Here is a 64,481-nt window from a genome sequence, read left to right on the forward strand (position 1 = left end):
CAGAGGCAGCGATGATTAATTATTCGGAGACACTCCTTCCCGCCACACGCACACATTTGTTAAGCACAAGCATTTTTTGTGCTCATTATGTGCCAGGGATGTTCTAGGCTCGTGACATACACGTATCCACGGTCCTTTTTCCGAAATTCACGGGGCCTCATGGGCTTTGGGACTGGGGGATTTTTTTTTTTCACGAAGGTAACACTTAACGCTTCACATTTTCACGTTAACATTTCGGCAGCAGAAGACATGACTATCCACAGAAAATGGGATAATTCTATAACTAACCACAACCATCCCAGGCAGGTTTGCTGGCAAAGGAGTTCAACGCCAACTCGTGAACTTGAGTTTCGTAACTTTGACTCTCAGGGCTGAGTTGTGCAATCCCGAACCCGGCCGTCCCACGTCCCACTCAGTCCGCACATGCGCCCCCCACAGGGCAGCACTGAGGATAACAAGCTAGCCAGAGGCGGCTTGGAACCTGGTAGCTCACCCCAAGCCCACTGTGCCCTGGCCACACTGCCGCTTGGTCAACAGAGCGGGCCCACCTTCGTCTCATGGTCCGTGAACGTCTATTCTGCCTCATCATGCGTGTTCTCATCACCTCTATTTCTGAGGGTTACATGGGAATTCCAACCCTCGGGGACTGTTTCCAAGTGCAAGGAAAGGTCAAGTCCCAAGTCCTGGCCCGCGATGAACCCCAGAGGGAAGAGACTGGGGGCGGGGGGGATGGGGGGATGGGGGACGGGGGGGGGGGGAGTGGATCGGAACAGACAGCACAAAGTCACTGGGTGGAAAATGGAAGGGATGGGGGAGAACACTTAAACACATTTAAAAGCAGGAGAAAAGTTCAAACTTAGAGTTTAACCCCAGAACTAGTCTACAAAGTCACAAGATTTCTACAAAAAGAATTGTATGCACGCATTCTACTTCCGCTCAAGAGCAACACGGAAGTGCCTATTCATTCGTTCATTCACGCATCCACCCATTCTTCCGTCTCATACATCAGGTGTTCTGCACGCCGAGGAACACAGCATTCTGTCTTTGACAGGATGGGGTTGCCCGTTTCATTCATGCATTTGGCAAATATTTATCCAAAGTCTACGGTGAGCTGGCACTAGGCTCGGGAGTGGGGGAAAGCGGAGGCTCCTGGTTTCATGGAGCCTGCAGGAGGCAGGTCACAACTCAGGAAACAAATAAGGACATTGAAGAAGATCTCAAAGAGTGATGACGGGTTGTGGAGACAACACATCAGAATGATGGATCAAGAAATGGGGCACGAGCCGTGAAAAAGAAGAATCTCTTACCCTTTGAGACAACATGGAGGGGCCCAGAGAGGATCACGCTAAGTGAAACAAGCCAGTCAGAGAAAGACAAGTATCACATGATCTCACTCATGTGTGGAATCTAAGTAACAAAATAAACTGATGAACGGAGTGGATTCAGAGACAGGGAAGCATGGAACACAGTGGGGAATCTTGGAGGGAAAGCGGAGGAGGGTGGGTGGGTGGGAGGTAATCAACCAAGGACCTTTTATGCATATATGCATGGCCCATAGCCACAGACAATGGGGTGGTGAGGGCCTGGGAGGGGGCGGGCTAGAGGGAGTCAATGGGGGGAAAATCAGGACATAGGTAAAAATTTCAACAATAAAGATTAAAAAAAAAAAAAGAAACGGGGAACGAGGGGGGGACTTTATTTTTTTAATATATTTCTTATTGGTTTCAGAGAGGAAGGAAGGGGGAGAGAGAGAAGCATCAGTGATGACAGAGAATCATTGATCGGCTGCCTCCTGCACTCCCCCTACTGGGGATCGAACCCACAACTCGGTCATGTGCCTTTGGCCAGAATCGAACCTGGAACCCTTCAGTCCGCAGGCCGATGCTCTATCCACTGAGCCAAACTGGCGAGGACAGAGGGGGGAAACTTTAAAAGTGGGAGGGGGACAGGGAAGACCCTGGGAGGCAGAGACTCTGATGGGCCAAAGCCTGAGGTGGAGGCAGGACCGGCTACGGAATTGACAAGGCCCACGGCCAGATGTAGGGCCCCTTGTTCAAAAGTTCTTAAGAATCTCGAGATGTGAGAGCAGAGAAAGCAGAGCACTCAGCCAAGTGCACAGGGCGCTGTGGGACTGCACAGGTCAGGGCCATGGAGCAGGCCCTGGAGGGTGGAGAGGGGAGTCTAGGGCGTGAAGAAGAAAAGGAAGCATTTCAGCTCAAAGGGCACAGCGAATGCCACGGCCCAGATGGAAGTGGCAAGGGTGAGTATTCTGGGACACGGAGGGCACAGCAGGAAGAAGAAGGCCCCTTTGCAGACTGCTTCAAAAAGAACGCCCTCCAGCCCTGGCCCGGTGGCTCAGTTAGTTGGAGCATCTTCCCATGCACCGAAAGGTGGCGGGTTCGATTCCCAGTTAGGGCACATACCTAGGTTGCAGGTTCGATCCCCGGTTGGGGCACAAACAGAAGGCAATCCATCAATGTTCTCTCTCACATCGATGTTTCTCTGTTTCTCACATCGATGTTTCTCTCTGTCTCTCCCTTCCACTCTCTTACCCTCAATGGAAAAAATATCCTCGGGTGAGGATTAACAAATACACAAAAAAATTTTAATAAAAAAAAATCAATGAGCATATCCTCAGGTGAAGATTAAAAAGAAAAGGAAAGGAGCATCCCGCCACGCATTAAGCACATGCATTTTCCGTCCATGGCCTTGCCAATCTCCCGGTAGTTGGCCTGGCAGGAAGAGAGGAGAGTCAGGTGGGCCCCAAGGTGACCTTCGGTGGCGCCCAAGAAAACTGCAGGGGGCAGGGAAGATCCCCAGGCCCTGGAATAAACTCTCCAGGCCTTTGCTTTCTGTCTGAGAAACAGGGAAGGAGTGAGAGCCCCTATTCTCTGCTTGCATTTTGCAGAAACTGGGCCCACAAGGTTCAGAGATTTGCCTGAGGGTGCAGATGATTGAGCAACGGATCAGGAAAAACACACACATAATACTAATGAAGGGAACTTCCTGGAATTAACAGGGACTCTGTCACCACTTCCATTGATGCTCCAGCTGGTGGCAGGCAGGGCGCCAGCCTGCACCTCCGAACTCAATGACCCACATCTGAAAGTGGGCGGAGCATTTGACCTGGGGCCCCGGGGAAAGGCGTCACCACCCTGTGTAAGAGAAGACTCCAGCAGCAGCCCTCCATAAGCAGCATATCGGGCAGCACAGTTCTAGAACGTCCCATTCTAGAAAGTTCTGTGGGCCTGCTCAGGTCTAGTTCGAAAGTTGCTTTTTCTAAGAGCTCTTCCCTGACTTGCACACACCTTTCTAAAATACTGCCTCTTAATAACCCCCTCTTCTGTACCCTGTTTCATTCTTGGTGTTGGACACACTTGGAAACTATCTTATAGGCGTGTTTGTTTATTTGTACACTTGAGGCCCAGTGCACAAAATTTGTGCGTGGGTAGGGTCCCTAGGCCTGGCCAGCAATCAGGGCCGATGGGGGCCTTCTGGCTGCCGGCCAGGGACTTCCTTCTGGCTGCTGGCCAGAGCCTCCCTTCCCCAGCTGCTGGCTGCTGGCCAGGGCCTCCCTTCCCCGGCTGCTGGCTGCCGCCTGGGGCCTTACTTCATTCTGCACTGCCCCCTGGTGGTCAGTGCACATCATATCAAGCGATAGAACTCCCTGTCTCCCGGTCGAACTCCCTTGGGGACACTTTGCACATTAGTCTTTTATATATATAGTTTTCCCATCTTCCAGTTAGGATGGACTTTCTTGTTTCCTGCTGGAGCTCTAGTAATTAAGGTATCTTGCCAACCCTCCTACTTAGATATCACTTAGCACACACACACACTGGACATTCACTTCTGCCCTAATCTCTGTAGTTCATCAGTTTCGGTGACTTGGTTTAATAAACTGCTTTCCCTAATTGCTGCTGAAATTGCCACACTGAGGGGACAAACAGGGTTTGGAGGGGAGAGAATGTTTGAGATTACTAGACAGCATGCACTGTGGGATCTTGGGAAAGGTACTTCACCTCTCTGGGCCTCGGTTTTGTCATCTGTAAAATGGGGATCCACCGCCAGCCTTGTATCATTGTTAGAAGAGATAAATGGGTAATTTATATAATCTATAGGTAGAAGCGGGGTGGGGAAGCTCTGGGTCAATTCGAGTAGTGGGTAAAGTGGGTGCTAGTGGGCAGAGCACCAGCCCAGGACAGGAGAGGAATCTCCTGCTTATTAAGCACCTATTGTGTACCAAACGCTGTGCATACTTTATAAACATCATCCCTTTTAATCCCTTCAACATTTTGCAGATGCAGGTGAAGTGCCAAGCCCAAGGTCACACAGTGGGGCAGGGGGGCAGAGCCAGGGTTGAACCAGGTACTCTTTGTACCAGACCCTGAAGCCTTCTCTTCCTTTAACCCTTCCAGAAGCTCCGAATAGTCCCCCCTGGCCCCAGCCGGTTTTACTCAGTGGTTAGAGTCGGCCCTCGGACTGAAGGGGCCTGGGTTCGATTCTGGTCAAGGGCACATACCTTGGTGGCAGGCTCGATCCCCAGCTCAGGTCAGGGCATGTGCAGGAGGCAACCAGTCGATGTGTCTCTCTCACATCGATGTTTCTCTCTCTGTGTCTCTTCTCCTTCCTTCCACTCTCTCTAAAAAAAAATCAATGGAAAAAATATCCTCGCGTGATGATTAACCAAAAAATCAAAATAAAAAATAGTGTCCCTGGAGCTCTTCCTCATAGAACACTCGCATTTTCTTTTTTCTCAATCGCTTACTTCCAGGAACCAGGGTTAAAGTTAAGCTCCCTGGAAACGTGGGTCCCTATAGAAGAACCCAGCTCCTTGCCCAGGTTTTTCTCATGTTGGCAGAGCAAATACCAGAGCTGCTTAAAAGAACAGCCAGCAAGGGAGCCTACTCCTCACTCCCCACCCCTCATCCCAGCCTGTGAGGTTCTGGTTGGCGCCTCCTCTTATCTCTGCTCTCCTATACTTCCCAAGTTTTCTACTGGGATCGACTGTGTTCCTTTTGTAATTTGGGAACGGAGGTGGCAAAGCTTGATAACAAAACAAAACCCTCCAAAAAGTCACCACCGGACAACGTTGGTTCCAGTATTTGGGATCTGAGTTTCTGCTTTTTAGGCATCCCTCAGGGGAGGCCTGCTTCTCAGTTAGTAGCCTCCTGCTGAATAAATGAAGGGACAAACGAACAAATAAAGGAATGTGTCTCTTTAGGAGGCAGGGAAACTGTCCTGCCCTCCAGGCTCCCATCATCCCTTGTGGCGTAAGCTCATTTGGCTTAAATTATAACTAGTTACATGCAGAGTCCTCTTCCCCAACTAGGCTGAGATTGTCTAGAAAGCCAGTTTCCTGTTCACACAGTAGGTGTTCAAGAGACGATTTTGAAAGGAGGGGAGGGAGGAAGGAAGCAGAGAAGGGTAACATCTCCTGCTTTTCACATAGCTCCCCTGGAAGCGCTGGCATCCAAGGATGGCTTGACAGAGCAGGGGGCCGGGGTGTGAAGACCACTCCCTAACTCTGCACCACCCTCCTGGTTACGAGGACAAAAAGGGCACATTACCTCATAGCGGGGACAAGGGTCTCAGAGTCGCCTGCAGCTCGAAGAGCCTCTAGGGTCAGGGCCCCCAGGCTGGCCCTGCTGCCCTTGCGGGAAGATTCTCGGCCAGAGCCAGTGCCCGGCTCCTCGTCAGAGGAGTTGTCATCGAAGGAGCCCAGGATGAAGTTGGTCATCAGCTGCCTCTTGATGTGCGCCTGCTTCTGGTCTTCTTTGGAGAGGGTTCTGGCACGGGCCTGGGGCCTGGCCGGCGAGGACAGGCCATTGGTGTCTGGGGCCTCCAGGCTTTGGGTCCTTGTCCCATTGGCTGGGGAGGCATCCCGGGAGGGAAGGGGGCTTTTTGAGGGATTCCTGTGTCGGGGTGGCCTGGAGGTTCTTTGCCGATCGGCATCTTTGGGACCTTTTTGGGAGGCCGGCTCCGCTTGGTTAGGAGTCTTTGGCAAAGAGCTGCTGTCTCCATTTTTCTGCGGTGGCTCCTCTGAGCTGTTGGACGCTGGAAAGGGCTCCTGGCTTGGGATGAAGCTTGCCTCCGATTTATTCTTGGTGACTGGCTTGGAGTCCGTCATTTTCCCCCAGATTTTTAACCAGGAAAAGGTCAGGCAGGAGAGAATCAGACAACATAGAAAAAGCAGCAGGGTCATTCAGAAAACCTGCAAGGAGAAAAGGAGAGATGCTTTAGTATCTATGGCTTTGAGTTATTTCCCTTTTTAATTTTTTTCTAAATATTTTTTTATTGATTTTAGAGAGAGAGGACAGGAGAAGGGGAGAGAAAGAGAGAAAAATATCAATGTGAGAGAGAAACATCTATCGGTTGCCTTCCACACGTACCTGACCAGGGATTGAACCTGCAACCTGGGCATGTGCCCTGACTGGGAATTGAACCAGTGACCTTTCGGTACACAGGACGACGCTCAACTAACTGAGCCACCAGAGAAACCAGAGTGAGTTATTTCTCTGTTAAAGGAGCTTGTGGGATGAAAGGCAGTCGGGAATCTATGTGTTCAGCCAAGAGAGCCAGAGGAGAGAAGCCAGGGGCAGAGTGGAGAAGGGTCCTCCTTACGGCTCCATCACATGCTTGGTCTTGAGTGCACTCCTTAGCCCTCTGACTCTGGGTTGTTCACCTCTAATTTAGGTATGCTAACACATGCTCGTCGTGAATTGTAAACATGCATGTGAGAGAGAACTAAATGAGATCATGAACTCTAAAAGACTCTGTGATGGCATCGTAATAGCCAAACAGTTGGGACAATCCGAATGTCCACTAACTGATGAATGGATAAACAAAATGTGGTCCATCCGTACAATGGAATATGATGTAGCCATAAAAAACAAGGAAACGCTGATACGTATTAAAACATGCATGCATCTTGAAAACGTGCTACGAAAAAGAAACACCTCATATCGTCTGATTCCATGTAGATGATGTGCCCGCAATAGGCAAATTCATAGAGACAGAAGATTAGTGGTTATCTAGGGATAGTGCGATACAGGTGAGAGCTAAAGGTGTCTGGAGTGAGGAAAGTGTTCTAAAATTCATGACAGTGATGGTTGCACGACTCTGTGAATACACTGAAAAACACTGAATTTTACATGAGTAAATTTTCTGATGTGTGAATTGCATTCCAATAAAGCTGTTATCTAAAAAAAGACTTCCCTAGCCCTAGCTGGTTTGGCTCAGTGGCTAGAGCGTTGGCCTGCAGACCAAAGGGTCCCGGGTTCAATTCCGGTCAAGGGCACGCACCTTGGTTGCAGGCCTGGGCCCTGGTCAGGGCGCATGCAGGAGGCAACCAATCGATGTGTTTCTCTCACATTGATGTTTCTCTCGGTCTTTCCCTCTCTCTTCCACTCTCTCTAAAAAAATCAATGGAAAAATATCCTCAGGTGAGGATTAAGAAACAACAACAACAGATCACAAAGTTTAAGCATACCAATGAAGTATCTAAAAGAGTGTGGGGGTTTTCCTTTTTTTAGTTTCAACACAATGTTTTTAAGGGAAAAGTTCTCATGTTTTCCCAGAACTCCATGGCCCACACTCTTCTTGCCCACGTTGGCCAACAGAAGTTGCCAAAATGTTGTGGTCAAGGAAACTTTCTAGGTAATCCATGGGGCCAGGAGGATTCTTTTTCTTTTTAAGACCATCTCGGTTTTGTTTAAAAGAAAGGGTCAGTCAAGGGCGGTTCAACCTCAACAAAACGTAACAAACCACACAGGTAGCAGAGAGGGGGGAAAAAAACACGTGATCATCTCAATGGACCCGGAAAAGCATTTAAGAAAACCCAGCAGCCTCTCCTGATTAAAGCACTCGGAAAACTAGGAATAGAAAGGAACGTCAAGGTCACAACGCACATCTATGAAAAATTAATATCTACTCACTAGTGAAACACTGCCATGCTTGCCCCCTAAGATCGGGAAGAAGACAAGGGTGACGACTCTCACCTCCGCTATTCAACTAGGTATATTCCAAAAGAACCGAGAGCAGGGACACACAGATACACGTACACACGAGTTCACAGCACTAACTTTCCAACTTTCTGAGGCCCAAGCCTTGCCCTCACCCTGGCACGACCGACAGCTGGGACCGGAGAGTTCTTTGTGGAGGGACTGTCCCGTGCATGGTAGGATGTTGAGCCGCATCCCTGGCCGCCACCCACTAGAGGACAGTAGCTCACTCCCTTTAGTGGTGACAACCAAAAATGTCTCCGGACGTTGCCAACTATTCCTAGGGAACAAAATTGCCCTCGGGTGCCCTAGCTGGTTTGGCTCAGTGGATAGAGCATTAGCCTGTGGACTGAAGAGTCCTGGTTCGATTCCAGTCAAGGGCACATGCCTGGGTTTCCGCCTCAATCCCCAGTAGGGGGCGTGCAGGAGACAGCTGATCAGTGATTGTCATCATTGATGTTTCTCTCTCTCTCTCTCTCTCTCTCTCTCTCTCTCTCTTTCTTCCTCTCTGAAATCAGTGAAAATACATTTTTTAAAAATTGCCCTCGGGTGAGAATCAATGGTCTAAACCAGAGGTTCTCAACCTGTGGGTCGCGATCCCTTTGGGGGTTGAACGACCCTTTCACAGGAGTCGCCTAAGACCATCAGAAAACACATATATAATTACATATTGTTTTTGTGATTAATCACTATGCTTTAATTATGTTCAATTTGAAACAATGAAATTGGGGGTCACCACAACATGAGGAACTGTATTAAGGGGTCGCGGCATTAGGAAGGTTGAGAACCACTGGTCTAAACTCTTCTGCCTACTCCCTCCCTCCTGCTTCTGGGCCCCGAGGTGAGGTGGGAGCTTCTGGGAACAGAGTCTATTTCTTACTCATTTCTTGCACATAGTAGGTCCTCAAGGAAAGCTTAAGAAATGTCAGAGTCCTGAAATGACAGGCTTACAGTTGTCCTCAGGACAAATTTTGAAATCGGCAATTGGCAGATGGCATCACCAAAAACGCTGCCAAGGTTATTCTGGCTTCCCCAGAAGCTCCAACAGGTTGCAGTCCTACCCACTTCCTCCCTAGGCAGGATGGCATGGCGGGAGTGGGGAGTGGGGGGGGGGGTAGAAGGCCCACTCCCCCTCTCACGCCCTCTGCCGGCCACACTGGCCAAGCACCTTCACAACTCCCCAGCCCACCCCCACCAGGCTCTTTGCTCAGCCGGCCTGGGACTGTGCCACGCTCACCAGCGAGTACAGACCTCCATCCTGGTAACTCTGATGCACAGTATGGAAATGGCCAGTCCCTGGTCTCCCCTGGCCAATTTCGGAAGTCCCTTGGGGATATGAACCATTTGTCATTCATTTCTGGATCCTTGTGCCCGGCTTGGTGCTTGGTGCCCAGTCGTTGCTCAAAACGTGTGCATCGAATGAAGGACAAATCCAGGCACACACACTGAGCACCAACGGGCGGCCTGAGGTGAGCTGGAATTTGGATTGTAGGGCTCCGTTTCTGGGACTGTGTCAGGAACGCCCCGGGAGCGAGCTGGGTGTCTCTGTGGAGGTTCTGAAGTTGAGAGCCAAGCGGGACACCGGATCCCAATGTGACCGAGTTTAGGCACATTTAAAATGTGCATGTCTGAAATTGTGAGCTCTAAGACACAGTGAAAATAGTGCATGAAGTTGAAATGCTGAGCAAACCAGAGCAGCATCTCTAGGCAAACATGTGCTACAAAGGCTTGGGACTTAGGAATCCTGAGAATACATTCTTTTTTAAAATATATTTGTATTGCTTTCAGAGAGGAAAGGAGAGGGAGAGATAGAAACATCAGTGATGAAAGAGAATCATCCATCGGCTGCCTCCTGCACACCCGCTAATGGGGATGGAGCCTACAATCCAGGCATGTGTCCTAACCGAGAATCGAACTGTGACCTCCTGGTTCATCGGCCGACCCTCAACCACTGAGCAACACCAGCCGGGCTTGAAAATACATTCTTTGCGTGGATTCCCATTGGCAAACCAATCAAACTATGCAAGTTTTGCATTAGGCAAGCTCTTCGGGAACTTGCTCCGGGAATCCTGGCTGGCACTGTGTGGATGAATAGGTGGTGGGTGCAAAGAGAGGGAGTGAGTGGGTGGGCAGATGGGCAAGATGCAGAGACACATGCGCAGTGGGGATGGAGGGGTGGGGGTGAAGCTGCCAAGCTTACATTGGCGCCCTCTCTTACTCTGCAAATCCTTGAAGGCCTGCTGTTATTCTGATAGGGGCCAGTACAGCTAACACCCCAAAACCTGCCTTGTGAGAGCTACCTGCACGAAAAACCCCCAGGGTCCCTCCATTTTCTTTGTAGATTAATGACAGGACCCCAAGGCCACCACACGAGTAAGCGCCTGGGGCCAAACAGGGGAACTGTTTGAGAAAGCTCTCAAAGAAACTCTGAGTCTCAAGTTTCCTCATCTGTAAAATGGGAATGCCAATTCTTGCCCCATTTTCCCGCCTCACAACTGCTCTTCCAATAACACATACACATAGATTCAGCACTTACATATACAGAAACCATCGCGAGCACAGAGAGCCTTCAAGCTCCCAATCCTCAGAACAACTTGATGGGCATTGTTATTGCTGCTGCCACTACTTTAGTCCCATTTCACTGCTGGTAAACTGAGGCACAGGGAAGCTCGGCACCTTGACTTCACTCAAATCCAAGCCCAGCACCCACACCTTTCCCCCTGGCCCGCCCCCAAGCTGGATTTAAATTAATCCCATAAAGTGGAGGGTGTTACTACGAGCACAAGGATACGATCGTAAAACCAGACACCTGTCTGTTAGGTAGAAGAAGGAACCGCACAGCGACCGCACTGTCCTGTAGGAGCACTGTGCCTGCAGTTTGATTCCATGGGCAAGAGAGGCTCCCCGTGCGACTCTGTGGGTCACGCCACGCCGCGCTGTGGCCCTTCGCTGAGATAACCCAGCGGACCCAAAGACCCAGCACCGGCCAACGCTATTTTTATTTCTTGCAAACCCAACTCAAAGCAACAGCTGCTGGGTGCCAGAGCAATCATGGCCCTGGACACACGAATGCAGGCCACGGCGCGGCTCCAAGCAGTGCTGGCCAGCAGCCAGCCCAGGAGCCCAGGGCTGGAGAGAGAGGGGGTCATGAGCTAGGTTTCCTGCTTCCCCCCTATTCTCCGCCCCCCCCCCCCGCCTCCCGCTCCCACACCCATCCCTGGCAAGATCTTTGAGGGAGAAGGGGAGAGTGTCAGTGGGCAGCCGGCACTCTCGTCTCCCACTCGGACTTTTCCTCCCACCAAGATGACCTCCCGAGGGCTTGCTGCCTGCCACTTACCATGACTGTGGACACAGCCACCAGCTGCACCCCGTCTGGGTCTGACAGGCGCCCGCTCTAAGGGAGCCCAGCCCGCGCAGTGTCACCTTTCAGCGGAGGCTGGTGGCGTGCATCAGGCCATGGGGGAGGAGTTTGGCCAGCCGGTGCCCCAGCACGGGTAAGCTTTCTCCCAAGTCAGCTGTGCCGCACATGTTCCTGTTTGTCACCCGCCAATAGAAGCCATTTGCGAAGGTCCCTGCTCAGCCCTCACCTGGCCTCCGGCTCAGGTACTTAAGAGGCTGTCTGCGCTCTCGGGGCTCGCCGGCCCACAGGGCCACCTCCCTCCGGCTTGCCTCATTCCTGTACTTAGGCCTACTTCTCAGCTCATGCAATCACCCCCCTTGCCCAACTCTGTGTCTGTCGCTAAAGTAAAACACTCCCAGGATCACGAGTGCCCGGTGTAGACAGGGAAACCAGATTGAGGCAGCTTCTGTTCCTCCGTGGGCATCGGTCAGGCACCTGACTGTGGGGAAGGGGGCGGGGTGGGGGGGCGTCTCAGCAGACCCTAGGTTTGGCCAAGTTGGGCATGACGGAAAGAGAAGCGAAAGCGTCAGGAGGAAGAGTGGGTGGTTAGGGACCCTCCTGCGGGCAGGTGATGGCGGAAGGCCTGTGAATTCACAGGTAATTAAGGTGACAGGAACAAACAAAGTTGACTGGCAGCTGCGACCTTCACCTGTACGATGGCCCAAGGGGCCAGGGGTGTCACATGTCAGTATTTCCCAAAAGGACGCCTTCTCCAACCTACAGCCTAAAAGGGGGAACCGTTGGCCAGCCCGGTGTCCCTGTTCTATCGGTGAACAGAGGCCAGAGGTCACACATGAAATGAGGGACACAGCCACACCCAGCACCAAGGTCCCAGCTTCAGGGCCGGGGCTCCTTCTATACCGAGGCGCCAATCACAGCAAATCCCACTGTCCTGGGGCAGCTGGGTCAGGGCCTTGGAAACTGACCTGCGTTCACATGGAGGCTCTGCCACCCACACGCAGGGCGCGCCTGGGGCAAGTTCAATACCCTCTCCAAGCCTCAGGTGACTCATCCGCAAAATCAGATAAGGGCACAGCTTGCAAGATGAGGCCGTCGAGGTTGATGCCATCACCTACGCAGGGCACTGAGTCCCGCTCATCTTAGCCACTGCCATGAGCTCGCCCACCTCACAGGATCGCTGGATCAACCAAGACGCAATTAGTCGCTGAACACAACCTTCCCCTTCTTGTGCGTCAAAAGGAGAGAGCGAGGCAGGCGATCAGGAGTGCGGTGTCTGCTGTGGGGGCCTCCTCTATTCATGGACTTACAGCCTGGCTGGCATGGTTCTCTAGATTTGGGATTCTTCTCCTGGGAAAGGGTGTGCGGGAGACAGGAGAGTTCCGCCCAGATCAAGAAAATGCCTTTCAAATCATCATCTTGCCACTGGAACACCGGAATCAGGAAAAGTCACATCTGGAAGGCAGCTCAGAGAGAACTCCTTTCAGGGGTGGAGATGGGTGAGAGGGAGAGCAAAGGGGACATCCGCTGTGGGGCTTTGAAGGCTGAATAGGAGTTCACCAGGTCACTAAGGGGGCAGGACATCTCAAGCAGAATTTGCTCTTGGCACCTTGCTAGATGATAAGCTAAAAATTCTACTGGCTAAATATGGGGACTCTACCAAAGGTACTAAATCGGGAGCAACAATTAGCAAACTGGTGTACCTTGTGTCATCCAAGAACCTTACTGACACCTGCCTGCGCGTGTGACCAAGGGTGCTGGTGCAAAGGTCACTTCCTTACCCCAGAGGACAAACGCTCGGGGAGAGCAACAGAATTGCAACCCTCACCTCTAAGAATAGACTCTGCTCTCTGTGACTCCCTCACTACAAACACTAAGGAAAACGCCTCATAAGAATAAATAACAACAACGCCTTGCATCAGAGCGAGCATCTTGCATCCAGAATCTCGTTGACCCCTCACAGCAGCCCTACGAGGGAGGTACTAGTCTCCTCTCTTTCACATTATTATTGCTATCCTAGTTCACCAGGCATCAGAAAACCCAAGGCCCAGAGAGGGGGAGTGACCTGCTCCAAGTCACACAGCCCAGAGGAACATGAAAGCCAAACCCATTCTGCTTGACTCCAGAGCCAGGATTTGTAGTAGGTGGACGTGAGCCGGCTGTTGATCCCATGGATTAACTGGCTATCCTCTTAACTGGATGGAATCAGAAACCCAGAAATAAGACCCAGGGAGAGGCAGCAGCTCTCAAACTTAGCACATGTCCGAGCATCTGGGTCTCCGGAGAATCCCGGCAAATGCTATTTGCATAAGCAAACAATCCTGAGCTTTTGTGCCAAATCCAAATCCACTTGCCCTTGGAGCCCAGCAGGCGTGCAGCTGCCGGGGCCACCGATGTGGCAACAACTTTGGGGAGGAAAACACAATGCAGAGAAGTCTGTGAATTTCGGGAAAAGGCTCCGATGACCAAGGCCCACAGTTCTCCGGGAGTGTTGGCCTAGAAAGGTGTGCTTGGGCAGGGCCTGGCACACTGCAGGTGCTCAATTAATGCCTGAAGAGCCAAATCACATGTTTTTTAAAAACTGATTTTAGAGAGAAAGGAAGAGAGAGAGAGAGAAACATCGATTTGTTGTTCTATTATGTATGCATTCGTTGTTTGATTCTTGTACCTGCCCTGACCTGGCCAGGGACCCGACCCACAACCTTGGTGTATCAGGACAACACTCTAAGCCAGCGGTCACCAACCGGTGGTCCACGGACCACTGATGGTCCATGAGGTCCGAAAGGTTGGTGACCGCTGCTCTTGTGCAACCAGGACAGGCCCCAAACTGAACTTTTGATGGAGGTTGACTTGCCAGCCCAGGCAAAACTGGCCCAAATGGTTCCGGACCAGCCCTGCTTTAGAGAAATGTAAGAGGAGTGGGTCTGTCTCGAAGGCTAATCGGGCTCACCTATTCCTCTAACATCTCATGAGAGTCGTCCCTGCAGAAACTGCCCATGTGGACTGTCCCACGCGCCTCAGGTCCTGGGCCCCCGCCCCCTTCGCAGATGGAATTCCATCCTCCTCCCCTTCTATTCCTTCTGTGCCGGAACCTGCCTCCAACCATTCACTCATTCAGCGCTTGGTAATTCCCAAGCACCTGCCAGGCGTGGCGCCGGCTGCTGGAGACATGGAGCGGACGGCGGCCCTGCCCGCGTGGGTTTAATCTCACCGCGTAAGATCACAGAGGCACGTGAGGGCACAGCGGGGAGAACCGTCAGAAAGGAGAAGCCTGCCCAGCTGGCGTGGCTCAGTGGTTGAGCATCAACCTATGAACCAGGAGGTCATGGTTCGATTTCCGGTCAGGGCAAAGCCCGGGTTGCAAGCTCGATCCCCAGTGTGGGGCGTGTAGGAGGCGGCCAGTCAATGATTCTCTCTCATTGTGGATGTTTCTGTCTCTCTCTCCCTCTCTGAAATCAACAAAAAATAAAAAGGAGGAGCCTGGGCCGTGCACGGGACCGGGGCCCACCCTTGGTCTGCGAGGTCAGGGAGGTGATCTCAAAGCAGGAGGCTTCTGCGGGGGGGCGGAAGCGTGGTTCAGCCAGGAGGAGCAGGGCAGGAAGGTGGAGGAAATGGTGGGAGCAGATGGAGCAGGGATCCGCACAGGCAGCCCCATGTTTCCCAAACTGCGTGTACCCCGGCCCCTTCCCCGCCTTGCACGGGTCATCATGCCAAACAGGAGGGCCCCTCAGCGCCACTTTGTTGGGAGACTGGCTATAGGAGACCGCAGCCTTAGAACAGAGCGGGGAAAGCCGGCTAAGGGGGCATTTCCAACAACACATTATTCCGGTGACTCCTGGAGCCTGTGACCCATTTATTTTTATTTTTATTTTTGTTAATCCTCACCGGAGGGTATTTTTCCATTGACTTTTTAGAGAGAGTGGAAGGGAGGGGGAGAGACACAGAGAGAGAAACACATCAACTGGTTGTCTCCTGCACGCGCCCCAACCGGGGCCAGGGATTGAGCCTGCGACCAAGGTACGTGCCCTTGACCGGAACCGAACCCGGACCCTTCAGTCCAAGGTCCAGCCTCTATCCACTGAGCCAAACTGGCTAGGGCTCATGACCCACTTACTTCCAAATAGAAAGAAGAGCGTGTTGGGGGTTGTCCTTTAATGTCACTCTTAACCATGATTTAATCTGATTGGAAAAGGGGGGGGGGGGGCGGTGGTTCAGTGAGTCCAATCAGAGTGGCACAAAACCCCGGTATCCGGAGTGTGGCTGTGTCTGGGGCCCAGCACAGGTGAGGGAAGCTCAGGTGCGCTGTGCCCAGAGAGGTCAAGAGCAGCACTTCTGGCGTGAGGCTAACCCGGGTGGGTGGAGACTCTGCTGTTTGTCACCTGATGGGCCTGGGCCTGTCACGGAAATTCTCAGCACTTTGATTTCCTGGTCTGGGGAGTGGAGTAAGCAATACCCACCCACCACCCCCCCAGGACCGTCCTAGTGTGTAAACGCCTGGCATGTGCCAACTTCTCAATACTCGAGACCTCAGGTTTCCTGCTGTACCCGCCTGGCCTGCCCAGTACAAGGAGTTCTGGATCCCCCGGACAAAGGGGCAGGGCCCTTTGTGCCACGGGGATGAGTTAGTTCCCTGGTATCACACAGGGCTCTATTAGAATGGCATCTGACATGCGCGTGAAGCCTGCAGATAAGATGCGAGGTTTCTGGCCGTGCTTCCGGGGTTCCCTCGCACAGGTGCACCCTCCTCCGAAGGTCAGGATCCCCATGTGAAAATTCAGAAGAAGCATGAGAACAAGGAACCCCAGCGTTTCGACAGGGATATAAGATTGTCTGAAAAGTTCCATCTCAGGTGACAATGTTTATTTCGCCATAAAGATGGAGTGCCTTGTGTAACCTCAGGCCTAAAGGTGATCAAACTGGGAGGGAGTCTATCTGGACAGGAGCAAAAAAAACCGCCTTTGCATAAACACAAAACGCCTTCCCCTGAGCGTTTCAAATAGAGGGCATGTCTGCACCTCACACTACCTCGCCTGAGAATTGGCTGGGTCTTTCCCTTTAAAACTTGGAGAAGCCAGTAAAGACATCACCTCTTGTAAAGGCCTCGCAAGACACCGTTAGAAGGAAAACGTTTCTTTCTTTCCTTTTCATAATATTTTTGTTGATTTCAGAGAGGAAGGCCGAAGGAGAGAGAGATAGAAACATCAATGATGAGAAAGAATCGTTGACCGGGAATTGAACCGTGACCTCCTGGTTCATAGGTCAATACTCAACCACTGAGCCATGCCAGCCCCGGCAGAAGGAAAACATTTCTCAAACAACATTTAGACCTTAGAGTTTTTAAATGGAAAGACCCGCTTCCTGGGGAGTCCCCTCAGTCCTGGATAAGTCTGGGCGCGGGGTCACCCTACCTACGGGGAAGCCCGTTTATGGTAAAATTATCATGATCCGTGTGAAAGATATAATTGCGTGCCAGATGAATGCAAAGAATCAGAGGCCTTTGGGGAAACAAGGTCTGGGAAGCTTTAACACAGCAGCTCCCTCAGGAGGAGGACGGTGCCAGGAGACACCCCGTCTTCCTCTGTACTGTTTCAATCTTTCACGTTTTGCACTACGATTTTTAAAAATGAAAGAAAACCATGTCTTTCCAGCAATGCAGAAACACTATCAATGCTTTACTCGTAAGAGCCTGTTTTTTTTTTTTTAAAAAAAAAAAAAACAACAAGTTGGAGAAACAGAATACTTATCCTTATGACCGAAGTTTGGGGGCGACAAAAATAAATAAATGAATAAATCTCAGAACAGCCTTCTACTGGTAGGTAAACCTAAACCCTAAAGCATTCCGGCCCGTGGAACTAACGAGTAAGCACCACCGGATTCCCAGCAACATGACCATTTATAGACACAAAGGAAGACCCTTCTCCTTCATCCGTTACATTCAGAGCCCTTCGGATCAGCCTCCCGCACACAGAACAGGGCTGCTGCCCCGGGAAAGCCCACGTGCGTGCCGCTGCACAGGGGCCATTGTCCCTACGCACTGACTGCCCGGCCACTTGGTCGCTGGCGTGAAGTCCCTGACCCCAGGGAGGGGCGCGCTCACTTACCCCTTCTCTCCCGGCCTTTTCTTCCCCCATGTCCTCCCAACTGTGTACTCAGGCTCAGGTTCTCCAGGGTTGTTTGCGGAGGGCCCGAGCCGAAGCCGGCTGGGCTCGCTGCTCCCTGCCGTGACTGTAAATGTCACTTTTAGATTAACCGGCCCTTGCCAGTTTAAAAATATCCCGGGTGCACTTAACCTTCAAGGCACCGAAGAGCAATAACAACCCAGGCGTAGCGGGACAGGATCCCTCGGCAGAGCGTTGGCGCGGCGGTTTCCACCTCTCAATCCCGCCCGCAACTTGCTTTACTTCAAAATTCGTAGGCGCCTAAGCCACCGGGGATCTAAAGTCCAAGCTGTCGTAAGCAACCCAAAGCCATGCTGGCCCTCCTCTGACAGGCTGTGCACAGGCTGTTGGACATTTGAGAAGTGGCTTCTGGATCAAGCCCAGTGAATGGGCTCAGGGGATGGCTATCGAAAGATCACCTGGCTTCTCGGGGGGGGGGGGGGGGGGGGGGATGAAGGGGTACGGGAGGGGGGGTGGAGGGAGAGATTTGGGTTAAACCTTCTCCATGCAAATGCCACTTAAGGTAACAGTTTCCCATTCCCAGGGAAAGAAAAGCAAACCCCAGCCAGAACCAATTTGGCTCAGTGGATAGAGCGTCGGCCTGCGGACTCAAGGGTCCAGGGTTCGATTCCGGTCAAGGGCATGTACCTTTGTTGCAGGCACATCCCCAGTGGGGGGCGTGCAGGAGGCAGCTCATCAATGTTTCTCTCTCATTGATGTTTCTGGCTCTCTATCCCTCTCCTTTCCTCTCTGTAAAAAATCAATAAAATATATTTAAAAAAAAAAAAAGAAAAACAAACCCCAAAGAGCTCCATTCCCACCGGGGGTCGGCTGGCCCTGGCTGGGGCTGGGAGAAACCCAGCAACCCCGGCAGTTACAGAATGTCCTGCCATGCGGGGAGGGCCACAGCGGCATGTGGGACAAAGGTCATCTCCAGGTCCAAACTGGAGCTGCGGCAGGAAAGGGGAGGCTGCACAAAAGGGCATTGTACTCTGTAAACCAGGAGGCAAGTGGGAAAAACGGCCGTAAGAGCTGAGCTGATGCAAAACAGTTTACCTGGTGGCTGGGCCAGGTGCAGTCAGGAGCAGCTAGTTCACTTGTGGGCTTGTTTTCCAAGAAGTGGACTTCTTGGGATTGTCTCCACGGCGCTGATAAGCAGGACGAGCTCGGCCCGCAGCCTCCCGCGTCCTCTTGAAACCTCGGGGTCATCCGCTGTCACCTGGAATAGTGCCACATCCGTTCTATAGGCGTTGAGGATAAAGCACTAGGGGTGGAGGGCTTAGCCCAGGGCCCGCGTCCCCAAGTTCTTGGTCATCGGCCGCCCCTGTGATGCGGTTATTTATCAAGGCTACTTCACTCTCGAGTGGCTCATGCGAGCCTTTCAAAGAGGCACCTCTCCAACCACAGACACGTCCTCCTGGGTTTCCTGGGAACGCCATCTGCGAGCGAGGGCAACACTTTAGACTCCACTTAAATTCCCGGGGACAGCAAATAATGATGGTCTGGGCAGAGTGTCAACAGCGACAAAACGATTGGGCTGTGAAATCGGGTTGCCGTGGGTTTGAATCCGAGCCCTGCTACCTGTGGCTCTGGGCAACGGGCCCAGCCAGTGTCCTCCTCCAACTACTTCATCACACGGGAGAGAAAATGAAATGAAACAATAGTCAGCGAGCGGCTGGCATAGTGGCTTGCTCACAGCAGGCACTTCATAAAATCGAATCGAACTCCTTGCTTTCAGAAAGATTAAAAAGCCCTAGCCGGTTTGGCTCCGTGGATAGAGTATCAGCCTGCGGACTGAGGGGTCCCGGATGAGATTCCAGTCAAGGGCACGTACCTCGGTTGCAGGCTCGATCCCCCATCCTGGTCAGGGGGCTTGCAGGAGGCAACCAATTGGTGTGTCTCTCTCACATCGATGTTTCTCTCTCTCTGTGTCTCTCCCCCTCCCTTCCACTATCTCTAAAAATTAATGGAAAAAAATATCCTAAACAAAAATCAATAAAGGGAAAAAAGATTAGAAACACTTCCCACTCTCACTACACACACACACACACACACACACACACACACACACACACACGTTCAGACAAAGAATTCTTTCTGGTGGCTCAGCTCTCCCTTGACACTCTCTCTTTAAGGCGCAGGTGTTTTCTGGAAGACAATGCAAAGCTTGGAACCAAAGTTCTTCACCCACTTTCCCCGTCGAACATAAGAACATTAATAGAAAAATGTATTTCTTCAAACACAGATTCAGAAAGTCTTGCATATCATTTGCCAAAAATAAGAGAAAAAATAAATCACCTGGCCTCATGGAAAGACGTTGCCAGCCCTGCTGCAAACCGGCCCCTTTATCAACTGGGGGCCGTGTCTCCTCCTCCTCCCGGGGGCCAGGGAAATCAGAATTTCTGGGAGTGGGCCCAGCATTAATATTCTTTAAAGTTCCCCCAAGTGACTCGGTGGTGAAGGTTGAGGAACACTGTTTGTTCGAAGCCTCCAGAACGCCCCCCGCTCCATCACCCCAAACACAAGGACACAGGAAACACACAACTGAGTAGCCAAGAATGCCAAGTATTGATCGCCTGGTCTGCCCCACTCTCCAAACTCTGCGTTTCCAAACACGCTTCAAAAATGTCACCTGAGAGAATCAACAGGTGACTTTAGGCTGTGAGACGCAGATTAAAAGTGTCAGGACCTGCCTAGCCGGCGTGGCTCAGTGGTTGAGGTTCTACCTATGAACCAGGAGGTCACGGTTTGATTCCTGGCCAGGGCACATGCCCGGGTTTCGGGCTCGATCCCCAGTGTGGGGTGTGCAGGAGGCAGCCAGCCAATCGATGATTCTCTCTCATCATTGATGTTTCTCTCTCTCCCTCTCTGAAATCAATAAAAACATATATTTCTTAAAGTGTCAGGACCCTAAATAGGAAAAGAGGCCTCTTCAGCAGGTTTGTTCTAGTCTTTTCTCAGCTGGAATCACCCAAGACCCTCCAAAGTAGCCCAGAGCCCATACCTCGTATACATCTCCAAGGTCTGACGAAGATAAAAAGCCACTGCCACACACAGACACACCAAAAAGTTCCCTTCTCCGGTCCAAAACCCTTCCTAAGACTTCTTAATGCCAGGAGCAAACCGCAGCAGGAAAGTGAATTTCAAAAGGGAAAAAAATCTATCTTAGCCCTGGCCAGTTTGGCTCAGTGGATAGGGCGTAGGCCTATAGACTGAAGGGTCTCGGGTTCGATCCCCAGTAGAGGGTGTGCAGGAGGCAACTGATCAGTGATTCTCATCATTGATGTTTCTATCTCTCTCTCTCCCTCTCTTCCTCTCCAAAATCAATGAAAATATTTTTTAAAAAAATGTATGATCTTCTTTAATAATGGAAGCATATTAACAACAGGCTGAACCCTATGAATAAAACAATTCACATGCCCCTACCTTGCCCCACTGGACTCCGATCACAGATAAGTGACTTTGATGTGGTTTTATAACTTGGGGTTCCCAGGACGTTATGCATAACTGACTTCCTTGTGTTTCCAAAAGCCCTCCGCAGATCCTCTGCTCCTTGCCTGAGAGGGGGAGGCAGGAACTGTTGTTGGCCAGGTTCTCCCGGGTGAGCCACACAGAACCGCCCCGACAGCGGGAAGACACAGCAGTTGGGTCTGTCCTTGCTGGCGTCTGAGTAGGACCCCCTAGAACAGGGGGCTGCAAACTATGGCCCGTGCCGTCTGTTTTCCTGCAGCTCCTGAACTAAGAGTGGTTTTCACATTTGTGAAATGCTTGAGAAAAATAAGAGATTTCATGACACATGCAAATCCTATTAAACCCCAATTTCGGTGTCCATAAACATTTATTGGGACACGGCCACACCTGTTTGCTTACAGTTTGCACGTGGCAGCTTTCTCTATAGCAGAGTAGGTCGGAGATAGGATGGCCATAAAGCTTAAAAATTTACTATCCGACCCTTTACAGAAAAAGCACGCAGGCCTCTAACCGAAAAGGCCAAGATTGCTTTCATTGAGGCATACCCCCTGCTATAATTGCAACAAATCCGAAAGCACGTGAAAAAAAACTTAACCACCACTCGGCCAAAAGTTCATCACAATCAGCCTTGTGTGTAAAAGATCAGTGATTAAATTTGTATTTTTTTGGGGGGGTGGGGGTGGGGAGGGAAGGGGGGGAGTAATAGACCACGTAAGGGGCTGCTCTGTATTCTGTTTAAAGCATTACTATACTTCGAAGATTCACTATATTTTTTTAAAAAAAGGAGTTTGCTTTTTCAATCCTTTATGGTAACCCCGAGCTTCCTGCTTCCTCCCTTCTCACAGCCGCAGAAATATTAACCCCTCGTTCCTCCCTTGGCTAAGGGGACCCATTGTAATGCTGAGAGGACTCCGGGTCACCAGAGGGCAGATGAAGAATGCATCTTTGTTCTGTGTCTTCCTTCGGTGAAGGCCTGCTTGCTGATGGCAGAACGTGGGATCGCAAGCCCTTCTCTTCAAACATAACAGAACTAAGAGGTGGCGGGAAAGAGAGAGTCTCCAGCGAAAGCTTCCCAACTCCCTGCTTTCCTAAGAAGTGCCTGTGCTGGTCTAGGTGCCCTCGCTGGATACATCCTTCCCAAAGCTGTTAAATACAGGGAGCCTGTGACCAAGCCCCCCTGACCCCTGTTACTGCCTCCGTCATCTGACACCAGGGATGCCCACCCAGACTCTCATCGTTTCTCTTGTTTGTTAGTTCTCACCCGAGGACATTTTTCCATTGATTTTTAGAGAGGGAAAGGCAGAGAGAAACTTCCATGTGAGAGAAGCACATGGATTGGTGGCCTCTGGCACCCACCCTCAGCAGGGCCCCGGCGGGGGAGGAGCCTGCAACCAAGGTGGTGCCCTTGACCGGAATCAAACCCTTTGGTCCACAGGCCCACGCTCTATCCCCCTGAACCGAACCGGCCGGGGCCAGCCTCTCATCTTGATGGGCCACCCGCCTCTCCAGCTCTGCGGGCAGGTCAGTGGGCTATGGCCGTGTTTCCCCAGCGTCCTGGCCTCACACCTCAACGTCAGATTTCCTGGAAAGTTTGCAAACACTAGCGGAGGGAGGCCGGGGAAGCTCCCCGCGCAGTGTCCCAAGGTTTGGCAGGACACAGCCCAGACAGGCATGCCAAGATCTCCGCAGAAATGTTTTCCAGCTGAAATGGCCCCTTGAGGGGTTCCAGCGGACCCTGACCCCACCCAGCCTCCCCACAGCGCTGGAGTGGGGCCCGACTGGACTCGGAGACCCCTGGCCACAGCCCTGCCTTCGCCCCTCCCTGGAACCCCGCCCAACGCTTACCAAAGCCCCGCAGACGGGTGGGCGGCTCCACCAGGGCGGACAGAGGGGGGAGGGGCAAGGGCGGAGGAAGGAGAGAGGGCGGCATGGAGGCGGCCCTTCCTGTCCACCGCAGTTGCCATGGCAACCACTGTCCAAGGGCAGCCCAAGGGCGTCCGCGGATGGCCGGGCCCAGGAGCTGACTGGTGAGGGGTAAGCAGCATTAAGCGCGCGGCACAAAGTGAAACTTCAGCAACCTTTTATTACCAAACTCTAAGCAGGTTTAACTTTTGAGCCCAGCTAACAGCATCTCTAACAGGACCTTGGATGGAGGCTCAGCCCTAATAAAGATGGTCTCTTAAACAAAGGAGTAAAAAAATACAAAACATCCACAGAAATCGAGCTGTGACGCCCTGGTTCATAGGTCGACCCTCGACCCCTGAGCCACGTCGGCCGGGTATTTAAGTATTTTTTAAAAGAGCGAAATTCTCCAGTGTTGCAGAAAATGGTATCCCAACGTGATTTCAGTCCAGAAAAAAACAGCATTTGGCACATGCTGCCTTTTCTCCCAGTTCAAGATACACATGGGAGAAAACCATTTCCCTTCTTAAAAAAAACACACAAAACCAAACCAAACCTTTCTCCTTCCTGTTCAACTTCCACTGCTTATTCCTAGAAACACCCAGAGAATATAAACTAGGCCCGGCCCACTTCTCCTGGCCTCTGCCAGTCCGAAGGCTCACAGCAGGAATTGTTCCTTAGGAATTTTCTCCTCTGCTACAATCAGGAAACTGACCCCTAATTTCTGGGAACTGGCAAAAATAAAAAAATAATAAAAATCCCATTTCCTTCCAGGAGGGGCCTGAGGGCTCTGTAAAGGATCAAAGGGCAGTGGCCTGGCCCATGTGCGAAGGGGGCCTTTCTATATAAAAACACCCAACACCTTATAACCTAACGTTTAACCTACAGGTAAAAGCGAGCAGCAGCTAACTGAGATACTAAAAAGGTGCTTATCTCCCCATCTTCAACCATAAAGGAAACAGAGGGGAGGAGAGCCTAGAGAATTTGACCTCCTCTCCTTTCCCAAAACTTTGACGTGTCTTCTAAGCCAAAGCCAAGTTCCTGAGACAGACCCGTGGTCACTGGGTACAGTCTCTGCCACTCCTGGGCAGCCTGGCACACGGCCCCTTTACGGAAATGTTCTCCCTGTGTGCATCGTGCTTAAGGATCACTAGGGAAGTTATTTTCTCAATTCGACTTCGCCAGTGACAAATATTTCAACAGCAGCTTCTAGAAACTGCCCGGAGGACCCCCTCCCTCTTCCCCCGTCCCCTCCCCCAGTTCAGGGTCACAGATCCTTCCAGTTGATGGGCTCCTTGCCAGACTTTTGCAGCAGCTCGTTGGTTTTAGAGAAATGTCTGCACCCAAAGAACCCTCTGTACACCGACAATGGGGAGGGATGGGCGGTCTGCAGCACGTGGTGGCGCTTCTGAAAACGAGAAAAAGAATGACCAAAAGTTGGTACGGCTGGGCCTTTATGGCTGTTGCACTTGAAGACAGTGTGCCATCCCCTCTGCGCTCTCTAAATCCTCCCACTTTGCTAAGTGTATTTATTTGCCCTCAGCGTTCACATTAGGACATCAGTGCACTCGTTCATTTGTGGAGCAACTACCTTTGCTAGGCTCTGAGGCTGCGAGGACCAGTCTGTGAATTGGGAATATCAACAGTGTCTGGCTCCTAGTTACTGCAAAAGAATGAATGATCATGTGCAGAGAATATTATGAGAAGTAATTGAGGTCAAGTGCTTCTTAGCACCCTGTCTGGCACCCTAGAAATGTGAGCTGTGCTGAGCTTTGAAGGATGACTTAGCCACTGGGGAAGAGACCTCTCCACTCAGGACAAAGGATGCAGGGCGTTCAAAGGCAGGCGGGGAAGTGGGGCACAGGGAACAAACCTGAGAGGTGCCTCCAAGCAACCTGGAGTTGAGAGTGAAGAAAGCTGTGGCTGAGACCAGGGCCACGCCCAAGGCCCCAGCTTATCAGCCTAAGTCAAGGCCTTCAGGGAGAAGGCATTTGAATGCTCCAGGCAAGATCAGAGGGGCCTAAACCAAGGCAAAGGTATTTAGGGGGTGGGGGACCCCATGGGTTTGAGAGATAAGAGAGAACTTAGGCTATGAATGACAGACTTGATAGGGGGTTGGGGGAGGGAGAGGAAGAAAGGGGAAAGAGAGGTAAGGAGGTGTTATGAACGATATCAGATTTGATTTCTGGCTGGACAACTCGGTAGATTAGCAATTTTCAACCTTTCTCATCCAAGGGCAAACATTAAGTACCAAAATTCTGTGGCACACCAAAAAATATATTTTCTGATCTGACAAAAAAAAAAAAATAAAAGGTATAATTTTGATTCATTCACACCTGACAGCTATTTTTGTGTTGGCTGTTGTCATTTTTTTAATTTGACAGTCTAAGAGAAAAAAGGTCAGTGCCCCCTGACTAAATAGTCAGGTATTGCCATGTCTTAAAAATGCTTGCAACACACGGGTTGAACATTGCTGACTTATTGTATTATTTGTTAAATGAATGGTAGCTGGGGACCTGTGTACCTTTCTAAGTATATGGCAGGTTTACGCCTGTATTAGTAACTATTGAATCATAGGTTGGCCAGTCACTTTCCTCCTACATCACTGATCATTACTGTCATTTGTCTAAATTTTGTCCAATTTTCAACCCTAATTGCCAGTCTTTGGGGAAAATAAGCTTCATTTTATGGCGTGGATTTTCCAGGACCACACTGCGAGGATTTCTCGAGTCTCGCTGGTTTAAACTGCTAAAAACCACATACCCTATCGATGGCACTGCCCTTCTTCTGAGCGTAAGAGCCCCAGAGCAAGAAGACAAGGCCACTGGAGTTCTGATTTAGCCAGGACACAACCGCATCGGTGAACTGCTCCCAGCCTCTCTCCTTATGAGAATTGGCCTGATGCGCCCGGACCGTGAGGACAGCGTTGAGCAGGAGAACACCTATGAACATACACCAGAGAAAGAGGTGAAAGGCAGGCTGCAACGGGTCACCCAGGGGCAGGGCTAACTAACTGCGTGACGAAAGCGTTCTCAGGATGGGATCCAGAGCGGCCGGCTGAAATTCGGTCATAGAGAAAGCATTTCAACAGACTGCTGGGCACTTCTTAGTGCTACCAGAGGGCATTGAACTTTCACCTCAGCGCTTTCAACACCTTTCCAAGTTTGCAACAGTAATATGTACGGATACCACTGGTCATCAGAAAGAACTGTTTTTAAACAATATCGTAAATGATATTAAATAACCCCAGAAAATGACAAAAGAAGGCCAAAGTGTTTTGCTGGGGGTGGGGGGTGGGAATCTAACGGCAAGAAGCCAAAGGGCAAATACTTTTTCCTTATCCTGGTTATAATTTATTTGTTAAAAAAGAAAGAAAAGCCCTGGTTGGTGTGGCTCAGTTGGTTGGGCATCGTCCCGTGCACTGCAAGGTTGCCAGTTCGGGCCTATGCCTAGGTTGCAGGCTTGATCCACGGAAGGGGGCATGCAGGAGGCACCTGACTGTTGCTGCACTCTCATATCAATGTTTCTCCCTCTCCCTTCCTCTCTCTCAAAATCAATAAATAATCTGAGAAAAGGAAAAATTTAGTTAAAAAAAAAACAAAAAACAAAACCCCATAGGTATTAAATACATACACCACCACCTATGTTGAAATGACAAAAGAGAGGACAAAATAATAATAAAGGGAAACACAGTTTTAAAATTATGATTAAAACATGAAAGAAGGGGAAAATAAAAACATGAAAGAAAACATTGGCTGCAGGGTAAAACGGAGATTCATTTTCTGACGTATATAAGTTTAGTCATTTTAGCCATGCGTATCAACAGTTGGTTTACCTTGCTTGGCCCACCCAGATAAATCTCCATGGCCAGGATGAACAAAACCATCTATGTCTGTAGACAGCTCTTTATAAATGTTTTCCAAACTGAAAGCAAGCCGGAAGAAAAAAGACAATCTTAAGTACAATGCAGAAAGTTCAGCAACCTCCAACAGACGTGTCAATTACGGCGCGTAAAGCCAGCCATTCCTGCTGACAGGCAAGTATTTTTGGTCTGTGTTTGGATTTAAGGAACAGCACTTCAGAAGACCTAAGTACATTAGCCCAGGAGTTACAACCTCCCTCCCAATTGATGCTTAGTTGCAGTTTTCTCTCTCTATGTATTTACTTATAAAAACCCTCTAGCCCGGCGGGCGTGGCTCTGTAGTTGAGCGTCGACCTATGAACCAGGAGGTCACGGTTCGATTCCCAGTCAGGGCACATGCCCCGGTTGTGGGCATGATCCCCAGTGCGGGGCGTGCAGGAGGCAGCCGATCAATGATTCTCGTTCATCATTGATATTTCTATCTCTCTCTTCCTCTCTGAAATCAATAAAAATATATATTTTTAAAAAATCCTCTAAAGAAGTAGTTCTTAACCAGGGATGATTTCTGTCCCACAAGGGACATGTGGCAATGTCTAAAGACATTTTTCATTGCCATTTTGTTAGAACTCTCTAGTTCTAGGAGGCAGTGCTCCTGGCACCTGGTGAGTAGAGGCCACGGGTGCTGCTAAACATCTTCAGTGCCCTGGACCAACCCTCTCCCCCAAAGCCCCAGCCCCCAAACATCACTAGACTTTCCAAAGGCTAGCGGAAGTCCCCCAAATAGGTGTACCGATCATTTGAAATAGCGGTCGCCAACCGGTGGTCTGTGAGGTCCGAACGGTTGGCGACCGCTGACTTAAAAAGTGACATCTGACAGTAACTGCAATGGGACCTGAGCCATCTATGAAGCAATCGTACCTGGGCGGAGGCGGGACAGGTCTTTGCACACTAAAGCAGAGCCCATGAGCTTGATTGGGTCCATGATATGGATCCTGTCCCAGGATGACAACCTTCACCTGTGAATGCCAGGTGGCAGATTAAACAATACTCTAGTGTAGGCAGTGTAAAGGAACCCTGGGCTGACCGCTGACCTATACAAAGGGACAGGATAACGAGAAGGGCAACCCCCCCTGCCCCACCCATGACCCAACTAGAACCCCCAGAAGAAAGCAGATGGCCTGGTATCTTACTTTCCATTACCAAATTCTCCTTCACTCAGCCACCCTACCACACCGCCCCCTCCCTTCGGACACAGGTATGGGAAACAAGTTAGGGTCAACTTTGCTTTCGTCCTTCTCATTTGTCAAATGACAAAAGTAAACACACCTTGAAAAAGTACAACCATCCAGAAAGATTCAAAGTGGCTAGTCATCTCCCAGTTATCCTATCTCATCCTGATGTTTTTAAAATTACCTACAGAATTGGGGTTATCGTACTCATTACCCTACATTTGGTGCTCCTCACATCACACATTTTAGCCTTCAAATTAATATGTAGAGCCCAGTCACTGATGGGCAGTCAGCTTGTTTTCCATTACAAAAAGTCACGCGGCAAGCACCCTGGTATGTATGTGTTTCCCCACTGTTGCTTTTATTTCTGTGGAATACTTATAATAGTGGAGTTGCGGGTCAAAGAGTAAGTGTATTTCAAATTTTCATTTCCAACGAGTTGAAGCAATTCGGATGCCCCACCGGCAGCATACGAAGGGGCCTGTTCCCCTAGATCTTCTAAGGAATTTAACCAGAAGGTAACGAGGTCAGGTCAAGAGCCACAGGAGTAGGCGGCAAGATGCAGTGGAAAGTAATTAGGTCACTGTCGCGGGGTGTGTTAAGACACGGCCAGTCCTTTTGATCAGGAGGCCGCCCACCTCTTCTTCATTCTCGTGCTTCTGCTCAAGGTGCACCTTCTTAGAATCTTCTTCCATAGCTGACATATACCTTATCCTTCAAAATCCAGCTCAGACAGCCCCCTCTTCAGGAAGCTTTCCTGGGCCGCTCCCTTCCTGCTGCTGGTGCTCAACTGTCCCCTGCATGAAGCCACCTGTCCCAGCAAGGAAGCTGGATAAGGGACAGCCTCGGAGGAGCCAGGTAACCTCCCAGACCCTCCACATGCTCATTTGCAAAGCCACTCTGGGCCATCTGATCCCCAGTTGCAGGCTCTTTTCTTATTCTTCCCTATTTATATCGATCGCTGGTATTCAAACAGGACATCTATTCAACCAAGGGGCAAAATAGCACTGAATTTAAAATAACTTAGTTTTTGTTTGTTTTTTCTAACTTCAGAAACAAGGAGCTATATCCAAAGTCCTTACTCTACACTGAAAATTGGGAAGTTTGCTAAGTATTAGGTGTAGTAGCCTTATCAAGGTGGCTTATTCACCCATTTCACTTCTACTTGACAGATATGACTAAGTCACGGGACTCCTGCTCTCAACTTACAAATAGGGAGGGAAAAGGGTAAGAACGAATTGTAAAAAATCTCCCGTGTAAGCAGACACTAAGCATATTTGGGGGGGTTTCGAGGAAAACCAGATCACAACGGTGGTGGAAAACGGGATTCAGCGAGGTGCCATAGATCAATAGTTGGTTTTAAGAGACGGAAGTGAGGAGAGGCCTGCCACAGCGTTCAATTCTGGTGTAGAAGAACGGGAGGTGGAGGTAAGGCTGGTTAAGTAGGACATGGCCATATTCATGCAGCCTCCATCGTTCAGGCAGTGGGAAGCCAGACAAGCTTCTGAACAGGAGGCTGACAGGACCAGAGACCCCAGGCAGCAGCCGGCTGTACAACCAACCAAAGCAAAGGGCTTTGGTAACAGGGTAGCAGACCTGTTTGGGCCAGAAGTTAAGAGACTAAAGGACAGTGTGGTCAGACAGAAAGAATACTGAGCTTCTAGTCAAGGTGGGGTTGACTATAACCAGGTGAAAAAGAGTAACTCCTTTATGCCTCAGCTTCCTCATCACCACCACACTGGTCGGGGATTGGTTTCAGGATTAAATAAAACACAAGAAAGGAGAGCAGATAGCCTGACAAATCTCACAATTTTAGTATTTTATTTCGTTACCGAATTATGGACAGTGTTTTAACCCCAGTGTCCCTAATTAAGAAATACTCTTTGGTTCCCACTCTTCTTTTGCAAGAATTCACCCACAACCTGTACTTACATCTCTTATGCTGCACATTTGGGTCCACGTGAAGACTTGGTGTGGGGGTGGGTAAACAGTGTAACGTCTTCTTTCTTCTGCAACAAATCCCATTAGCTGATTGGGGAAAAAAACAACTAGATTTAAAATGAGATTCTCACTGAAAAGCATATGAATTCTATAAGAAAGTTAACTGAAGCATTATCTAACGCTTTGCTAGGTTTTCTGTCCCAATTCTTTTCTGCCCTGGCCTGGCAGCTCAGTTGGTTAGAGCAATACACCAAGGTTGCAGGTTCTCTCTCCTGTAAGGGCACATCTCTAAAATCAGTAAGTAGCCAAAACCGGTTTGGCTCAGTGGATAGAGCGTCGGTCTGCGGACTGAAAGGTCCTGGGTTCGATTCCGGTCAAGGGCATGTACCTGGGTTGCGGGCATATCCCCAGTAGGAGATGTGCAGGAGGCAGCTGATCTATGTTTCTCTCTCATCGATGTTTCTAACTCTCTATCTCTCTCCCTTCCTCTCTGTAAAAAATCAATAAAATATATTAAAAAAAAAAAGTTAAAAATAAAAAAATAAAATAAAATAAAATCAGTAAGTAAAGCCCTAACTGGTTTGGTTCAGTGGATAGAGCATCCGCCTGCAGACTGAAGGGTCCCGGGTTTGATTCCGGTCAAGGGCATGTACCTTGGTTGCGGGCACATCCCCAGTAGGGAGTGTGCAGGAGGCAGCTGATCGATGTTTCTCTCTCATCGATGTTTCTAACTCTCTATCCCTCTCCCTCGCTGTAAAAAAATAAATAAAATATATTTTAAAAAAATAAAATCAGTAAGTAAAAAAAATAAATAAAAATTTCTAAATAATTTTAAAGAAAAACCCAGCAAATAAAAACAGTACCTGCTCCCTTCCCACAGGAGTTGCTCCAGCGCTTCCATTCCCTCCCTTGCTTGGGGCTGGGCCTAAGTTGATTGGCTTAGGTGCCTTCATTTCCTGTTCATGCCAACCCCGCCCCCCCCTTTTAAAGGCGGAGCCAGGTTCCAAGCCATCCGGTGTGCGGGTTTTTACTTGGCCCCTCTTTCCTGGATAGCAGCCGAACTAGATGGACTAAAAGAAGCCACGATATCATCTTAAGTCGTTTAGCAACGAATATAAATGTGCAGGTTCAAAACACCATGGTTAACGTGAAAAGGACACCGAAGGAGGGAAAGCAGGAGACGACAAAAGCCATAGCCTGTAAACGCGGCCTGGGCCTGCGACGGCCCCCTCGCTGACCTTAATAAAATACGGCTTCCCGAACTCTCCGCTCAGGTGCTTCTTCCAGCTCTCCCCGAAGCCCACCGGCACGTTGCGGGCCGCGAGTCTCAGCAGGGCCGCGGCCTTGTTCTTCTGGATGCGGACCAACTGCTCGGGGCTCAGCGGCGACGAGGGCGGCGTGCCGGGCTCCTGCTCCGCCCGGGCCTTCTTGGCGGGGCTGACCTGCAAGCGGTCCCCGCAGAGGCGGGTCAAGATGCGCAGCGGGCCTCTCCCGGGAACCAGGAGGTTCCGCCCCCCACCCCAAGGCCCATAGCAGAGGACGCCCATCCGTGGGTTCCGGCCCCGCCCGGAAGGTCAGTGCAAAACCGGACCCTGGGAACCCAGGCCTTAGGCCAGACCCGCACTTAGCAGGCCGATGCCCCAAGTTTCGTGTTTGGTGTTAATGCGGGGCGGAGTGGAGTGGAGCGGGGCGCTGGAACGGAAGCCCCGCCACCAGGCGCCCCGCCCCGCCGGACCCGCCGCTGCGCGTCCCCACGTGGTCTTTTCGCGGCAAAAACTCTCCCCGAGGTCCCGCCCCTTCCTTCCTCCGATTGGACGCGGCCGAGAAGGGCGGTCCCCTCGCCTCTGATTGGCGCCGTGGGCTCCGGAGTTCGCTCCTATTGGCTGGCCCCTCAGCATGGCCGCCAGTGGAGGACCGCGGCGGCTGTTTTGAGTATGTGGAGGCTGCTTTAGACACGCGACCCCAGGTTACCGAGTCCGGGCGCGTCTCTGCAGCTCTTCAGTCGCGCGGTCCCCGCCGCCTTCCTCCCTCTCCCTTCCCCCTCCCCCGGCCCCACGAGCGGTCCCCGCCGCGCCTCACCGCTGCATCCCCGCTCTCCTCAGCTACGGCCGCCACGCCGGTCCCCGGGTCGGCCGGCTGGGGGCTGCGGGCACGTCGCTTCCCGACGGGGCTCGGGGAGAAGAAGGAGTAGAGCGTCTTCTGGCCGATCATCCCGAAGCCGCTCGGGGACCCGCGAGGCTGGGGGAAGCGGAGGCGCGCCGCCCGGGGTCCCGCGAGGTTGGCTCCGGCGGTGGCGGTCCGCAATTGGCGCCAAGCCGCGCGCGCATGCTCCCGCCGAGAGGGTGGGCTGGGCTGGGGCTGGGCGGGGGGCGGCGGAGGACCCAGTACGCATGTGCGGGAGGGGCGGCTGGGGGCAGGGTTTCCTGAGGTCGTCCGTTCATTTGTTAACTCTTCATTCTCTCATCACCCCTCTGCCTTGGGGCAAGTCCCCGCATTCTCCTCCCTGTGGAGGGGGGAGGAGGGCGGAGAAGAAAAGATAAAAGTACCTGCCAGGTCTAGTAGGAGTGGGAGTGAAATTAGCATTGAAATAGCATTTGTTGAGCTCTTAGAATGATCTACTGCATTATCTCATCCAATTTTCACAACCCATTTTACTGACCACTAGCTAAGGCTAAGAACAGCCCAACTTACTGTGCCTTACCTGTAAGTTTTGGGGAGACTTTGAGGACGTGAAGGTTGACCTCCAGAATAGTCATCCTCTGTAAGGCACCCCCGCCCCCCAATACACCTGCCTGTCCTTCCCTACCCATAGCCAAACCATCAACAGGTCCAATTGGTTGTCTCCAAACTAAAGCCTGAATTCAGCTGCTGCTCTCTCCATCTCCTGGCTAAAATCCCAGCTGGTCACATCTTTCCTACCAAGTGATCTGTTGGAAATGTAAAATAATTTTACATTACAAACAGTTTCCAAATATGCTTAGCCTAGAATGACCTTCACGCCCTTGCACGCAGCAGTCCCTACCTGGAAGCTTCGGGTCTCCGCCCGGGACCCTTCCTCTGAAAGGCCTTCTCCTGCCGGTCACTCTATTTGTAGCTTCTGTATTACCGAACATTATCCTCTGCATTCTTTCCTTGTTTAGTTCTGTCTGCATCTCCCAAATGTAACCTGAGTGAGGGCACGGACTGTATTCTTCTTGTTAACAGATGAGTTCCAGCGCTTAGAACAGGGAGCTTGATGGGTAAGAAAGAGAGAAAGCTCGTAATTTTAAATCATTTACCCACACAGCAACTCCCTGTGGGGATCCCAGATGAATCCCCAGGGAGAGGTGCACCGAGTAACAGCTCCCAAACCACAGGGTGACCCTCCAGTTACAGAGCAAATTCTAAACTCCAAACGCTGGGGGACAGTACTTGCAACTCGCCCAGGGGGCCAGCAGGTGGCGCGCGGAGGCCGCCCACCGCCTTGCTTTGCAGCGCTGCCTGCGCTTCCCGGCTCGCCGGTCGAAATCCACCCGGAAGTACTGCTGCGGACCCGGTGAGTGTTTTCCCCTTCCCGCCCCCCTATCGGCCGTGTTCGCGGGGTTCGCAAGCTGCGCAGACGCTGAGGTTTTAAAGAGAACCCTGGGCACCCTCGCCCCACGCAGGTGTTAGAGTTATTTTCATCAGAATTCCGGCACTTGCCTATGGGTCACGTTGAACTGTTTACATGTAGATTAAGAATCACATCCAGCCCTAGCTGGTGTGGGTCAGTGGGTAGAGCGTGGGCCTGCGGACTGAAGGGTCCCGGGTTCGGGTCAAGGGGCATGCCCGGGTGGGCGGCGGGATCCCCAGTGGGGGGCGTGCAGGAGGCAGCCAATCAATGATTCTCTTTTCATCTCTCTCCCTCTCTCTTCCTCTCTGGAATCAATAAAAGGGGAAAAAAGAATCATATCCACTTGAGGGTCACTATTCTGCTTCCCTATTTTATTTTAATATGGTGTGGGCAGGGCAGGCGGCTAGGGTGAAAGGGAGATAGACACACTGCTCTTCTGATGACTTTACCGTAGGCAAGCCCCTTACTTTCTCCTAGTGTTAGTTACCCCACCTGTAAATTTGCCTGTACAGTGTGAATTTGGGAGGGGGGGGAGGGCTGTGTCTATAAAAATACAGGTGCTCGCCCAGACGACCTGGCTCAGTGGTTGAGCATTGACCTATGAACCAGGAGGTCACGGTTCCATTCCAGGTCAGGGCACATGTAGTAGTTCCAGGATTGATGCTCAGTGGGAGGCGGGCAGGAGGAAGCCGATCAATGATTCTCTCTCATCATTGATGTTTCTATCGCTCTCTCCCTCTCCCTTCCGCTCTGAAGTCAATAAAAGTATATTTTAAAAAACTTCCAGGTGCTGGCGGGAGGAGTGCAGGCATTTGGGTCTTTGCAAGCTAGGCCAGCTGATTCCAGCATAGCCAGGTGCGGGAGACTCTGGGCTGGACCAGATCATCCCAAAGGACCAACCATCCCAGCTTTAACCCTCTACTTCCTTCCTAGCACGTGGTGTTAAACTTTAAAATGGAAACTTGAAAACAGCCAGGAGGAACGCTGCTGTGGATCCCTTGGCCATAGAGCACATTTTTGCATCCGGGACAGAGCCTGGACCGTGTCTCTCTCTCTGCCCCACCACTGACTCCCAGGTCTTTGCTCTGTGGACACAGGATGGACAGATTCCTGGTGAAGAGGGCTCTCGGGGGCCTTGTGGGAAAGAGGGAGCAGGAGCAGACAGGAGCAGGCCCAGCTGAGCTGGGAGAAGACGAGGAAAGCGCCAGGAAGAGGCCCAGGAGAGAAACGCCGGGGAATGGCGCTGACTCGGCCGGCCTCAGCTGGCGACGCATTCGATCCGAGGGCCTGGACTGCGATTACACAGTCCTGTTTGGCAAAGCCGAAGCGGACGAGATTTTCCGAGAGCTGGAGCAAGAAGTGGAATATTTTACAGGTAAGCAGAGGACTGCAGGGTGTGTGCTGAAGGCTTGCTCGACAAAACTAGTCTATGTTTAGAGAAATCGGAATCAGGAGCCATTAATTACTGATGAGTTTGTTAATTGATTCAACACATATTCTCTGGGCCCCTGTGGGCCAAGATCCTACCTAGGTACTTGGGATAAAAACTTAAAACAAAAAAAAAAAACAGGATTGCCTGCCCACCGGGGGCTGACAGACAACTAGAATGAATCTCCATGGGGAGAATCATCTGGGAAAGTTGAAAAAAGAAAAAGATGCTGAGATCTGACCGAGATCAGTTGAATCAGAGTAGCTGGGGCGCAGCCTGAGCATGTGTTTTCAGAAAGCTGCCAGGTGAATCCAACGCGCAGCCAGGGCTGGGAGCTACTGGCCCAGGAGAGACAGCAAATGGCCCGGTAACTCTGCAGTGCTCTCAGCATCACCAGGGGACTCTCTGGCTTTTAACTCCGGTGGCTGGGCCCCACCCCACAGTCTACTCTAGTGTCTGAATTCTCAGGTCATGTAGAGGCTGCTGGGGTACCATGCAGTGAGAGCACTGGGAAGCTTAGGAAAGCCCACAGGGGACCCCAGCCTACAGACGAAGCCGTACTGGCCCCACCTTTCAGGGGGTCCTATACCCTTGGTCTCCACAGTGGGCAAAATCACCCCAGTGTGTATCAACCCCTAACTTTATCTCGCTCACATCTCAGCCTCTTTATTCTGTTCCTACTGTAGTTAAGGCGATTGAGTTATGGTGTTTTTAAATTGGAGCAGGACCATGTTTCTCTAAGTGTAGGACAAGAATCACTGTTTTTTTAAAAAATATATTTTTATTTAGAGAGGGAGAGAGATTAGAAACATCAATGATGAGAGGGAATCACTGATCGGCTGCCTCGTGCACGCCCCCACTGGGGATCGGGCCCACAATCTGGGCATGTGCCACAGTGACTTTTGAGGAGGGGTCCTTGGTCAGGCTATTCAGTTATTCCTGCCCTGGCGGGGTAGCGGAGTCGTTAGAGCATTGTCCTGATATGTCAAGGTTTCAGGTTCGACCCCAGGTCAGGCCATATACAAGTATCAACCAATGAATCCATAAATAAGTGGAACAACAAATCCATGTTTCTCTCTCTCTCCCTTCCTCTCTCTAAAATCAGTCAGTCAATAATTTCTTTAAAGTTACCCTGCATACTCAGGTAGTGAGTGTGTAGGCACCCACCTGCCCCGGCTTCTGAGCTGCCGTGCTTCATCTGCAGGTGCGCTGGCCAAGGTGCAGGTGTTTGGGAAGTGGCACAGCGTGCCAAGGAAGCAGGCGACGTACGGCGACGCTGGGCTGACCTACACGTTTTCAGGCCTCACTCTGTCTCCAAAACCCTGGATCCCCGTTCTAGAGCGAGTCCGGGATCGTGTTTCTTTGGTGACTGGGCAGACCTTCAACTTTGTGCTCGTTAACAGGTGACGCCCCACTTGTCTTTTCCTTTTGCTGTAGGCCCCTGCGCTGAATTTTATCCGTCTCTGCCTCTTCAAAAGGGAGAGTTTGGGATTCCTCCATATTTGATTCCTTTGCACAGCGGGTGACTCCTCCGTGCACGGGGCTGTGGTTGGTGGTGGGTTCCCGTGAACCGTCGGTCTCCCTGGAGCTCATGCCGCAGGGGAAGGGAGCGGTGATTCACAGGTGAACAGCCGAACGAGGTAATTTCAGACGCTGATAAGTGTCTTGCTGATTTGACCAAGAATGGCCGGCAGGAAGGGGTCTGGGTTCAGGGCAGGGTTTCTCAACAGGACGTTTTGGGCCAGATAATTCTGTGGTGCGGACTCTCCTGTGTATTGTAGGGAGTTGAGAGCAGCATTCCCGACCTCCACCCACTAGATGCCAGTAGCAACCCTCCCGTCATTGCAACCAAAATGTCCCCAGACATTGCCCAGTCCCAGGGTGGGGCAGAATCCTCCAGGTTGAGAACTCTGGGTTTAGGGGATGGCGGTGAGAGGAGGGCTCACAGAGGCACTGACTTTTGCACCGATAACTAAATGGAGAGAGAGCAGGAGCCACACAGCCACGGGGGGGGGGGGGGGGGGCGCGGGGCGGGGGTGGGCAGAGAGATCTTGGTGTTTATGGAGTGAAAAATCCCATTGATATTTCCAGAAAGCAGTGAATGAGGGAAAGGGGTCTGGGGTGAGCTCAGAGGTGGGCAAGGGCCAGACTGTGAAAGGAATAAGGATTTTATCTAGGTGTAGGCAGAGACTTCATTATTAATCCTCACCTGAGGATATTTTTTTCCATTGATTTTTAGAGTATGGAATGGAGGGAGGGGGAAAAAAAGAGAGGGAGAAACACTGATGTGAGAGAGACACTTCAATTGGTTGCCTCCTGCACATGCCTGACCGGACTGGGGAATTGAACCTGTAATCCAGGTATGTGCCCTTGACCGGGAATCGAACCCGCAACCCTTCCGTGCAAGGGCTGACACTCTAAACCAGGGGTCCTCAAACTTTTAACACAGGGGGTCAGTTCACTGTCCCTCAGACCATTGGAGGGCCGGACTATAGTTTAAAAAAAAAACTATGAACAAATTCCTTTGCAGACAGCGCCGGCAAAAACACCCGGCGGGCCGGATAAACGTTTTCGGCGGGCCGCAGGTGGCCCACGGGCCGTAGTTTGAGGACCCCTGCTCTAAACACTGGCCAGGGCAGGGAGAGACCTTTTTCATGAGGAAGGTTTACCTATGTGAACCGGGAGACCTAGAAAACATGTTTTGGCTTCTATGGGTGGTTGACTTTTAAAGCATGTGATCAGCGAGGACTGGGTGACACAGTGGAAAGGCTCTAGGCGTGGCTCACCGGCAGGCCCCGGTCAGGCCTCGCAGAAACTGGCATGCCGGGAGCGGCTTTTCACGGTGAGAACATGGGGAAGCACCGTGTTGGCGCGTTTCGGGAGCGAGCTGTGCTGTGAGCTGTGCTGTGAGCTGTGCTGTGAGCTGTGCCCGCTTCCTCCCTGCAGGTACAAGGACGGCCGCGACCACATCGGGGAACACCGAGATGACGAAAGAGAGCTGGCTCCTGGGAGCCCCATCGCCTCCGTCTCCTTTGGGGCCTGCAGGGACTTCTTCTTCCGGCACAGAGACGCCCGAGGGAGACGCCCCTCCCGGAGGCTGGAGGGGGTCAGGCTGCCGCTGGCCCACGGGAGTCTACTGATGATGAACCACCCGACCAACTCTCACTGGTATCACAGTCTCCCCGTCCGCAAGAAGGTTCTGGCTCCGCGCGTCAACCTGACCTTTCGTAGAATTCTGCCTACTAGAAAGTAAAAATATTTTCCGGTTAGTACTTCTGTTTTCTGTTTCCTCTCGACCCGAGGATGGAGCGGACATTGCCTTTACCAACGGGAAAAGAAAAGGCTTAACATTACATAACAATTCAGAAAGAGGATGTTATATCACATCAGGACATGATGAAATAGCCCTGGCTCAGTCGGGAGGAGCGTAGTTCCATCCACTGACAGGTCCCAGGTTCGATTCCTGGCCAGAGCACATGCCTAGATTGCAGTTTTGATCCCCGGCTCCAGCTGGGGGCATGGTCAGGGCAAGTGCAGAAGGCAACCGATCGATGTTTCTCTCTCACATCGATGTTGCTCTCACTCTCCTTTCCCCTCTCTAAAAACCAGTGAAAATGTCCTCCGGTGAGGATTTAAAAAAATAAATTATGAAAGAATACCAGTTGATTTTTTCCTGAAAATGATTCTTTTATTGCTATAATACACAGCAGATACAAAAGGTACCTTTAGCAAGTACATAAATCAGCAGTTATTATGGCATAAACTACTACTTTAACTTAGGTTTTTCCAAAAAGAAGCTGTTTTGTAAATAACTTAAAACTAGAAATAAGATTATTTGGCCGCTACTTGATGCCTGATAATTTACAAAATGAGGAAGTCAGCTTCAAGTCGACTTAGGAGACTCTGCACAGCATCATTTTACAACCTTGGCTCCCACCCAGGCCTCTGACCAACAACCTGCTTACAACGTGCTCAAAGGATCAGCCCTTCCGTGCCCGGCATCTCTCTTAACGGCAGGTTTCAAAGAGGAGCCGTGGCAGAGCAGCAGTTACTCAAAGCTACAGGTGTGCAGTGCAGTTTAAGGTCACACGATTGGGTATCTGTTCCACCAGCCTCGGGGAACACAGGTAGGTCCGCTTGTTTCAACATCAAAGCCAGGGTCTGCCACGGAATCAGGAGGGAGCAGCAGTGAATGGATGGACCCAACGCTTCCAGCTGCTGCCTTCACCCCGCCGGCCATGACCTGGAGAACCTTCACAGTATGTTCTATCCGTGATGAGAGTCTGCGTCCTCAGGATGCGAGCTGGGCCTGGTGGGAGCGTGGCCTCTTGAGCTTTTAGCTGACACCCAGGCATCGTCTAGAAGTGTCCGCCTGCTCGCCCCCACCAGAGGAAGGGCAGGTCCTAGACTTACCTCAGGTGGCCCTGTGGGTAGGTCTGATTCCAAATCATCTCTCTGAAGAGTCCATACGAATTTGGTATCCTTTTTCTCTTTTTTTAATACAAAAAAATATCCAGCTAAAACACAGATACTCCCGTGTCATCAAAAGGCCTTCGGCCCTGGTCTGTGTTCGTGAGACTCACCTGAAGAGGGAAGAGAATGCTCACCGCAGTCTCTCTGTATGAGGCTGCTGGGAACAAATACATTTAGGATATGGACCTATAACAGAATGACAATACTAGGTGTCAGCTGTAGTTGTGTTTAAAAAATAACTTGGACATCTTTTTGTGGAAAAGCCTGGCCTTGGGCGGTCACTGAGTCTAACCCTTCACTTTATGATGCGGAAACAGGCCCCTGGAGACTGCAGCCCCGGGGTCACTGCCCTTCCTTCCGGATCAGGCTCAGATCCAGGCAGGGCTGTCTTCTTACGCGGCCCCGGCCCCACCTGTGAGTCTTACGAGCTCCGCACGAGCAATAAATAAATGGGTGAGAATAACTGTCCAGCTGGGTCTCTATGTGAGAAAGGGTCTTCTACAGAGCAGGGGGTCGCAGGCGAGCCGATGCCGCTCAGTTCTGGCTGTTGAGGTGGGTGTGTAACCCACCCAGCCCCATACTGAAGGTAGAAGCAACACGTGAGCCGCTCACTAGCACCGACGCGGTCGTGAACGGGTTCCCCGAGGGGCAGATTTGGCAGATGAGCTTTCGCTGGATATAAAGGGTCGGAAGGCTAGAAAAAGATGTACAAAAAGGAAAGGCAGGTGTTCTGTAGGCATCCGTCACCTGTCCTTCAGCCAGCCACTGAGAAACCTGGAAGAGAGCTTTTCAAAAAGTGTTGCTGCGGCTCTTAGAGCAAGTGCGTTTTCCAGAATGGACATGCTACAAAAGCAACCGGAAGTGAAAGGCACTTTTTCTTCTAAATTGTTGCCTTCAATAATTTCACTAACTCTTGTCAACAATTTTCAGATGGGCCTGCTTATTAAAAATAAAAGATCTGTGCTGAGACATCCGAGGACGTGACAAAGTTAACGCCCCTCGGAGAACACCTAGCGTATCAGAATATAAAAACGATGTCTCCCGGAGTCTGATGTCTTTTAATCACCTGTATGAGGTGAGCAAAAAGGTGCTCTAGACATACGAGTGCTCTGCTAACACGACGAGGACACCTTGCAGGGCGCGCTAGCGAGTGGCTCCGGGCGTTTGGTTTGCGGTGGGGCCACCTGCTCCCCGGGGGAACCTGCTCTCAGAACACACCAGGAGGCGGGGACTCTCGTGGGGCTGCCTGCACACCCCTGGCCTGGCTTCGTCTTCTTCCTGACGGCGTGGACAGCGCCATCAGGTCTCGCTCTGGGGCCGGCACAGTCACTCTTCAGACTTGTACTCCCGGCTCTGGTGCATCTTGGAAAGCACGCGCTCGTAGAACAGCAGGTAGGCGCTGGAGGACAGGACCTCCTGCAGGCTGGCCTTGCGGACGGTGTCGTCGGAGATCCACAGCCACTGGTTGCTGGTTGAGAGAGGGTTCTTGGCCGAAGGTGGGGACCGTCGGTAAGTCACGAAGTGTCCGGAGTGCATGTCTCCATGGTGGACGACAACCGCCATCAGCCGGAAGAGGTACGTGGAGGAGCTGGCCGGTGGGAACAAATGCCAGTGGTTTACAAAAGCAAAAAGTAAAACAATCCTAGATATTCAACGACAGGGGGCTGCTACAATGGTACATCCGTACAAGTGAATGCTACACAGCCATTAAAATACAGACCTATATTTACTGGTACGATGCCCATTCTATGAGTGTCTGTATAAGTGCGCGCACACACATTACAGAGTGGAAGACATTAAGGATTTAACTGGTGATCTAGGTGGTATCCCAAGATATTAAAAATTTTCTGCTTTATACTCTTTCTACATACATTCATACATGTATGCACACATACACATAACATATATTTAACTTTTATAATTCTTATATTTATAGTGACTTCCATTTTGGACAGAAATAAACAGGAATGCATAATAATGAAGTTCCACCTATAGATGAAAGACAGCCATCTCCACACTCATTCACTTCGTGAAGAGCTAATTTTGGAAACCCAGAGAAACAGCAGCCTCCACGGAATGAAGGCTGCCTCTGAAGAGCGGCTCACCTGTAGTCCGGAACCACCGGGAGGGGGAAGGGCATTGGGGCTGGCAGGGTGGGCAACAAAGATGGGGAGCAGGCACCATTCATAAAAATTTGGGTTTTGGGGACCCCTGGCTGATTCAGAACTGCAAGAGAAAAAGGCCCGAGGCAGTTAAAATTAGCAACGGGTGTGGGTGAGCAAAACATGGTTTTGATTACTGATTACGCTGAAATGTAACTACCCAATAATGCTACAAAGAAAACATAAATATTTCTTTTTGTCACTGTACAGTTTCCTGCCTTTTTGTCCCTGTTTTAATCACCAACAGGAAAAGCCCATGGAGCTCCGGGTCCACTGTTCACTTTGACGGTTTTGTAAATCGCTGTCTGCTTAAGGGCCGGGTCAGAATTAAGCAGTAGCTACGTTACTGGCATTTTGACCTAAACCTGCAGTTTCTCAACCTTGACATGATCGACATGTGGGATGGATAATTCTGCTGTGGGGCTTCCCTGTGCATTGCAGGATATCTAACATCATCTCTGGCCTCGACCTTCTACATTCCTGTGACACCCCTCTCGGCCAGAAATGCCACCAGCCACGGCCCAATGTCCTCTGGGAGGCAAAATTCTTGTTTCGAACCACTGACCTAAACCTTCTCTCTCCTTTCATTGTCAGCTTCTAAGGAATACCAACATGTAACAGTGTTCACACATGCTCATGGCAGTAGGTACAATAATTAAGGAGATATTTACATCTCGTTCCCTCTCAAGTGTCACATGGGAGGGGCTTTAGGTACAAGGAGTTCACTGTTGGCCTCTTTAACCATGGCCACCACGGGGTGACGGTGAGCAGACCTGCACTCCCACCCGGGAAGACGGTCGGGACTTGAGTGGGAGCATGAGGTGGTGGTTCAGGCTTGGAGCACTTAACATCGTTGGGCTTCCTCATCTCTGACTCTAAAGCTCTCAACAGATGATATCAGATGCCTTTATAACACTGCCCAGCACTGCCTTCTATGCCCGTTCCCTGCTGTTGGCCTGGGGACCAATCATTTCACCTCTTGACGCCTTGATTTTCTCCTCGGTGAGACTGAGGGTGAAAATAGTGACCTGCTTCACTGGAACCCCATTCAACGAGGGACCTCACGTGAGGCCAGTAATGGAATTAGATAATAAATAAGTCATTCAGTAGAGGAGAAGCATCAACCCCAATGAGATGTTCAGCAATCTCTACCCAGGACATTTCTTCCCCACACTTTCTGTATAATTGAGATGACTGTGCTAAGGGGGAAAATAGAAGAAATTCACTGGGCCTGGCTGGTGTGGCTTAGTTGGTTGGGCATCGTCCCCTGCACCGAAAGACCACAGGTTCCACTCTCAGTCAGGGCACATGTCCAGGCTGCGGGCTTGATCCCCAGTGGAGGGCCAGTAGGGACCGGGTAGGGGGTAACCAACCAATGTTTCTCACATCAATGTTTCTCTCTCTTCCTCTCCCTTTCTCTCTCTCTCTAAAAAAATAAATAATAAAAACATTAAAAAAAAGAAAGAAAAAAAGAAGAAGAGCCTGGCTGGCATGGCTCAGTGGTTGAGTGTCGTCAACCTATGAACCAAAAGGTCACGTTCAATTCCCAGTCAGGGCACATGCCCAGGTTGCGCGCTCAATCAACAGTGTGGGGCATGTAGGAGGCAGCCAGTCAATGATTCCCTCTCATCATTGATGTTTCTATCCCTCTCTCCCTCTCCCTTCCTCTCTGAAATCAATAAAAATATATTTAAGAAAAAATTTTTTAAAAATTCACTGGAATGATATGTGAACCAATTATTGCTTAGTCAAAAGACCAGAAAGAAATCTTAAGCTTTCTTTCCTACATTTTTTCAAATGTTGACAGTTTTTAAAACTATACATCTCGCCCTAGCTGGTTTGGCTTAATGGATAGAGCGCTGGCCTGTGGACTGAAGGGTCCCAGGTTCAATTCTAGTCAAGGGCACATGCCCGGGTTGTGGGCTTGATCCCCAGTGTGGGACATGCAGGAGGCAGCCAATCAATGATTCTTTCTCATCATTGCTGTTTCTACCTCTCTCTCCCTCCCCCTTCCTCTCTGAAATCAATAAAAACAAACAAAAACAAATAAAACTATACATCTCATTACTATATCATTTTAACCTCTTTTAAGAAATCTTACCCTTCTGGCCCCAATCCTACTGTTTTCAAGAATTTCAGCAACCACTGGACAAGCTTTCAAGGCAGAAAGGCCCAGAAGCTAGGGGTACCAAACTCCTTTTCTCTGTGCTGTGGGCTCCCGCTGCCTTCGCTCCTCGGGCACGTACCTGATCTGGGGGCTGCCGGCCCGTCCTGCAGTTCCAGCGCAGGCCTGGCCTTCTCCTGCAGTTTAGGACTGTGCTGACCAGGTTTATGTCCAAGAAGGTGGTACTTGTAGATGTCCATCATCAGGAACTCGTTGAACTGCACATGCTCGTGCCGCTTCAGGGGCGTGCCGTGGCTGGACCAGCTCAGCCGCTGCAGGTGGATGCACAGACACTGAGGGAGCTGCAGGCGGGAGAAACCGGAAGTGCTGAGTGTCAGGAGCGGGCCCCCAAGAGGCCTCGAAAGCAGAGCCGACAAGGTGCGTGGTGTGGGCTCACCTTCCCTAGTTTTAGCTGCTTAACGAAAGTGGTCCTCTGGTGTTCCACCTTCTCCCCATTCAACGTCCCTTTGGCTTCAATCTGGAATAAAAGCAACAACATCCCTCTGCTGAAATTCTTGAAAGGCCATTTCTGGAGAGCTGCCCATCAGGTTGGTGCTTATACCTGCACTCAACTTGCACTTGACTACTACCTGCTGAACTGAACTCAGCTGCCCAATTATTTGTGGGTTTTCCGTGTTTTATTTCTTAAGTACCAGCGACAGTGGAGGCAGGAGAAATAAAAGAAGCTCTGACACTGGCATTTAATCTATTCTGTTGTGTCTTTTTTATTATTATTATTCTGTTGTGTCTTTAAAACTTCTGTTCCACACAGTCCCTCTTAATTCAGTTGCTTAGGGAGGTAGGCAGGTAACATAGGTAAGGCGGGTGTGAAACAAGTGGGAATGGAGGGGATTGTAGCGAATCGGAGAGGGCATGTCCAATCTCAAAGCATGGCATCAAATTTCTTCTTTAAATATTATGTGGATACAACAGAACTCATCAGGGAAAGAGATCTGCTCCATGGGCTGCCAGGTGCCCAGCCTTAGGTGGAAATGGCAGTGGCTGAAAGGATCCTCGGCGGATAGTCAGAAGAGCTCAGGCCAATGGTGTGAGAGGCGTGCTATCGGGCACGCAGGCTGTGGGGAGATGGCACTCGGGGCTGAGGCCTACCTTTGTGCAGTTGTCACACACAACATCCCGCACGGACTCTGATGAGATGAAGTGGTGGAGGCAGTGGTCCAGGGTCAGCGGATGGCCCTACAGCACGAGAAGAAAACGCTTTATCACAATTTAAAGGGGAGCTACTGACACGGCGAACAGATGGCACCACGAATCCCAGAGCTTTCTTTTTGCTCACGGAGGCAAAAAAGCATCACAGACACAACTGGCTGCCTTCTGAACAAACCTGGAGCTCAAGCACCCTAGACTGGCTCCCACGATGGAGTCACGGGTATGAGGACATAACGCTGCAGACAATTATGGACTCCCACACTCTTTTAGATATTTTTGAATGTGAGATTATTATGTGTATGCATGTATATTAAAAAGCCAAAATTTCTGCAGCAAGAGACAAACCACCCATCTCTTCTCCCCCCAAATCGGGTCATGGTACTACACATTAAAACTGAATGGGTTCAATCAACCACAGGTCTGAGTAACACATGATGCTAGCTCAGGGGTGGGCAAACTTTTTGACTCGAGGGCCACAATGGGTTCTTAAACTGGACCGGAGGGCCGGAACAAAAGCATGGATGGAGTGTTTGTGTGAACTCATATAAATTCAAAGTAAACATCATTACATAAAAGGGTACGGTCTTTTTTTTTTTTTAGTTTTATTCATTTCAAACGGGCCAAATCCGGCCCATGGGCCGTAGTTTGCCCACGGCTGTGCTAGCCTGTTGAGCTGCACAAAATGTCTCAAAGCCCTTCAGACTCCAATGTCTCCAAAACAGACCCCAAATGAACCATAGGTCAGTACATACCCAGGTGGCAGCTGGAATACTTAGTGAAAGGCTATCAAAGGTATCGAATCGAACAGGACTCTGAAACAAATATTGCAGAAAATCCAGAAAGGACAAGTTCAATTCAAAACTTTATAGATGGGAAAATACATGCTTATTAAAGTTTAATATTTAGAGGTTCAACACTAACATAATGAAACATAATGTACTTACCAAGAAGCACATTCTACTGAAAACCACCTTGTAAACATGCAATGCAATAATACTAATCAGCTTGGAAAATCTAAGTGACATGGCTGACCCAGAAATTTTGGGATTTTATCCTAAGGAAATAACCATGGACACAACTACAAAGATGCTTGGCACAGCATTATCTATAACAGCAAAATGTGAATCGTTGGAATTTCTACAGAATGATTAAATAAATTCAATCATGTCCATGGGGTGAAGTAGAATACTATATTAAAAGTAGAGTAGTATAAGAATGTGTGATTATGTGGAAAGATGTGTGTTTTATTATTAATTGCAAAAAAAAAAAATGCTAAAATAGGGTAAGAGTTCCTGCATTTGGTGATGGCAGAGTAGCTTGATTAGACGAACTCTCCTTGAGATAACAATTGTAGAATCTGGACCCAAACAAAACAAAACTATATGAATGACTGGAGAGCTACCAAAAGCAGGCAGAAATTGAAGAGAAGTCATGTCTTGGAAAAATAGGAGCTCCATGGGTGAGATTTGCATTGTGTGGCTTTTTGTCTGAAGGTCTCCCTAAAACAATGTACAAATTTGGTGAAAAACATAGATGCACAGATTCAAGAAATGCAGCAGACTTTAAACAAATACAAAGAAAACTATGTTTATGCACTGAATGGGCAAACTACTGAAACCCCCAAAATAAGAGGAACTCTTGTAAGCAGCCAGAGAAAAAGGGACACTTTCTATACAAAGGGATGAAATGACTGATGCTGACTTTGCATTAGAAAAAATGCACATCAGAAGACAACAATGCCTATAAAGGGATGAATATTAAATAAACCAAATGAAACCAAAACAACAGCAACCCCAGATTCTATACCCAACAAAATTATTCTTTTTTTTATTTAAAAAAAAAAAGGCAAAATGAAAAACATTTTCAGACAAATTAAATCTAAGTGAAATTGCTGCCAATAGACCTGCAAGAAATGTTGAAGGAATCCTTTTAGGCTGAATGGGAAAACCATCAAACGCACTTGGGTCTACAGAAAGGGCTGAAGAAAACTGAAAACAGCAAATGTAAAACTGTTTTCTTTTTATTTTCTTTTAAACATATTTAACTGTCTAAAGCAAAAAGTATGACAGTATTATGGGATTTGTGAGGGAAACATATATGACAAAAATAACACACAAAGGATGCAGGACTAGAACTATATTTTTATAAATTTCCTGTATTTCGCATGGGATATAATATTAACTCTAAATGGTTAAAATTGCATGATTTCATCATTAACCCTTCCCCCCCAAATTTAAAAAGTACAGCTAAAAGCCAACAGAGAAATTACAACAAAATACTAAAAAATATTCTAAGGAATCTAGAATAAAACTTCTGGAATCAGTAAATGAGTTTTTGCAAGATCGCAAGAGAGAGGGTCAATATACAAACAACTGTATTTCCATATACTAGAAAAAGATTTTAAAATCCCACTACAATAGTATCAAAATACAAATAAAATGCAAAGAAAAGAGATGAATGGGAAAGTTCTAGATTAAAAGATATTTAAGACATATGAATTGTAAGTTATGGATCATTTTTTTAATCCTCACCCATTATTGATTTTAGAGACAGAGGAAGGCAGCGGGGAGGGGAGAGAGAAAGAGAAATGGGGAGTAACTGCTAATAGGTCCAGGTTTTTTGGGGGGCGGTTGATAATGAAAATATCCTAAAATTGTTTGAGGTGATAGTTGTACAATTCTCTATTTCTGTATTATGTTGAAAAATTTCCAAGTAAAAATATATTTTAAAACCTCAAAAACAAAAAAACAAAACAACAGTCCTAGAATCTGCTGTGTCCACCATCAGTATAGACCCAAACTCAGGACTTGAATTCTTGCAACCCACAGTGGGCCTGTGGCTCTTGGTGCAGAAGATGCCACCTGAAGATCAGTGAACATGTTAGTACTGACCACAGGGGGGCAGTCTGTCCACTAAGGACACAGGCGATCACAAACGGCATACACCAGTTAGTCCACACACTCTGACCCTTCCTGAATCTTAACCTAAAAGAAAACATGGCGAGAAAATATAAAGCACTGGTGTATTTACCTGGTGTTCACAGTGTTTGCAGACCATGTTGCTAGTAAGTCTCCCATGAAAAGGATGCTGAGATTTCCAGTGATTGGATGTGGGATGAGGTGCCCCTGCAACACAGAACATCTTTGGATCTGCCACCGCCAGCCCTCTGGTACCAACCTCAAAATTCACCCTCCTTTTTATCTGTTTATTTTTATTTATTATTGTTATTATTATTATTATTTTAATATATTTAATTGATTTCAGAGAGGAAGGGAGAGGGAGAGATAGAAACATCAATGATGAGAGAGAATCACTGATTGGCTGCCTCCCTCACGCCCCCTACTGGGGATCGAGCCTGTAACCTGGGCATGTGCCCTGACCAGGAATCAAACCATGACCTCCTGGTTCATAGATCAATGCTCAACCACTGAGCCACGCGGGCCAGGCTACCCTCCTTTTTAGTATGTGGTAGCAATCCTCTGTTTAGAAAGAAATACCCTTGAAAATTAAATTAAAAATAGCTTTTCTTATTGATATACATAACAAAGACAAGCCATTTCCTTCACAGGAGAATTTATACGGGTCCTTAAATGTGGTTTCTGTATAATGGGTACAGCCACATTTTAGAAAGGAATTTGTGGTTAGTGATGTCTTTTCATAAACATATGCTTAAAATGTTTGAGATGTCAACAGGATACCATAAGTGAACATTCCACAAAGCAAGATAACCTTCTGAAATACCATCAGAAGCAGCAGATTCTGAAAGACACTCTTTAAAACTAGAATGGGGGTTAGTGGAATAAACAGTGTGATGTGCTCGTTAGACACACAGGCCCTAGAGTCCGGCTGCCCTGGGCTTATTAGCTATGTCATATCATCTCTACAAGCCTCAGTTTGCTGACAATGGGGATAATTACTGTCCCATTATCACCAATCTCAGGGGCGTGCCGTGGCTGGACCAGCTCAGCCACTGCAGGTGGATGCACAGACACTGAGATAATCATGTGGGTTTTAAAAATATATATATATTTCTATTGATTTCAGAGAGGAAGGGAGAGGGAGATGGAAACATCAATGATGAAAGAGAATCATTGATCAGCTGCCTCCACATGCCTCCTACTGGGGATCAAGCCCACAACCCAGGCATGATCCCAAAGGTAATCATTCTTATTGCTACTAATGCACAAAATAATTGATGTCTCTTTTTTAATATCTATATAAGTTTAAGTCTTAAGAAAACAACGATTTCCTTCTAAGGAGCACTGTGATCATCTGTAGTCAGCTGGCCAAAGTGGAAATGCTGAGAACATGAGTTTCAGCTTACGAAGTTCCTCACAGGGTCACTTCAGGAAGGTAAAAAGAGCCCGGCTGGTGTGGCTCGGTGGTTGAGCGTCAACCTGCGAACCAGGGGGTCACAGTTTGATTCCTTGTTGGGGAACAAGCCAGGACTGCAGGCTCAATTCTCAGTAGGGGGGTGTGCAGGATGCAGCTGATCAATGATTCTCTCTCACCATTGATGTTTTTCTATCTCTCTCACCCTCTCCCTTCCTCTCTGAAGTCAATAAAAATATATATTTTTTTAAAAATGTAAAAATAAAACCCTCACTTGTAGTTGAAATAAGTCCATTTGGAGGAAACTGAGCAGGCTAAGATGGGAAGGAATAATTCAAGATGTTCACAGAGGGAACCATTTAAAGCTGTCTCCAAAACACAAATTCCTTTGGGAATACACACAGTTCAAGCTGGATTAGGTGGCACCAGAAAAAAAAATTTAAATGAGCAAATGATTGTCATATCTAGAAAGTACCCATCTTATGTGCTGCAGTTCAATGGGCAATGACTACCTCTTGTGCGGCAGGTGATCTGTGTGGGAGGGACTTCCGGCTGCTGCTGCAAGGGAAAGAGAAACAGCCTGAAGACCCCACTGTAACCCTTTTGTCGCCCTCAGCCCACTCCCTAATCTGACAAGTTTCTGTGCTGACTGTACCACGAAACCAACTTCTCACAAAGGTTTCTAAAAGCAGCCTGATCAGCCTCTCTGGTTGGTTACTGTGCCTGTTCCTTCATCCAATGCAATCAAAACACATTTCCTCTCTCCGAACATTACCCCCCTTTACCGGTTAACTTTTATAACGTTTCAGGGAAATGAAGATTCACTTGGCATTCCCAGGGCTCTGTGTTCCCCTGTATATAAAGGGGGGTGAGGAATGCATTTTTCCCTTTTTCAAGCAGCACAAATTACAGCCACGAATCATTCTGAAGTCTTCCAAGTCACCACCTGCAAAGCATGCAGTTTCAGACCCTCTCCCCGCCCCACCCCCACTGCTGACTGTGACTGAATCTGACTTGTGAGTTTAAACTTGTACAAAGATAATACTTATAGTCCCTACACCTATTAAATATTCATGGTTTACCTCCAGGGAATGCACATCAAACAAATGTGTGACCCGGGGCTGGCGGTCCCGCTCATCTTCCAGTGACGAGGTAATGACGTGGAATAACTCGTGAGCATCCTGCCAAAGGGCACAGCGTCCTTCAGAGAGGCCCGAGGAGGCCAGGGCAGCCCCACGACCATCCCCGTGCGGGCCACTGGGCAGCCCCCTCCAGCTAATGTGGACGGGACTTGCTTCCCACCTTCTCAGGGCCCGGCTCCTTCAACGGAAACAGTTCTGTCCTGGACATTTTCACAATGAAGACCCTCCCCAGCCGGAGAGCTCACTAGTGGGAAGGAGTCTCTAAATAAACCTGTTTTGAATGTTGTGTTCACCTGCTCTTCAAAGGAAGAGATCTGCCATCTGTACATCCTTAAGACGTCCAACAGGCAGCTTGCATCCAAGACCTCATCATCAGTAACTTCTTGGCAGGATAGAGCTGGAAACAAAAATGGTAACATACTTATTAAATTCATCAGTGGAAGACAAATATGATTTCACTTATATGTAGAATCTAAAACACAAAGGAATAAACTCAGAGAGAGCAAACTGATGGTTGCCAGATGGGAGAGGGGTTGGGAGGTTGGATGGAAAATATAAAAGGATTAAAAGTACAAATTGGCAGTTACAGAATAGTCACAGGGATGTGAGGTACAGCATAGGAAATATAATCAATAATATTATAATAACTATGTGTAGCATCTGGGTTACTAGACTTACCAGGGTAAGTTACAGAAACGTCTGACCACTATGCTGTACACCTGAAATTAATCTATTGTCTTTTTGTTGTTGTTAATCCTCATCCAAGGATATTTTTCCATTGATTTTTAGGGAGAGTGGAAGAGGGAGGGAAAGACAGAGAGAAACATCAATGTGAGAGAAACACACTGGTTGCCTCCTGCATGCGCCCTGACCAGGGCCTGGGCCAGGGAGGAGCCTGCAACCACAGTACATGCCCTTGACCAGAATCGAACCCGGGACCCTATGGTCTGCTGGCTGACCTTCTATCCACTGAGCCAAACTGGCTAGGGCATATCATATTCTGTATCCTGCTCTTTTAAACTTAATATTATAGCTTATATCCTCTCCCAAATTAGGAAAAACAAGACTTCATAAAGATAATTTGAATGGCTACGTACTACTCATGGATTGCTTAATCATTCTACCAAGGGACACGCATACTCTCTCCTTTCCCCCGCTTATAACTAGGTGTTGGAGATCTTTGTGCATACACCAGCAGCTCCCAAACTGCGTTCTGTTGAATGTCCTCAGGATGTTAACAGATGTCAATGTGGTAGGTAGGAGGAAGGACAGTTCTGCAGTCAAATGAAGTTCTGTATTTAAAAATGAAGTTAGAGCCCGGCTTGCATGGCTCAGTGGTTGAGCATCGACCTATAAACCGGGAAGTCATGGTTCGATTCCCTGTCAGGACCATGATGCCTGGGTTGTGGGCTCGATCCCCAGTGTGGGGTGTGCAGGGAGCAGCCCATCAATGATTCTCTCTCATCATTGATGTTTCTATCTCTCTCTTCCTTTCCCTTCCTCTCTGAAATCAACAAAAATATATTTTTTTTAAAAAAAAATGAAGTTAGGTAAGTGACTTCTTAAAATCCCATGTATATCGTGACTCTCCGGGCTCAGGGCCAGAGTCCAGCCATTCCCACCCCCTCCCACCCCACTCAGGCTGGTGTAAATCACAGTCCACATTTCTAACTGTTTCCTTGAGCCAGGCTTCCAGACAAGGCATTGCTAAGGCCAATGGTGTGGAACATTCGGCAAGCCATGACTGTGCAGCTCCAAACCGTCCCCTGAAAGTTCCCCTCCCTCCCTCCCAACAGTGTGTAGGAACATGTCATCCAACAGCTGGTCACGACCAGGATTTGTTTTTCAATCCTTGCTGACAGGAAAAAAGAAACAAAAAAACCCCAGGGTACCTCGCTGTTATTTTATGTCAGTTAGGATGCATGTTTGAGTGTCTGTTAGATACACTTTTTATCTATCGAAATACAATTTGTATTATTTTTCTTCCTTCCTAGGCTAACACACTTTAAAAAAAAACAAAAAAAAAAACCTTTAATGTTTTCAAAACCAGAATCTTCGATAATCAAAATGGTAATGTCACTGGGTTTTCTTCTTCCCTAGAAATCTATTACTCAACTGATAATTTTTAGAATAGCTGGTGATATATTTGATTTTGATTTTAAAGTAGCTGTTTGAATCTACTGGGCTCTTCGTGGTTTTCCCCGTAATGGCCTGTACGATCTTTTCCTGCACTGAGGCTATTAACCCTTTGTCTGCCATCCGAGCTGCTGCTTTGACAATGCCCACCGTCCCCCTTCGATGCCCAGCCAGATACCTTTCAGGAGGTGCAACAGTGTCAGGGATAAATACTGGTGTGGGGGGGGCTCCTTCTGATCCCCGGTGTACTGCGTGGTGAACTCCTCCAGCCACCGGATGAAGGCGGGGCAGGCAGACAGGCCTTGCAGCAGGGAGTTCATGAAGCAGGTGTTCCCCAAGTTCACCAGGCCAGGCACAAGCCCTAGACGTGGGGCGGGGAAGAGAAGAGCACATCACCTTGGACCCACTCCCTTGTTCTCTCCCATTCGCGACCCAGTGTCTGCACCGTGGCCTTGGATTTGAAATCTGAACGTGAGAAAGTTCTCATCCACGGAGATCCGCAGCCAGGCATTCGGTCCAGGCTGAGCCCTGTCCTAGCACTGCTCCTTCAGGAGACGGCAGCGACAGATGGACAGGCCCCCGTCCGTCTGTGTTACTTCTGAAACCCACCACGGAGTCCGGTACAGTTCGGTTAACACTGGATGTACAAAACCTCATAGTAAAACCTCTCTTTCCCTCCCTCATCCTCTCTCTCCTTTGGTAAAAAAGCAATGTTTCTCAGCACAGAAGAAAACAATTGTTCTGTTGTTGCTCCTGGGACAATGACTGTGTTCTTCTAATCAGTGGGAAAGACACTATAGCAATTCCGATCAGTCTTTCTGCAAAGAGACCAACAAAATCTGGCACATTTCCCTCTGCTGCTGACATTTTAAAAAAAAAAACAACAACTTTTTATTATGAAAGTTCTCAAACATGCCCAAGAGAAGAGAGGATATATAACGAATTCTAATAACCATTCTCAGGTTTAACGAAGATCAACATTTTGCTACACCTATTTGCCCCCCTCGAAGCTGACTTTTAATCAACAGAAGTACAGCAACATTTACAAAAGGGCACATTTTTACAAATAAGGAAACAGATGTTTGTGTTCACGAAGAAACTTGAAGCATTTAGTAGTGACTACCAGCTAGTCAGTGAAACCCCAAATGCGTCATATAATTAGTCAGTTCTAATACTAAAAAGCAATGCTGCCACTTTTACTGCAGGGTATAAAATCTGGAGCACGTAAATTCTATTTTGATCTCAGCTACCGGTGATACTAGGGACTCTCTCTTTCAACTACCAACATTTTCTAATATCACAACTGGTATGATGCAAAAAAAAAAAAATTAACTTCTGCCGAAACCGGTTTGGCTCAGTGGATAGAGCGTTGGCCTGCGGACTGAAGGGTCCCAGGTTCGATTCCGGTCAAGGGCATGTACCTCGGTTGCGGGCATATCCCCAGTGGGGGATGTGCAGGAGGCGGCTGATCGATGTTTCTCTCTCATCGATGTTTCTAACGCTCTATCTCTCTCCCTTCCTCTCTGTAAAAAATCAATAAAATATATATATAAAAAAAATTAACTTCTGCTTAAAAGAAAGTACTATTCAAAAACTAGAGATACAAGAGAACCAAAAATGCCCTCCCCTTTTTGTACCGTTTTGGGGTAATAAGGGTTTGGGTCAAGCCTATACACCATGGTGACAAGTCTAAGCCTTACCTTTTCTACGCTTCTTTCTTTCCGTGATGGGACCCCAAATAACATATATTCCTGCTGCAAGAGCAGCGGCGAGTCCACCTATAACACCCCAGTTCTTCATGACTTTATACCTAAGAGAGAAAATCAGTTTACTGTCTTCCCTCATCACAAACACATTCTGTGTGTATACAGATATATGAAGAAATAACATTCCGTCAAAATAATCCACTGGCTCCTGGCCGGTGTGGCTCAGTGGTTGAGCATCAACCTAAGAACCAGGAGGTCATGGTTGGATTCTCCGTCAGGGCACATGCCTGGGCTGCAGGCTCCATCTCCAGTAGGGGGCGTGCAGGAGGCAGCCGATCTATGATTCTCTCTCATCATTGACGTTTCTATCTCTTTCTCTCCTTCTCCCTCTCCCTTCCTCTCTGAAATCAATAATAATAATAAAAAATAATAACGCACTGGCCCACCAAATACTTAATTTTCAAATTAAAGTAACATATAGCATAGGATTATGTCTTGAAAACCAGCACATTTAGACATGAGGATTTACAACTAAGTCAGAGCACAACCTGCCAACAGCCCAATCTCACTGAGAGGAGAAGCCAGGGTTTTCCTGCTCTGCCCTCACTCCCCCGCACACTGCCCATCACACCACCTCTCCGGTCTTTGCACTGCTGCTCCCTCTCCCTAAGCTCTCCCCCCACACCCCTGCGTGGCTCCCTCCTTCACTTCCCCTCCACGTCTAACTATGAGACGCTGCACTCCTGGTCCCTCTTACCCAGTTTGACTTTTTCTTTTCACCTTCTAATAGAAAATTCACTTATGCACTGTTTATTGTCTGTCTCTCTGAAATGGAATGCAAAGTTCCTGAGGGCAGGGCCCTTTGTCTGTTCAGTCACTGACACATCCCGAGTGCCTAGATCAGGGGTCCTCAAACTTTTTAAACAGGGGGCCAGTTCACTGTCCCTCAGACCGTTGGAGGGCCGGACTATAGTTTTTAAAAAAAAAAAACTATGAACAAATTCCTATGCACACTGCACATATCTTATTTTGAAGTAAAAAAACAAAACGGGAACAAATACAATATTTGTATTTGCATGTGGCCCGCGGGCCGTAGTTTGAGGACCCCTGGCCTAGACCATTCTTGGCATGTAGAAGGTTCTCAATGATAGCCACTGAATGGTTGTGTGCTGGAGAAAACATAGAAACTGGGTCATTTAGAGTTCTAATGGAGAGGGGGCACACAATAGTAAATAAGATGTTAAGTATTTATTAAAGATTCTTCATTTTAGGTTTGTCTTGGACACTGAAGTTATTCTTTTACTGCACATGTAGAAATTTCACCAGCAATTTAAGACTGTTTTTATACAAAGTTATGCATTTCCACAGAATAAAGCAAACCATATATGTATATGCATATATGGGCAATATACACTTTGCGTGTGTGTGCATGTATATGTATATACGTATATATATATATATATTAGATATGTGTGTATGTATATACATGTGTATAATATATCCTTATTTTAATATCTGAATCATGTAAATGTTGTTTTGATCTCAGCTACTGGTGATCCTAGGAATTCTATCTTACAACTACCTACATTTTCCTACTGTTATAACTGATACGATGCAAAACTGATCACTGAGTTTCAAAATAAATATTTGTCTTCCCACGCAGAGTCCGTGGTGCAGAGAACTAGGTTAAGCAAGTGGAGTCACATTAATCTGGTCCGACTCTGGCTCTGCTGCTCCCTTTGGCATCATTTCACCTTCTAAGCTTCCGCTTCCCAATCTGTAAGATGGGGACACTCATGAGCCCTACCGACCTCACAGGCTTCTGGTGAGCAAAAAACAGGCGGGAATGCACAGGGTCACAGTACGGGTAAATGTCGCCTGCTAGGAGAATGATTATAACCTTAGTTTATTTATGAAAGTCATTCTTGCCGAAACCGGTTTGGCTCAGTGGATAGAGCGTCGGCCTGCGGACTGAAAGGTCCCAGGTTCGATTCCGGTCAAGGGCGTGTACCTGGGTTGCGGGCATATCCCCAGTAGGAGGTGTGCAGGAGGCAGCTGATCGATGTTTCTCTCTCATCGATGTTTCTAACTCTCTATCCCTCTCCCTTCCTCTCTGTAAAAAATCAATAAAATATATTAAAAAAAAAAAAGGAAAAAAAGAAAGTCATTCTTAAAGTTTCTTAAGGCACCGCTGTGCTGGCTTTTACACAACAGGAGTGTTCACAAAGGGCCTGGGAAGATGAACACGGACCGGCACTGAAATGGTAAAGCACAAACACACAGGCTGCCAAAGCCCCTTCTCACACACTAACATTTCCAGGTGCCTCCTCTACGTCGGGCACCGTGATCATCTCAGCTCACCCCCAAAAACAAGCCTGCGGAGCTGGGTTCCGGGATCACCTCCTTCTTTATAGATGAGGAAACTCAGAGTCGTAGCCAACTTGGCCAAAGAGGGTGAGACCGTGTGGATCTGAACTTGGGCCTGACAGGCTGCCAACCCTGTGCTTGGCACCACAGGGCTCCGGAGGGAAACGGAAGGGCCGCAGCGTGTGGAAGGGTGGGACAGAGAACTTGCCCATGTCCTTGGCAGGGAGGGCAGGGACAAACCAACTCGGGAAATGCCATGGCTCTGCAAAAAGACAGCAGCAGGAGGAGAGTATGGGCCCTGGGAGTGAAAAGCGCGGGCCTCTCCCCCCAGGTCGGCTGCAGGGCCATAGGCAAGGCGACTCAAGACACGTTTCCCATCTAGGGTGGGGGGGTGGGGGGGGGAGGGGGGGCACTGCAGAGCCGGCGATGGCTCCCAGCCTGCGACTGTAAGCTCTTTAGAGCTGCTCCCGTTCCAGAGGCAGGAAGCTGACCTGAACAACAGGTCTCAGTCATTCGGGGACAGGACTGGGGGTACAGGGCTCGGCTCTGACGCCTGGAGCCCGTGGAGGGTGGCTAAGAGGAGGGAAACAGGGGGTCTGACCATGGGGGACGATACTGGGGCGGGGTGGGGGCGGGGAGCCTGGCAGGACCTTAGCCGGCCTGGGAGCTTTAACAGGTAAAGGCGTCCTGGCTGGTTTAGGGACCCCCTTGCAAAAACAATGAGTTCCTAATAAGATTGGGGACCCAGACCGAATAGGCGATCCCAAGACGGGGACTGACAGGAATGGGGGAGGGGACGGGGGTCGCGCTGGCCGGCCCCCCCGCATTTTGCAGGATTGGAACCATGCGGGGCTGGAGCGCTTGACAAGGCTGGGGAGCCCTGGCGGGCCAGGGCCTGACATGGCTGGGGACCCATAAGGATTGGGGGGATCCTGAAAGGATTAGGGGGACCTGGAAGGCCTGAGAGGCACCGAGAGAATCTGAAGCCTTGCCAAGCCCGCGGTTGGCAGGGAGGGCAGGGACGGCATGGGGGCAGTGACAGGCCTGGAGGAGGCGCCGGCATGCTGGGGTGGGGCACTGGTGAAACCTGGGGGCGCTAGTAGGACTGCGGGGTGCAGACAGAATTGGCGTTGCCGAGGCCCCGGAGGCCCGCCGCCCCTCCCGCCTCGGGGCCTGGGCCTGCAACCCCGCAGGACGCAGAAGCCTCTAGAATGCTCGCTCCGGCCTGGGGACCCCGACGAGGACGTGAAAAGGCCGCCGGAGGCCCGAGCTGGGGACTCTGGACCCGGCCGCTCCGGCCGCCCCGCCCCCCAAAGCTCACCTGACGGCCGCCCCGGTCCGCAGGAAGCGCTGGAGGGCCCTGTCGGCCGCGCTCATCGCCTCCCGGGCCCGGGAGCTCAGCATCGCGGCCGCGCGGAAGGCCCGCCGCCCCCGCCGCCCCCGCCGGCCCCGCCACTCCCGCCGCTGACGGACAGAGGTCTCCCAGGGCTCCTGGGGCGGCGGAACCCGCGGTTAAAGTCTCAGCTCTTCAGGGGAAGGGATACCGAAGGACCGGCTCCCGAGAGGACCGGAAACATCCGCCCCCGGAGAGGAAAAGTCGACGGACCACATCCTGTTTTTATCCCCCCCCCCCCCCCCCCCCTTGGTAGCAATGGGCCCTGGCGTCGGTTACTAAGGAAGCCCTTCGGCCGGAGAACGCTTTGTTTTCAGGTTTTGCCAGGGCTCCGTTCATGAACACAGATGCCCCTCTTCCCAGGAGGGAGCCTGTGTCATTTTAATGCTTTTTGGGGTGAAGAGGGCGGCCCCTCCCGAAAGCGGAATCAGGCCTCGGACTGCAAGTCGTTATTGTGGTCAGAGATAAAGTCGCGGAGGAAGGGCCTTGAATGATCGATCACGTGGCCTGTCTCTGATGGCAGCAATGGAGAAACCGAGGCCTTTAATCATAGCCACCAGACTTGCTTTTTACTTAGGTGCATTGCTGAGCATGTCACATGCATTATTCACTCACATGCTGTCTTCACACCAACCTTAACATGGTCTGCGTTTTACATCCCAGGACACCTGGGAACTTTAGAGAAGTGATGTCTTTTGACACAGCTTGTAATCGGTGGAAACAAAGATCGGCCGTCAAGAATAGCGCTGTTCAATAGAAATATAGTGCAGGCCACGTTTTAAATTTTCTAGTAGCTACATTAGTTAAAAAAACAACAGATGAACAATTCTTTTACTTGACCCAATATGTCCAAAATATTGCCAATTCTACGTAAAAATTATTAGAGATATTTTACATTTGTGTGTGTGTGTTAAAGTACATTTCAATTTGGACCAGCCGCTCAATAGCCACACGAGGCCAGTGGCTACCATATTGGACAGCACAACCTTACAATGCATTCGAGCCAGAGAGAATTTGCCCCTCTATTAATCACTTTCCCCAACTCCAAAGCAAACAACTGCAACAGTTTTAGTAAAGAAATCAATGCAGTGATTCTCTAAGTTTTTGGTCTGATTATCCCTTGGTATGCTTATAAATTATTAGAGCTTTTGTTTATGTGGGTTATAGCTATATTTATAGTATTAGAAATTAAAATTAAGAAATAACTTGGGTTTTTTTTTTAAAAAAAAGTGAAATACAATATATAATAAAATTCACCTAGTTTTAGTATATAATTCTATGAAGTTTTGGCAAATGCAGTCATGTAACTATTACCACAATCACCACATAGAATCACCACCACCACCCCAAATTACCCCCTGTCCCATTGTAGTCAACTCCTCCAGGGACTCAGTTTTCCTGAGTCCCTGGAAAACACTTATCAAGACTGAGAAAAAAATTTAAGCCCAAGAGTATCAAAGCACATAATCCATTAGACATCAGAACCATGACCTCATCACATTTTATATAGCTTCTGGAAAATTCCAGGACACAACCATGTGTGAATGAGAGTGGGGAAGGCAAATAATATCTGTTATTTATGAAAATAGTTTTTACTTCAATAACCACCTGAAGGGGTCCCAAGGAGGGGTTCTGCAAATATACTTGCAGAACCTCTACTTTAAATGGTTTTTTAAAAATTGATTTTTAGAGAGAGAAGAAGGGAAAGGAATAGAGCTATGGAAACATTGATGAGAGAGACATTTCATCGATCGGCTGCCTCCTGCATGCCCCCTACTAGGGATTAAGCCCGCCACCCAGGCGTGTGTGCCCTTGACCAGGAATCAAACTGTTGACCTCTTGTTTCCTGGGTTGACGCTCAACCACTGAGTCACACCTCCAGGTGAGAACCCCTCCTTTAACTTCTTGAGTGAATACCGTGCCATCCCATCCACAGATCTACTTAGAACTCTACATGGCAGACTAGTTTCAATAACATAGAGTATCCACAGCCAATCAACTCTCAAGTATTTTTGAGCACTTTGCATGCCTTGTCTGGATTGAATTCTTGCAACAGCCACATGAGTAATAACAGTACATCACATTCATGAAGTTGGTATCTCCTCCAGCCTGGCCCTCACTGCTCCTCTAACCAGTAGGGGTATGGCTGTCCTTGACTAACAGATGTTCTTATTATTCAGGATATATTACTCATTATGGCAATAATGCTGCAGCCAGGAGCCAGCAGGGCCTGCTCTAACATCTGTCCGGCAGATCAAGGGTTTGCAGCACCGAGAGCGAGCACACCGTCACTATTTAGAGTCTTAGAGCTCTTCCAGCTGCTGGGATTACTCTGCAGGCAAACGGTTTATTCAGGACCCTCAGCTCCAGAGGATTAACAATCAAAAGCAGCATTTTCCCAGCTGCCCCCATGTGTACTAAGTCGGACCTCTCCCTTTCACACCATGGACTAGGGCCCTTGGAACACAATTTTTGTATCTATGTTTAGAGACCCATCATCTCCTTTCCATAGATATATTGGTGTTCTCTTTTTTTAAATTTAAGACTCAAGTCTGATTAAAAAGTCTCCTCCCAGCCCTGACCGGTTTGGCTCAGTGGATAGAGCGTCGGCCTGCAGACTGAAGGATCCCAGGTTCGATTCTGGTCAAGGGCATGTACCTTGGTTGCGGGCACATCCCCAGTAGGGGGCGTGCAGGAGGCAGCTGATCGATGTTTCTCTCTCATCGATGTTTCTAACTCTCTATCCTTCTCCCTTCCTCTCTGTGAAAAATCAATAAAATATATTTAAAAAAAAAAGTCTCCTCCCTGACCCCAGGGGAGTGAGTGTCTGAGGGAGAGAGAAGGATAGCTCTGTATACCTTCTTCACTCCCTCTTCCGGCTTCCTGTGTGTCAGAAGGAAGAGCTCAGAAATTGTGATCAAGGTGTGACACAAAGTCACAAGAAAGATCTAGAATCCAATTAAGTATCTTCTTAATATGTTTTAATATATTTTTACTGATGTCAGAGAGGAAGGGAGAGGGAGATAGAAACACCAATGATGAGAGATAATCATCGATCAGCTGCCTCCTGCACACCCCACACTGGGACTGAGTTTGCAACCCAGGCATAGGCCCTGACTGGGAATGGAACCGGTGACCCTCCTGGTTCATGGGTCGACGCACAACTCCTGAGCCACACTGGCTGGGCATCTTTTTAATATTTTTTAAAAAATCATCATTGTTCTATATTTTCCTCCAGATAGGCAGGAATCCCAATAGTAGGGATATGGGGAGCTTCCAGGTTAGCAAAGACATCCAGTAAGGAGGGTGACACCCCAACTCCACGGGGTAGAAGCTCCTGCACACTCAGGACCCTCCCAGATCTCACCCTATGCATCTTACCCTATGGCTGTTCATCTGTGGCCTTTATCATCTCCTTTAATTAACTGGTACAAGTAATTAACTGGTAAATTACATTAAGTTAATTAAAGGAGATGATAAAGGATACAGATGCTTCCCTGTAGTGTTTCCCTAAGTATTTCCCTGAGTTTTAGGGAAGTTTCCCTGAACAACTCTAGTAGCAAATTAATCTAACTGGAGGAGAAAATCATGGAACCTCCAATGTGTGGCCAAATCAGACAGAAGTTGTGGGTGACCTGAGGACCTAGGACTGGACATTGGCATCTGAAGTGGGGTGGGAGCTGTCCTGTGAAACTGAGCCCTTGACCTATTGGACATGACATTATCTCCAGGTAGATAGTATCAGAACTGACTTAAATTGTAGAGCACCCAGCCTGGCCGGTGTGGCTCAGTGGTTGAGTGTCGACCTATGACCCAAGAGATCATGGTTCGATTCCCCATCAGGGCACATGCCTGGGTTGCAGGCTTGATCCCCAGTAGGGGGCATGCAGGAGGCAGTCGGTCGATGTTTCTCTCTCCCTCTCCCTTCCTCTCTGAAATCAATAAAAATATATATATTTTAAATTGTAGGACACCCAGCTGGTGTCACAGAGACTTGCTGGTGTAGGGTAAACCACACACGTCTGGTGTCAGAAGCGTTGGTGCACGATGCTCCAACCAACTGACCCACCCACCGGGCCAGGATGCCTTGACATTTTCAAACAGGGCTTAATCTCCTAACCAAGCCTCCCCTTCCTGCTGGCTCCTGCGGTAAGTCAGGAGGTTCTTACACTTCCCAGCACAATGCCAGGGACTGGGGAGTGACTCCAGGTGGCAGTGCCATCCCACCAGCACGGCTAGCAGAGCAGAGACCTACCACCAAAGTCTGAGTTTTCCCTTTTGGTCTTTTATCCAGTGGCAGTTCTCAAAAAAAAAAAAAAAAGACAAATCTCTGTATGAATTTAAATCCATAGGCTTCCCTTTTAAAATTAAGTGCCATTTTTATAGCTACTAAAATATTGTTTTGATACAAAATAGGGTTTAAAACTCAGGTGATTGGAGAACCACTTGTACATAGCACATGTTTTTTATATTCAGTATTTCAGGCTAAGGGGCAACTTGTCAGGCTCTATTCCAGCCTCTATTTAAAAAATTTTTAAATCTTCATCTGAGTATATGTTTTTTTTAAAATATATTTTTATTGATTTCAGAGAGAGTGAAGGAGAGATGGAAACATCAATGATGAGAGAGAATCATTGACCAGCTGCCTCCTGCATGCCCCCCACTGGGGAGCAAGCCCACAATCGGGTATGTGCATGTGACCAGAATAGAACCTGGGACCGTTCAGTCCGCAGGCCAACGTTCTATCCAGTGAGCCAAACTGGCTAGGGCTGAGGATATGTTTTTTATTGAAGACGGAAGGGGGCAAGAGGGAGGGAGGGAGGGAGAGAGAGAGAGAGAGAGAGAGAGAGAGAGAGAGAGAGAGAGAGAGAGGCACTGGTTGCTTCCTGTGCATGCCCAACAGGGGATTGAACCGCAGCTGAGGTATGTGCCCTGACCAGGAATCGAACCCACAACATTTTCGGTGTACAGGATGATGCTCCAAACAACTGGGCAACCTGGCTGGGGCGCCAGCCTCTATTTTTAAGATGTTCGCTTTATAAAAAAAGAACATGAGGGGGGAAATGATGGTGCTTTATGCCGCCGTGAAATAAAACCCATCTGGCTTTTGGCCTGCCCTCATTTCCCGGACAGATGTATAATGTGGTTAGCTGGAGGCAACTGCCTTTATGATATTCCAATCTGCCCAAGGAGGTCTCAAGGATCAGAGGTATAAAAATGCGAGCCATGTTTGTCTTGGCTGATAGCATCATCCAGATGTAACTTTAGAACAGGGATTCTCAATTCTCACCAGCATCAGCATCACCTGGGGCCCTCTTACAAATGCAAACACAGGCCTCTCCCCAGATCTGCTGAATGAGAAACTCGGAATGGGGCTCGGCTACCTGTGTGTTAACGAGCCCGTTGCGGGATGCTGACCCATACTCAGAAGCAAGAAACCATTGCTTTAGAAAAAGACCCCCACATTTCTAAGAAAGATGAGAAAACATTATATTGTATAAGTTAATCAACATGTTATTTAGTAATTTACTTCTCTAAGACATTTTTTTCAAGGCCTATTATGTACTAAGTATTCTTTTCCCAGTGTTCAGGGGTGCACCTCGGGAGTCCTCAGAGAGCAGGCGGAAAATATAAACGGGCCACGCTTGCTCTGGCCCGGCTGCAGCGTGGACAGGATGGAGCGGACTGTTTTGGGGCCCGGGTTGCTAGTGGCCAGAGAGAAAGGAAGACCCAGGGCAGAAATGCTGCCCACCCCCCCCACCCCGCTTTCCCAAGAAGCGAATAATCCTATTACATAAAAAACTCTCTGTGTAAACGTTTGAAAAACTGGAAACAAATTTAAAAAGTACTTTTTAATAAAAAAAAGGGACAGCTTTATTGAGATATCACTCGCATGCCATATAGTCAGGGCTGTAGAAATCAGGTAACAATGCTTGTTGGGTAAATGAATGAGGGATATTTGGCCTTCTCACACTTGCCTTACTTTTTTTTTTTCTTCCTTGATTCATTTCACTAGACCTTCAGCTCCGCGATGACAATGGCACGTCTAACATGTTCTCTCTCATATGCCCAGTGCCTATTATAGTAGGTGCTCAATAAACAGTTTTTTTAAAAAAATATATTTTATTGATTTTTTACAGAGAGGAAGGGAGAGAGATAGAGAGTTAGAAACATCGATGAGAGAGAAACATCGATCAGCTGCCTCCTGCTCATCTCCCACTGGGGATGTGCCCACAACCCAGGTACATGCCCTTGACCAGAATCGAACCTGGGACCTTTCAGTCCGCAGGCCGATGCTCTATCCACTGAGCCAAACCGGTTTCGGCAATAAACAGTTTTTTAATGCATGGACAAATTTAAATTTTTTTTTTTCATATTCTGCATTTGTTAGAGCAGCCTGCGTTTCAGGAATATTATACCCATAACGTTCATGGATCCCTCTAGATAAGCATTGAGAGGGATGCCGTTCACCAAAGGGCGCTCACGGGTACCTC

General features: G+C 49.1%; 3 protein-coding genes across 9 annotated transcripts; 1 reads left to right on the forward strand and 2 right to left on the reverse strand.

Moving 5' to 3' along the window:
- Positions 1-23,051: 23,051 nt before the first annotated feature.
- On the reverse strand, positions 23,052-32,132 carry UNG (uracil DNA glycosylase; the record flags this gene model as incomplete). Its single annotated transcript, XM_081114166.1, has 7 exons — positions 23,052-24,297; positions 25,653-25,831; positions 26,725-26,813; positions 27,670-27,767; positions 29,913-30,008; positions 31,160-31,363; positions 32,001-32,132. The coding sequence occupies 7 exons, from the start codon at positions 32,130-32,132 to the stop codon at positions 24,157-24,159; spliced, it is 939 nt and encodes a 312-aa protein (XP_080970292.1). The 3' UTR covers positions 23,052-24,156.
- ALKBH2 (alkB homolog 2, alpha-ketoglutarate dependent dioxygenase) lies at positions 30,936-41,783 on the forward strand. 7 transcript variants are annotated; one of them, XM_081114161.1, is made up of 6 exons: positions 30,936-31,494; positions 33,208-33,456; positions 34,447-34,888; positions 36,147-36,345; positions 37,889-38,207; positions 41,352-41,783. In XM_081114161.1, exons 3-5 carry the CDS (start codon positions 34,612-34,614, stop codon positions 38,193-38,195), a joined length of 783 nt encoding a protein of 260 aa, XP_080970287.1. In that variant the 5' UTR covers positions 30,936-31,494; positions 33,208-33,456; positions 34,447-34,611; the 3' UTR covers positions 38,196-38,207; positions 41,352-41,783. The 7 variants fall into 7 exon arrangements, 6 of the variants coding, with proteins under 6 accessions (XP_080970287.1, XP_080970285.1, XP_080970286.1 ...); XM_081114159.1 differs by lacking the exon at positions 41,352-41,783 and having other exon boundaries at positions 31,071-31,494; positions 37,889-39,639; XM_081114163.1 differs by lacking the exon at positions 30,936-31,494 and having other exon boundaries at positions 33,147-33,456.
- USP30 (ubiquitin specific peptidase 30) lies at positions 38,616-57,998 on the reverse strand (the record flags this gene model as incomplete). Its single annotated transcript, XM_081114158.1, has 13 exons — positions 38,616-41,003; positions 41,521-41,641; positions 43,824-44,043; positions 44,139-44,219; positions 44,852-44,938; positions 45,664-45,723; positions 47,942-48,036; positions 49,756-49,801; positions 50,326-50,424; positions 50,679-50,782; positions 52,700-52,882; positions 54,222-54,331; positions 57,916-57,998. 13 exons carry the CDS (start codon positions 57,996-57,998, stop codon positions 40,742-40,744), a joined length of 1,551 nt encoding a protein of 516 aa, XP_080970284.1. The 3' UTR covers positions 38,616-40,741.
- Between the last annotated feature and the right edge of the window lie 6,483 nt (positions 57,999-64,481).

Source organism: Myotis nattereri, assembly GCF_964212035.1.
Source record: "Myotis nattereri genome assembly, chromosome: 19".
Lineage (NCBI taxonomy): Eukaryota > Metazoa > Chordata > Mammalia > Chiroptera > Vespertilionidae > Myotis > Myotis nattereri.

Coding starts and splice junctions, on each gene's coding strand:
- ALKBH2 (XM_081114161.1), top strand. CDS start 34,612: ATGGACAGATTCCTGGTGAAGAGGGCTCTCGGGGGCCTTGTGGGAAAG. Junction 34,889..36,146: donor AGAAGTGGAATATTTTACAG/GTAAGCAGAGGA, acceptor CTTCATCTGCAG/GTGCGCTGGCCAAGGTGCAG. Junction 36,346..37,888: donor AACTTTGTGCTCGTTAACAG/GTGACGCCCCAC, acceptor TCCTCCCTGCAG/GTACAAGGACGGCCGCGACC.